Here is a 72,089-nt window from a genome sequence, read left to right on the forward strand (position 1 = left end):
TGCACTGTGGCATCAGAGGGGGTGATTGGAAGAAGCAATTGGCACAGGTTGAGTGCCGGTGGATTGTCACTTTGGGCACAATGATGCCAAATGGGCTAATTGAAAAACTTAGCTTTGCCCCATTTCTATAGAAAATCAGTGATATACTTCCTTATGGTGTTTTTTATGGTGTTTTTTGATTCTTTTTTAATTGTGTTTGTTTGTTCTCCTTGTTTTAATAGTGATTTATTCATCTTATGAATCTGTACCCATGTGTTTCTTCGTGATCGGTGGTTTTCTGCGGCTCGTCGTCAACCTTGGCCTCAAGCATACCATCTGACCATTGATAAAAAGTCTACCATCTGGAAAATTGTTTCAGGATTTGGAAGAGTCTGGAGACTGGCTCTCATGGAATTACTGCTATAGCTGTTTATTGACGGTTAATAAGAGAATAATTGCCCGGGGGGGGTTTTATATATATATATATATATATATATATATATATATATATATATATATATATATATATATATATACAGGGAATGCAGAGTTGTTCTTTAATCTTCTTGTATTTCTAAACCCTGGTGAAAGACTAAAATAAAATTTATGGTCATTAATTGAGATTTTTTGAAACCTCCTGGCAATTATGATAGTGAAATATTGTACATATTATGCTGGGCTGTTTTTCTATGATAGTTATATCTGGGACTATTGAAGGATTGAACTGTATTGTAGGGACTTAATTATGACCTAGTGATATTATTTCTATCTGGTTGATGCGGTTCCGTCACAGTGGGAATGTGGTATGACTTTAGTATATTGCGCATTCTTTATGCTATGTTTATGTTTCAAAATTTGCTGATCAGTACATATTGGGCGATCTGGGACATAGGTACGATGTGATCTTGGTTGCATTAGCCCCTGGTTACCTCCTGGTGATGTGTGCGTCTCTGGGCGCGCGCTCTCTGACAGTCCTCTGGAGATAAGACACTTCACGGCCTCCGTTGATCCAATGCGCATGCTCAGTGACGTCAGTGGGAGAATTCTCCCTGAGTCTGCGCGTTGGAGTTGGAATGCTGTGGCTTATTTCACATGAACACTTGAGGCTGTTCACTGCGCGTGCGCCACGCTGGCACGCACATATCACCTGGTGTTTAATTAAACGACACATGGGTATTTAGTACGGACATCTGGGGAATGAGCGCACTTCCGCCCCTGCCTCCATCCTGCTGAAGAAGCGATAAGCGACACGCGTCCGGGACTGGGAGCTGCATTCCTTCCCCCCACTGCTGTGTGTTTGAAGCTCCTACTATTGTCCAATTTATGGGTAAGCCTTGAATTTAGCCTTATACCAACTGTATGATCTTTTTAGATGGTATTTTCCCTGGATTAGCTGGGAGCTGCATTATGTCTGGTGACAGCGAACATTTTTGGTAGCTGTAACTAGGATATGGGACTCATTATGTTATTTGTCCTTTATTTCTACGCTAGCTAGACACACAGATCTACTTTTGTGGGGGGTGGATGTTTGGTAGAGGTCCTCCTTATACCTTTTGATAAATGAATCATGTGATTTTATATTTGTGTACATTCATATGTTTAATAAAAATTGATGTTTTTTGGAAATTTATACTCCTATGTGTATGTGGTTCTGTTTGGGACTCATATATCATTTGAAGTCCATGTGTTTGTTGCTTCTTGAATTGGTAATTGTTCCTGTTTTCTGTTCATTGGTTTGACAAGAGCGCCTGATATAGGACGGAGTGCAGATCGTGCGATCTGAGGACCATTTTGTACTATCAGGTATTTGGGTTTTTGTAGGGTTTTCCTCTGGCCACCATCAGCCCCTTTCCTATCCTTTCCTATTTAGTTAGTGGGGCCTCACCTTTGCTGATTCTATCATCCATCTGTGTATTGTATTTTCCTATATCACCGTAGTCTTTGAATGTGGGGGGCTTGCTATACCGTTTGCAGTCTATTTCTGAGGCAGAGAGTTATTCATCCTTCCTTCCTTTAAGATAGCTAGTTCTCCGGCTGGGTTCACGGTGCATAGGATGTTAGTTCACCCCTCAGCTACTTCTGGTGTTGATGGTTAGTAAGGGGATGGCGGCCAGATTAGTTGCCAATGCGCTTGTCACCTTTTGCCAACGATCTATTGTGATCTTCCATGGTTCTGGATCATAACAGTGAACCATGTGGGGGTTGGAGTCTCTGGTTCTGTCCCCGGTTCTCCCTTTGCTACTAAGTCTTTGGATTTTTAGGGTCAGCGAGGTCCTTGATGGTCCCCTCGCTGTGCAGGTGTTAACAGGTCGGCTTAAAGCTCTTTCCTGCCCTAGGGTCCGGTACCCCGTTGGTGTGTAGTTCCGGGAGTACTCCACCGGCAACTACTCTCCTGGGTACCAGGTTACCGTTAACCTGAGTCAGGACGTCACTTTGCTTCCACCTTCCTCTCCTGCTACTGTCAACTCTCAACTGACTACTCTCCACAGTCTGCCCCTCCCACCTGGTCAACTAGTGGACTGGTCTGGCTCCACCTCTAGGTGGCCATCCATTGGTCCATCCCTAGCTAATTATCATTGTATGGGGAAAAACTGGGATTACCTGAGTTTTTGGTGTTACCGTCACTGGTGTCCCGGGGCCCTAGGGGGTAGGCCCTGCATCCTTGTGGGGATGCAGAACCTTGTAGCACCCTGATGGCTTCAGGGTCGCTACACAGTTGTATTCAGCTTCCTGAGCCAACACTTTGTAGGATCACCTTTCGCTTCAATTACTGCTGCAAGTCTTTTAGGCTATGTCTCTGCTAGCATTCCACATCTAATGGCTGAAATATTTGGCCATTATTCTTTGCAAAATAGCTGTAGCTCAGTGAGACGTCTGTGAACAGTAATTTTCAAGTCTTGCCACAGATTCTCAATGAGATTTCGATTTGAACTGTGACTGGGCCATTGCAAGATGGCAGGAGGAGAGTAAAGAGAAAGAGGTAACTGGGGACCACAAGTAGCAGCCATGGAGATGACAATATGAAAACATGACTACAGCAGGAGGGCAGGAGGAGAGTAAAGAGAAGGAGATAAAAAACTAACTGGGGACCAACAGTAGCAGCCATGGCTATGGCAATAAGACAACATGACCAGAGCAGGAGGGTAGGAGGAGAGTAAAGAGGAGGGGATAGCTGATGGGCTTGAGACCCCCAGTAGCAACAATGGCTATGGTAATAAGACAGCATTACCAGAGCTGGAGGGCAGGAGGAGACTAAATAGGAGGGGGTAGCCGATGGGCTTGAGACCACTAGTAGCAGCCATGGCTGTGCCAGTAAGACAATGTGCACTCTGTAGTGCTAAGATATGTGTAACAATGAATATGGGAATATAGACATGCACACAAAAATGGCTAGCTTTATGTGAGCCCAACAGCCAACGGCAAGGCGAACTCTTTTTTTTAGGGTCCCTGCCTACTCTAATGCCTGTCTTTGGGTTAAAAAAAAACAACCTCCAATTTATGGGTGGACAGGACCCTGCAAATGAAGATTTAAAATCGCCTGAGGCTGAAGAGCAGGAGTGCTCAATCAGAAGATATGACCCTGTAATCTAAGAAAAAGACTGATGGCACATCCTAATTTTCTAATGTGAACAAGTGCAAACTGAACATGAAACATAGTAACAAAAAGGAGAAATTTGCCTGCTTTAGTGCTAAGATATATGGAACAATAAATATGGGAATATAGAGATGCAAAACTGCTATGAAAAAACATGTAAAAATTGAGATATTTAGCACACAAAAAGGGCCAGTTTTATGTGAGCCCAACAGCCAGCGGCAAGGCAACCTCAGTTTTATGTGAGTCCAACAGCCAACGACAAGGCGACCTCTTTTTGTTGGGTCTACTCTAATGCCTCTCCTTGCCTCTCCTTTTGGCTGTTGGGCTCACATACAAATGTCCATTTTTGTGTGCTAAGTAGCTCAATTTTTACGTTTTTCATAGCAGTAATACAGTCACTGATAGTAAGACAACATAACACATACATTTAGACCAGATGTATTGGGTTCAATTCTAACCAAACCAACATTTTTACAGATTGCATTTTTAGGTTATTTTGGGAGCTTGTCAAGTTTCCATCTTTATAATATGGCCAAATGGGAATTGCCTGTATTGGGCATAAGTCACCTTGAGTATTGCAGATTCCAGAACCTCATGCAAGTTATTTACAGTCAGCTTGATACCAAGGAGACGTACAAGTAAATGCATTGCTCCTTGATGTGAGGGATTAAACATAGTCAGTAAAGCAGTGTCATAACAACAGTGCTAGCTGGACCGCTGCCACCATAGGACCCCTGTGGTCTTGAAGAATTGGATGCAAGGGGTTCATCTATAGAAATAGTTGGAGTTCTGCTTTAAGTAGTTCTCATAGAAATCAATTAAAGCTGTAGATTGATTCAGGGCCAAGCTCAGTAAATTAAAGGAGTGAATAACTCATGGTGGGGCATTTATCTCACAGCCTTAGACTAGCGGTTTACTAATGTCAGCTGTACTATTATTGCTTTTATGTTGTTTGCTTTTCGAAGGTCGTCCAGTGCCCTGGAATTCTGGTCAAGTTCAATGGTAAGACTTGTGCAATTAATTGCGAGCACAGCCGAGCTGTGATCCTAGAAGAATGCTTACAAGTACCGACATAGCCTGTCTGAAATATTAAACATGTCCCTATTGAGATCCCACCTAACTAGCTGGGAAATGGGCTTAGTATAGACAGAGGCACATTGTTGTTGCATATTCATGGCTCTCGGATTACTATTAAAATGTTAAAGAACCAAAATACTTGAGTCCTACTAGATTTTGGCCAATGTACAAAAATGTCGTAGTGAATCGCGGTAGAATTAAACTCGTATTCTGGCTTATTTCAATGGGGATCATACTTTTGTAAGGCTCAAATTAAGGATTTTGTTTACATGCCTTCTAATTAATTATCCTTATTCAGGCATGTGGGACGTTTCCTGCCTATTTGGTAAAGAGATTAGATATTGGCTTGGTCGGAGCGGGAGATTTTTACCGAAGTAGCATCGGGTGGATTTAGACTTTATCCTAAAATAAAATGTAAAAAATCCTCAAAAATATTAATGCTGTCCATATTACATCCTCGTTGCACTATTTTTAAAGGTGAACGTAGTGATGCTGCCTTAGGCCCCCTTCACACACACGTTAAAAAAACAAACCGTTTTTTCACGGACGTATTAAAGGGGTGGTTTGTTTCCCGTGTGCCGTGTTTGTGACCCATGCGTGTTCTCCGTGTGTTATACGTAATAACACACGGAGAACGGATAGTCCCGCCATACCTGATTCTTCCGGAGCTGTCTGTGGTGCTGAATGACAGTGTCCGGCCCAGGCCACGCCCCGCTGACGCTGCTTTCAGCCCCCAGTGAAGAAGATGCGTCGTTCAAATTCACTGGTGGTCGGATGCAGGTGACAGCCGCAGCAGAGACTGCAGGGCTGGTGGAGATGAGTATGTGTTTTTTTTTATTTTTACAATGACACGTGTGTTTCTCCGGCGACCGTATCCACACTACATCCATTTGGTACGTGTGCGGGCCGTGTGACACCCGTGCTTCCGGAGAAAAATGGACATGCCTCTGTATGGAGCACACGGGCTGACGTCTGCTCCACACGGAGGCACGGGCCAATGGCTGAACACGTGCGTGCACATAAACCCATTGATTTTAATGGGTATACGTGTGCCCGTGTCTCCGGTACATGCGGGAACGGACCTAGCACGTACCGGAGGCACGTGCATGTGAAGGGGGCCTTAGACCTGTTTCACACGTCAGTGATTCTGGTACGTATGTGATAGCTTTTATACGTACCAGAATCAGGGACATACGCAGACCCAATAAAATCAATGGGTCTGTGCACACATCAGTGATTTTTCACTGACCATGTCTCTGTGCGGCGTACATCGTATCAGTTATTGCCGCACAGAGATATGTTTGTTTTTTTCTGACATCACTGTTGTCCCATGGACCACACTATGGTGTGATCCGTGAAACATGTACCAGAAAAAACATATTTTGGGAAAAAAAAAACTTTTTATACTCAACCTTCTCCAGCAATGCTGTGTTCGGCCGCTGCTGCCTGCTGCTTCCAAGCTGGCTAATTACTCTTATGAATATGCACTACACCGTGACCCGGAGGTAGCAGCAGTAGTGACACAGCAGAGGCCGGACACAGCAGATCTGTAGATTCAGCACCACGGACAGCAGGAGTGGGGACAGGTGAGTTTGGAATTCCTGATCTCCATGTGCTATCATGGATCATGGATAGCACATGGAGAACACACATGTGTCGTGAATCACGACACATGGAGGAACATATACGTTTTTATCACGTCAGTGAAAAGCATCTGTTTTTCACTAATGTGTGAAACAAGCCTTAAAAGGTTGGTTTGTCTCTAAATTTCAGCATAAAAAATGCAAGATGGATCCACTATCTGCCAGAGAGCAATTACAAGAGCATCTTTTGCCATGGAGGACCTTTCCTGTCCTACACCTCACATTCAACCCAATGAATTTCTCCTGTGTTTGACCTGCTGAGAACCTGACCACATTTTGCCAGCCACAGGTTTACCCATAGGTATATAAGAAGATTAAAGAGGGCACAACCCAATAAACCAGGATCAATGTAAAGCAAGTTCAAAATAGCCGCCAGTTTGTAGGACTGTTTCCGAAAATTCAAGACAGTCCCTGGAAATTTGGTATGCTGATGCCAAGGTGGTACAAAGAAACCATTGGTGAATGATTGTTAGAGATTTTGCATTGGCCCCAAGAAATTTAAAGGCGATGTCCTGCCACTGCTCCAACATTTCCCAAATTCCCCATCAATCTTTGTATCTTCTGCTGAGTACATTTGGACACGTTCCCACTGTGGACAATCACTGGCTGCAACAGTGAATTTTTGGTCCAAGAGGCTACCTATCACTAGCACAGGTCTGTCAGATACCAAGAAAGAAGTACTGAGATTAGCTGGAGTTATGGAATTATAGGAATGGGAGTAGTGGGAGATCCACTGTCACAGGTGTGTCACGGGTGAGAGACAGTCATGTGGTTTATGGCAATAGAAGGTCACAGCTTTTAGCTGTGCAAAATTCTCCCTGACTTTTTGTTGTTCGCGCTATTAGGTTATTTTATTGTAATTGATCAAAAAATAGAAAAGTGTACATAAACAGAGAAATTCCGCTGAGAGACAGATTAGATGCTGCTAAATTGAGTTCAATTTAGCAGCATCTAATCTGTCTCTCAATGGAATTTCTCTGTTTATGTACACTTTTCTATTTTTTGATCAATTACAATAAAATAATCAAATTTTGCATGAATCTCCTGTATCCATTGTCTTATTAGTATAATGCAATTGTTGTCAGATTTAGTGTTTGGGTGTCATACCTTTAAGCTGTTTTTTGACTAGAATGGTGATGTTGCCGCTATTAGTATTAAGTGTACTAGGTAGCTTTCTTGCTGGATTTTCATCTATTAGGCTAGGGCCCCACTTTGCGTTTTTACCTGCTTTTTAGGTGCTTTTTGGGTCCGTTTTGAGAAGCACCTTTTTCGTGCCAAAAGGCATGCATTTTGATTTCCCTGCAAAGTCTAAGGAAAATGTGGATTTCCTGTCCGCACTTTGCGTTTTAAAACGCTGCGTTTAATTTGCATATTTTGTGGCAAAAAACATGCGTTCAAAGAAGCAACATGTCAATTGTTTTTGCCATTTTGGGTGCGTTTTGCTAACATTGAAGTCAATGAGAAATGGCAAAAAACAAGATTCCTTCAAATTCCTGCGTTTTACCTGCTTTTCCAGTGCAGAAAACATGCGTTTTGGAGTTCAAAAACGCATGCTTTTTGGACTTTATAATAATGATTTCATATGTCCCTTTACACACACACATAGTCCGACAATTAAAAATAAGAAATTTAATAAATTATTGCTATTTTTCCATTAAATATCATATTACCGCTAAAATTTCATTAAATCAATATATTTTCATTATTTTTCACAAAAATATAGATTTGTTTCTTTTTTTCAAATTTTTTCATTGACTTTGACTATTTAAACTTTATTTAGCAGTGTCTTGATGTTCAAAACGCATCTATCAAAACGCAGGTGGAAAAGTAGGTAAAAAGCGCTGAAAACGCATCTAAAACACGGTAAATACGCATGCGTTTTCAGCGCTAAATTTCTGAAAAAGGCAATTTTGGTCAAATCAATTAAGCCCAAAACGTGCGTTTAGAACTGCAAGTAGGACAACGCAAAGTGGGGTCCTAGCCTTACCCTTTAGGACACAGGAAAGCTAAACTTCTGTGCAGCTGCTCATCATTAGTATTCCCCTGTGCTTAAATACTCCCATCTTCCCTTGACTGGTGCTGGTGATATTTTTCCGTTCATTCTAGCTGTGGTTGCAAGCAGGTGGCTTGTACTCCTCTGTGGTATCATTGCTGAAGCTTTGCTGAACTCCTGCCTGAATCAAGTAGTTCATGTTTTTTTCCTCGTGTGTCCCTTTTGTGTCTTCATTTAGCATTTAGTGGGGTTGACAAAAAGCTCATCCCACTGGTCCCTATTTAGGGTCCAGCACTAGGGATACCTAGGGTCAGGTATATGGCTCAGCGCATAGATGAGTAAAACTATATAGAGTGGTGAGGGACCCCAGAGACCAGTTGGAGGTGTGTTCAGGGGTCACCATTTCCCCTTCCCAGATGGATTGGTGCTGGTGATATTATTCAGTACATACAAGTTCTGGTTGCAAGCAGGTGGCTAGTACTCAGCTGTGGTGTTGTTGCTGAGACCTTGCTGTGGATAAGTAGTTCATGCATTTTCCCCCCTTTTGTCCTCCTTGTGTCTTCCTTTAGCATTTAATGGGGTTGGTGAAGAGCTCGTCCCACACGTTCCCTATTTAGGGTCCAGCACTAGTGATACCTAGTGTCAGGTATCTAGCTCGGCACATAGGGTGGTGAGGGGCCCCAGGGACCAGCTGTAGGTTTGGTCAGGGGTCACCATCTCCCCCTTCTCTAGATGCAGGGGTCCCCTTGAATTGCCTTTCGCTGCTCGATTGGTAATTCCCGTACCCAGTGGGATATCTACAGAATGAATATTATTTATTAAATTATTTTACAGCATTTGTAAGACTTTTTTTTATTTACACATTTAAGTAGTCTGACAACCCCTTAAATTTTCTGAGCTTAATGCATAATCTGTAACTTGGCCAATAAACCATTAGTGTCTTTGCACCATCTTAAAGTGCTGGAGGAGAAAAAAGTGCAATAGGGTCTATACCCAAAAACAGAGTGAAAATAAATAAGGCAATATGCTCACACAACTAGATATAAAGCCTGTAACCAGCTGCTGCAGAGTCCACTTGCTAGGAAACCCCAAAAGCCGCTCAGGATCAATGTAAAATGTGGATCTACCACTGCGCTCCTGGAGATACGACACACGTCCAGGAGAAGTATAATGCAAGGGGGTTTAATTCAATGTGTTTCGAAGAGTATCCCATTTCTTCATCAGGAAATCCACCAGAATGACCACAACTCCTAATTAGGTAATTCTGGTGGACTCCTGATGAAGAAGCGGGGTACACTTCGAAACGCGTTGAAGTAAACCACCTTGCATTATACTTCTCCTGGACGTGTGTCGTATCTCCAGCAGCGCAGTGGTAGATCCACATTTTACAGTGTTCCTGAGTGTTTATTGCACCATCTTGGCATCAAAACCTGGATGACTGCTTCTTATGGGCCACGTAGAGGTCAGAAAACCTCCTGAGACTTAATTTGCATATATTACTGTAAACAGCATGGCCTACATGAGTGAACATTTTTGTTGGAGAATTTTATTAAAATTGTTAACAAATTGAAATGGCTTTTATATGGGGATGATTTTTAATGATTGTTTCATTGCTTCATTTACAGTTTACTTCTGCCTCCTTCTTTGGCAATTTTTTTGCAATTTAAAGCCACTGTCTAACCGACTCACAGTATAGTATATAAACATATTGTAGAGATAAATGGATGTGAAGATTACCTAACTAACAACCCCATGATAGTGAATTGTCTGCATAGTCACATGCTGCAACTTGTGACCCAGAAAGAGATCATTGGACACGCTAAAACAGAGCGTCTACTGTCTGCGCTCCACAGAGGAGCCATTGAGCCAACTCACATGGACCACAAAGCGCTCGTTTCCATGAATAGTTTATAGTGGAGGCAATCGCCCTTTTTTAATATTTTTTTACTTCTTTTTTTTTTATTTTTCAGACTTGCACATGATAAGACACCAATGGAAGCTGCAATCACAAAAAATCATTTGACTAACCTTGTGTTGAAGAAATGATTTTATGTCGTTATTAGGTTTTTAGATAAATGAGCCAAAACAAACAGGATGGAAAAATAAATTGTAAATGGCAACAAAGGGGAACGGTACAGAAAACTCAAATAATGTCATAAAATTAAAGGAACCCTGTATGCATCCTAGAAAAACTATTACCCCCTAAGGATGCACACACGTTTAATTTTTCACTTTTTTATTTTTCTGTCCCCGCACCTGAGCGCTTGTTTGTTTTTTATTTTGCAGGATGAGTTGTAGTTAGGAATCACACTATTCATTTTACCATGTAATGTACGGAAAACAGGAAAAAAAATCCAAGTGATGCGAATTGGTGAAACTATTCCATAACATAATTATACATTATGGAGTAGGGAATGATTTTCGAAAAATTGTTTTGATGGTTTTCTATGATAAAGGCATGGTAAGAAAGTGTTTCAGGTGGCAAATGCAGAACTGGTGGTTGATTACAGGAGTATAGTCTTCCATTGCAGCTTGTAAAAAACATAATGAATTTCTAGCGTTTTTCCATTTTAATTTTCCAATAATTATTGGAGGTGTTTTCTCAATTGATTACATTTGTAACCCAGTGCTAATTGTAGCTTTTCTTTTGCAATTTAAGCCTGCACAAAAATAAAAAATACAATTCCATCATTGTTTTTTGTCTTTTGCTTTTACAGTGTTCAATTACCAGAACCACCATCAGTACAGAAATACAGCACCAGAACCACCATCGATACAAGAAAGCATCACCAAAACAACAATTAGTACAGGAAAATATCACGGAAAAAAACATCAGTACAGAAATGTATTACCAGAGTCATCATCAGCACAAGAAAACATCACTAGAACCACTATCAACATATGGTTGTGTCACCATAACCACCATCAGTACGGGAATGCATCACCAGAACCATCATCAGTACAGAAATACTGCCCCAAAACTACCATTAGTACAGAAATACAGCACCAGAACCACCATCACTACAGGAAACATCACCAAAACAACCATTAGTATGGGAAAACATCACAGAAAAAAAAATCAGTACAGAAATGTGTTACCAGAGCCATCATCATATAGAAGAAGCAGGTGTGTTTTTTGGATTAATCCCAGTGTTTACCATTTAATTTCAGGTGTGTTTTTTGGATTGATCCCAGTGTTTACCATTTGTGGTGCCCTCATTACTTTCTTTCTCACCAGAGCCATCAGCAACACAAGAAAGTATCACTAAAACCGCTATCAGTATATGGTTGTGTCACCAAAATCATCATCAGTACAGGAATGCATCACCAGAACCATCATCACTACAGAAATACTGCACCAGAACCACTATCAGTACATGCATGCAGCACCAGAACCATAATCAGTACAGGAATACATCACAATTGCCACCATCAGTACATGAATGCATCACCTGCACCAGCATCAGTATAGAAAGACAACAATAAAACCACCAATAGTACAGGAATACATAATCAAAACCACCATTAGTACATAAATGTAGCACCAATATTAGAACAGTGATCAATTGCAATGTCAGGTCAGCCCTATATACATTTGTATCACCTGAAACAACAACTCCTGATAAGTCCTTAACCATTGTAAGGAGATACTGTGACATATTGTTACCAGCCATCATCAGACTGTGGACCATACCACAATACTGATTAGACACAGGCAGTATTAAAAATAAACATTTATATCCCGGTACCTCACAGGTGACATCTTCTCTGATTGGAGTCACTCTAATCCCTGTCATCTCCATCTAGTCAATATGTCATGATCACTTTAGATGTCCACAGCTTGTCTCTACAGACTTTCATCTTCTCTGGTTTTCAGCTCTCATTGTGCTCCCTACACAATTATACTATACACAATATAATTCCCCACAGCCCAATACACATTTAATGGCAACCATAGCACCCCTATACACATTATGATGCCCCATTTCCATTCATATACAGAATAATGTCCCCATAGCGACCTATAAAATGAATGATATGCCCACAGTTCTCAATATACAGTATTATGGCCCATAGCCCCCTTTACAGTATGATGTCTTCAACGACATAAAAACCTCAAATCATCTGTGAATTACAATTTCGACTTGTTTGGATGCCTTTCGGCCAGAAAGGCATGCCACCATTGCTGTGCCAAGGAATTCTGAATTACACCAGCAAATTCTAAAGTCAACTGTCAGGACGGTAGTTTGATAATGACAATAAGCCACAAATTATTCTACCAAAGAATGGTTAAGGAAGAATAGAGTTAAGGTTTTCGAATCACCAAGTTAAAGTCCTGGTCACAATCCTATAGAAATGTTGTAGAAGGACCTTAAGCAAGCAATTCATGGGAGAAAACCCACCAACATAACAGGATTGAAGCTTTTTTTGTAGAGAGGAACGAGCTAAAATTCCTCCAAGACCCTGTGGCCTTACACCTGGATGTTACGTGGTGCTGGATGTTACTAGCGCAGAAGAAAGGATGCAGAGAGGCAAATTTATTTATGCCAAATTTTTAAACATATTGTCCAATGCAAACCCAAAATCTGTGATCTTATTTTGACCATTAGTGAACAGTAAGATATTTTCTGTTTTCAAGTCTTTGAGTATGATGGCTTTAAGGCTGCTTTACACGGTACGACCGATTGTGCGATTTCACAATCGATCGTACCCGCCCCCGGCCTTTTTGCGTCACGGGCAAATCGCTGCCCGTGTCGCACAAAGTTAGTTACCCCCGTCACACATACTTACCTCTCGTGCGACCTCGCTGTGGGCGGCGAACGTCCACTTCCTGGAGTGGGAGGGACGTTCGGCGTCACAGCGACGTCACACGGCCGCCGGCCAATAGAAGCGGAGGGGCGGAGATGAGCGGGACGTAAACATCCCGCCCACCTCCTTCCTTCCACATAGAGCCGGCGGCGGCCGCGGGAGGCAGGTGAGCTGCTCATCGTTCCCGTGGTGTCACACGGAGCGGCGTGTGCTACCACGGAAACGATGGTCAACTAAATCAAACGATATTATGGAACCTAGCGAGCAGTACCCGACTCACGATTTGTGAGCGATACTGCGTCGCTAGGAGGTGTCACACAGGCCGGCATCGCCAGCGATGCCGGATGTGCGTCACAAAAACCGTGACCCCGACGATCTATCGCACGATAGATTGTCTGGTGTAAAGCACCCTTTAGAATGGACAAACTGCAGTTTTTCTAAAGGAAACCAAGTTTGCACCAATTAATTTTACACTTCCCAAAGTTGCAATTGGATTTTTACATAGCTATTCATAGAGTCCCACCATAGATCTGCAAATATAAGGTTCTCTACCCATGCACTAGGAAGATATTCTCCTTAAGGCGGCATCACACGGTACGATATCTCGTGTGATCTGTCGTCGGGGTCACGGATTTCGTGACGCACATCCGGCATCGCTAGAGATGTCGTACCGTGTGACACCTCCGAATGACTGTTAACGAGCAAAAATACTCACCTTATCATTGCTCGTTGACACGTCGTTCATTTTCATAATGTCGTTCCTCCTTCTGTGCGCAGGTTGTTCGTCGTTCCAGAGGCAGCACACATCGCTAAGTGTCACACCCCGGGAACGACGAACACAGCTTACCTGCGTCCCACCGGCAATGAGCAAGGAAGGAGGTGGGCGGGATGTTACGTTCCGCTAATCTACGCCCCTCCGCTTCTATTGGGCGGCCACTGTGTGACGTCGCTGTGACGCCGAACGTCCCATCCCCTTGAGGAAGAGGATGTTCGCCGCCCACAGGGACGTCGTTAGGGAGGTAAGTCTGTGTGACGGGGGTTAACGACTTTGTGCGCCATGGGCAATGAATTGCCCATGATGCACAAATGACGGGGGCAGGTTTAATTGCTCATGCGATCGCCCGATCTATCGTCTCGTGTGACGCCGCCTTTAATCTACAACTTTCCTTCCCACCAATCCCTTGCCTGACATAGTAGGACCTTCTCCTCACCTCCATGGATTTGATGGCAATGTCTCTGTGGCGCCCTGGGCAAGCCAGGACGTCACAAGCACTACACCAACACACCCCAAACTACCGGTCAGGCACACCGAAGTCAGACAAAAACCCTTGTTGCCTTCCTCCAGGGGCTGATGTCCACACCAGGGGGTGGGCCAGGCGGTTGGTCTCGCCCACCGAGGAGTTCACAGTCCTGGAGACGGGAGAAGTAGAGAGATGAGTTTGGAAGTGAAAGTGGGAGGAAGGAAAGTGGTAGAGGAGCAGACAGAAGTTGGTCCGGGTGTGTGGCCCGGACGGAACAGCAATGTTGGCAGACGGTGGTGACCGTCTGCAGGAGAGGCCTATTGGAGCTAGCCGTAAGGACCGTGGACGGGCGGTGGCCCGGCAGTACCGGACCGGTACGCAAAGAGAAGCCAGCACCATCCGGCAGGGGCTTACGGACCCCGACAAGGCTAGGAGTCGCCGTGAATTTGTCAAATCAGTTAGCGAAGGGAACCTCTTGGGTTTTCCAGCAGCCAAGTCCCGACAGAAGGCAACTGTCCAACCGAGAGAGGGAAACACAGTCACCGCCAAGGCTAAAGTTCCCAGGGCCAGAGCCTGCGGGCAAAAGGGGCTCCTTCGGCACCCATCCAAGCTGGGGAGCGGGTTACCGGTGGGAACCCATTGGAACCGTACACACTACACAGGTGCAGGGAAAGGCAGTCACCATCAACCTGCCGGGAGGAGAAACACCGCAGCCGTCTGTGGGAAACATCCATCCAGCCGTTTGTTTTACCGGAGACTCTGTGTACATCATTGGCTGAGTGAGTACCACCGTGCCGTGCGGCACAGCTTTCAGCCCCCGCGACCCTGCACCTCGCCAGGCCCCGTAACCCGCCTGCAATCCATCCCTACCCCATCACCGGGCCCCGGGACAACCAACCCCCTACCCACGGAGGGGAGAACTAACATCCAGGCTGCTCCCTGTCATCGCTCCCGGGATCCCCGTCCAGAGCAGCGGTGGTGTCACCAATCTCACCACAACCGTGGGTGGCGTCACGGACAATATCAAATCCCCACAATCAATCCCCACCCTTTTCACTCACGGGCGAGGAACGCCGCTCGAGTCCCCGGGATCCGGCCCACCGCTCGAGCCACTACCGAGCAGCAGCAGCAGCAGCGGCCGGACCCGAGCAGTGGGAGAGTGCATCGTCCCCTCCTCCGCCCGCGACAGCTTGGCGTCACGAACAAGATCTTACCGCTCTGCCGTTTGGTAGAGGTGCGCCCTGTGACCGCCGGAGGTGTCCGGCCGAAAAACTTGAGAAGCCGCCATTTTGGGCGCGAAAAGTCCCCGCTCGAGCGTCTTCCCGAGAAGTGAAGGCGCGAAAGCCAAAACCCCGCCCCTGTAGAGGAGGTCTGCAGAGAGGCAGACGCAGACTGGGGCCTAGGTTGGAGTCTAGGGCCCTCCTGTAGCAGTCAGGCAGACGGTAGTGGCCGTCTGCGAGAGCCGGAAAGAGACTAAGGGGGACTGATGGCGTCTGGCCGCATGTAGCACGCGGCCGTGGAAGCAGGGACGCCAGGACCCTGCGGCCATTTACTGGTTCCTGGAAGAGGCCGCTGCTAAAGATGCTGAGTCCAACCGACAACGCCGTGGTCCCTGCGCCTGGCACCGCAGCGTGGGTGGAAGTCCGGACCGTTCAGCTAAGCAGCCGTCTGCAGGTCCGCATGCAGTTCCTCCTGGAGGAGTGGGAGGCCGACATGGCGGAAGAGGTGGCGGCCATATGGAGACGCGAGATGGAGGGAGTCTTGGAAGGGAGGGTAGGTGACCCACGCCCCCGTACCCCTAGTGGGTCGGTCATCGCAGTCGAGGGACCCGGTCCATACCCGCTCGCCCTGCTACCTCCCCCGCTACCCGAGTTGGCTGCTGCTGCCCTGCCACTAGGCCCGCTACCACTACCACCGGTAGCGGTACCCTGCCAATCCGCCCCGGCAGACCCACCTGCAGCAGAAGCTCGTGACCGCCCTGATCCGCTTCCATTGAAGAAGCCGAAGGCTGAGCCCGTCAGCAAAGATGCACCGGAGGCACGGCGGGGATGCAGCTGCCAGGAGGCAGAGCAGCCCATGTCACAGCGGAGTCCCTCATTACCGAAGGTACCGGTCGTAGAAGGCACGGAGGGACTCTGGCTGGGCCCATCCCCCACACCGCCTGAACCGGAGCAAGCAGAAAGTGCTCTGCACCGGGAGCGGCAGCAAAGGCAGCTGCGCCGCGGGATTGCTGATTAAGGAAGAAAAGTTAGAGCATGGTAGCGGTTCCCGGTTACCTTGCTGTCGGTCCTCATTGGGACTCTGCTGACGTTCCAGACGGCCCTCAAGGCTAAGGAGCCTGGTTGGAGGAGCAGTCGTACCCGCATCATCGGCAGCTGAAAATGGAGTCCTGTGGGACAGTGTCACCCCTGTGTGAGGGTGGCGTTGGGGGCTCGTGCTGTTCGATGGTGGACTGTGGGAAAGCTGCAGGAGGAAGCTGTACCGGAGCCAGGTGTTGTGGATGGCCCTTGGGACCCAGCTGACAGTCCCCGTTGGGACCCTACGGCAAGTCTCCGTTGGGACCCTACAGTTTTGTTTGTGGTAGCCCGTTGGCTACGAAGCACTGTTGTCCCCGTGGGGACTATTTAAAAGTTATGCGTAGAAACTGCTACGGACAAGCCCAAGAACTGGCAGGGCAACCATGAACTTGTGGTGTGTAAATAAATATGTTTTTATGGCTACACCATTACCGCCTCCGGAGAGGCTGATTTGGAGGATGGGCCTGGTGGGAAGTGATGGCCCAGGCCTGCCACTACCGCAACCGGTGGCGATCCTCCGGGGGGTTTCAGGGGTTCCCCATGGACGTGGGTCCCCTGAAAAGGACAGAACCCGCTCAGGCAGCTTGTGCTGGACTGGGGTCAAGGGGTGCTGCCCATTTGCTTAGGGGCAGCATCAGGGCCAGGTTGCTTGGGTGGAAGAGAGCGGAAGTCGTTACCGTTAGCAACGTTTAAGTACATATGCCTCCCGATGTGGGAAGAAGTTAATATACTTGTAATATGTTTACCGTTTATCTTTTTCAGTTGTGAAAATAAAACCGGTGATGGACGGGCAGCCTGCGGACGGTCTGCATTTTACTAAGGGGGAATGTGGCGCCCTGGGCAAGCCAGGACGTCACAAGCACTACACCAACACACCCCACACTCCCGGTCAGGCACACCGAAGTCAGACAAAAACCCTTGTTGCCTTCCTCCAGGGGCTGATGTCCACACCAGGGGGAGGGCCAGGTGGTTGGTCCCGCCCACCAAGGAGTTCACAGTCCTGGAGGCGGGAGAAGTGGTAGAGGAGCAGACAGAAGTTGGTCCGGGTGTGTGGCCCGGACGGAACAGCAAGGTTGGCAGACGGGGGTAACCGTCTGCAGGAGAGGCCTATTGGAGCTAGCCGTAAGGACCGTGGACGGGCGGTGGCCCGGCGGTAACGGACCGGTACGCAAAGAGAAGCCAGCACCATCCGGCAGGGGCTTACGGACCCCGACAAGGCTAGGAGTCGCCGTAAATTTGTCAAATCCATTAGCGAAGGGAACCTCCTGGGTTTCCCAGCAGCCAAGTCCCGACAGAAGGCAACCGTCCAACCGAGAGAGGGAAACACAGTCACCGCCAAGGCTAAAGTTCCCAGGGCCAGAGCCTGCGGGCAAAAGGGGCTCCTTCGGCACCCATCCAAGCTGGGGAGCGGGCTACCGGTGGGAACCCATTGGAACCGTACACACTACACAGGTGCAGGGAAAGGCATTCACCATCAACCTGCCGGGAGGAGAAACACCGCAGCCGTCTGTGGGACCCGTCCATCCAGCCGTTTGTTTTACCGGAGACTCTGTGTACATCATTGGCTGAGTGAGTACCACCGTGCCGTGCGGCACAGCACTGCCCCCGCGACCCTGCACCTCGCCAGGCCCTGTAACCCACCTGCAATCCATCCCTACCCCATCACCGGGCCCCAGGACAACCAACCCCCTACCCACGGAGGGGAGAACTAACATCCAGGCTGCTCCCTGTCATCGCTCCCGGGATCCCCGTCCAGAGCAGCGGTGGTGTCACCAATCTCACCACAACCGTGGGTGGCGTCACGGACAATATCAAATCCCCACAATCAATCCCCACCCTTTTCACTCAAGGCGAGGAACGCCGCTCGAGTCCCCGGGATCCGGCCCACCGCTCGAGCCACCACCGAGCAGCAGCCGCAGCAGCAGCGGCCGGACCCGAGCAGTGGGAGAGCGCAGCGTCCCCTCCTCCGCCCGCGACATCTCCTCTCCATACACAGTCTGTTGCAAGTATCCCTTTGCTAAAGTATCCTTGTCCAAGGCAATGATATTAAGGAAATTTGAACACAGTTAACAGGAGCAGAGATTTGAGAGAGCTTTTCTACCATTTGAATTTTTGGAATATTTCTTTTCACAAGTTCTCCTTTTCTAGGATTATCTAATATGACTTTCTTCATAACACTAGCATTATCATCATCCTTCTATAGTCTAGAGACTATGACCATATCTATCATGGGGTTTTTTGGCATGTAAAGGGTGCTTTACACGAGACGATCTATTATGCGATGCATCGTCGGGGTCACGGTTTTCGTGACGCACATCCGGCATCGTACACGATGTCGTCTCGTGTGACACCTCCGAGCGACGCAGTATCGCTCACAAATCGTGAGTCGGGTACTCGTCGCTAGGTTTCATAAAATTGTTTAATTAAAATGGCACCGGTTGTTCATCGTTTCCGTGGCATCACACGTTGCTCCATGTGACACTCCAGGAACAATGAACACTGCTTACTTGCGGCCCGCAGCACCCACTGGCTATGAGGAAGTAAGGAGGTGGGCGGGATGTTACGTCCCTCTCATCTCCGCCCCTCCGCTTCTATTGGCCGGCTGCCGTGTGATGTCGCTGTGACGCCGAACGTCCCTCCCAATTCAGGAAGTGGATGTTCGTCGCCCACAGCGAGGTCGTCCAGAAGGTAAGTGCGTGTGACGGCGGATAAACGAGTTTGTGTGCCACGGGCAGCGATTTGCCCGTGACACAAAAACGACAGGGGTGGGTACGATCGCTCGTGCTATCGCACGATAGATCGACACTTGTAAAGCCTGCTTTAGTTTCTACTCTGGCCATGTTACTTGGTCCCTAGCAGGTTTATATGTTGCTTTCCCTCCAGGATATACAGTAATGACCCTGAACTTTTGGCTTCATCTACGGCTGTATCCTGTTTTTACGGAGGACATTTGCCATCCTCACCTGATCTGTCACTTGATCTGAGATAATAATTTGATTTTATCTTCTACTTGGACCTGGCATGTTATTCCTCACTTTGTTCTTCACATACTTCTGGTTCTTCACATGCTCTCCTGGCTTTCTTCTCTCCTGGGCCCTGTAGATGCTACACAGGGTTCCCGGGACTGCAACTAAGACATGCGCACATAGCGGTTCTCCTCTTAAAGGGCCAGCGTGCCATTTCCTGGAAATGCTTCTCAGCCTAATGCTGAGAGGCACTATGTATTTAAGGCACCCACCCATTAGGGGAGGTGCCTGCACAATACTCCTAGCTAGTCAGTGTCTCAGTCTGCTAGCCACTTGAGTCCGGTCCTGTTATCTCTGTGTCTGTCACCATGTACCTGCCTTCTCATACCCATCTGTCCCTGCCATACCCACCATTTCTGTCCATACATGCCTGTCCAGCCTGCCTCAGTCATCCCGCCTATATCTGAGTCCATCACTTGTTCTGAGGGTCAGTTGCCACAGTCTCGGTCACTGCCCTGAAAGTGGTACCTGGTGTCCGCCTCATGGTCGGGGCTTAGTTAAGCGCCTCCCACTAGCCCGGGAACCCTCTGTGGTCCAGTGGGTCCACTAATCCTGCTCGCTGTCCCAACACCGGCCGCGAGTGTTGCCCATACTTTTCCTCTTGATGAATTTTATTGTGATCTGCTGTTCCATTCATGGTCCTTGCCTTGGTCATGATATCAATTGTGTTCTGTTTCAGATGTGTAATAATAACCCATATTATGTAAAACTAAGATTGGGCTGAAAGCTAAAGGGTAGAAATGTTGCTTTTGTGTATGTTCTTTGATTGAAATGCATCTATATAAGCACTTTCTATACTTGGCCCATTGTGTGTGCTGAAAACATGAATGCAATCATGAAGAACATTGTGGCAGTATTTTATCCCTTCTGCACCTCACCGAATCTTCGACCCCCTAGTCAAATTATTTTCAACCAAGCCCTCCCAAACATGGGGCCAGAGACCAACTGCAGAGCCTACGGGACGGGTAATTGACGCCAATGGAAGATTGTTCTCGTTCTTGTGCTTAGTTTATTAAAGCCTTTAAGATTATACGGTGACATAAATCCAAAGTAGGGAGACTACGTGGCTGCTACGTGGCTCATTAGCCAGAACACAGATTTACAGCCCTGACCGGGACCATAAAGTGATACAAAAGCAGTAACTCACAGACATTTTCTTACATTTTAGCTCTTGACCCTGGAGAACAGAAACAACGCTGGAAGGCTGATGGGTCAAGTATTCATTTATTTGGAGGCTGCAAGCACAATAAATGGGAATATAACAGGAAAAAAGAGATATAGCAGGCATTACACAAAGGTGCTCAGTGTCCTAAATTAACAATTCCCCAAACTGTACCCCTGCATAAAACACGCCCTGCATTCTGCCACCTTAATAAAAAAAATATGCCCTTACTTTATGCCCTGATATATTTATTCATCACACAGAATTTGTCTGACAATTTGCCTCCATACAAAGAAATATTCCACTGCATGCCTCCTAAAAAAAAAAAAAAGCCTTATTTTGTTACATTGCACCAGTTGGACGTCATCCCACACCCACCCTGTATGTGTCGTGGGCGGAGGGGTCGGGAACGCCGCTTGCCTTGGGGAATCGCTGGTGCTCGGGTCCGGTGCTTCTGCTCCTCGGTGGCTCGAGCACAGGGCCGGAACCGGGGGCTCGAGCAGCGCCTCCTCGCCCACGAGTGAAAAGGGGAGGTTTGGTGGTGGGATGTCGGTTGTGACGCCACCCACAGGTTGTGGTGATGGTGGGCACCACCGCTGCTGGTGACGGGGGATCCCGGGAGCGATGGCGGAGAGCAGCTTAAGGTGTTTACCCCTCCGTGGGTAGGGGCTGTTAGTCCCAGCGCCCCGGTTGGGGAGTAGGGAGGAGGGGATAGGTGCAGGTGCCGATGCGGGGAGGCAGCGTGGATGCGGGGCAGCATTACGGTACAGCGCTGTGCCGGATGGCACTGGTGTACTCACTCAGGTAGTCAATAACAGAGTCTCTGGTAAACCAAATGGCTGGATGGACAGGGCCCGCAGTCGGCTGCGGTATCTTCACTCTCCCCGGACGGGTTGATGGTGGCTGTCGTTCCCTGCACCTATGTGTAAGTGTTTGACCCCTATGGATTCCCACGGGTGGTCCGCTACCTGGCTTGTACGTGTCGGGAGAGCCCGTTTTACCCGCAGGCGCTGGTCCTTGGATCTCTGGCCATTGGCAGTGGCCAGGGCCAGATTAAGGTTGGTGGGGGCCCCTGGGCAGAAAATCTGGTGGGGGCCCCATAACGTTAACATTTTTAGCCATAACAGTAGAGCACGAACCGTAGCATTTAGATATAAATCCAATGAACATTTATCTTATCCTGTTCTGCCACATTCAGATTTACAGCACTACAATACAGACACAGTCCAGGATAAATCACAGCTGTCCACTTACACACAGAAAGTAGAGTTAGGGCTGCTTTACACATTTCGATCTCGTATGCGATCGCACACGCCCCCATCGTATGTGCGGAACAGGCAATTTGTTGCCCGTGTCGCACAAACGATTAACCCCCGTCACACGTACTTACCTTCCAAATGACCTCGCTGTGGGCGGCGAACATCCACTTCCTGAAGTGAAAGGGACGTCACACAGCGGCCGGCCAATAGAAGCGGAGGGGCGGAGATGAGCGGGACGTAAACATCCCGCCCACCTCCTTCCTTCCGCATTGCCGGCGGGACGCAGGTAAGCTGCAGTTCATCGTTCCCGGGGTGTCACATGGAGCGATGTGTGCTGCCTCAAGAACGATGAACAAAGAGACGTTCAATTTTTAGAAAATGAACGACGTGTATGCAATCAACGTTTTAACGCACAATCAGGGTCGCACGTAGCTGTCACACACTACAATATCACTAACGATGCCGGATGTGCGTCACTTACGACGTGACCCCGCCGAGACATCGTTAGATATATTGTAGCGTGTAAAGCCCGCTTTTGTCACATATTTTTTATTGATCCCAATGTTAAGGCAGCCAGGGCCGGCTCCAGGGTTTTGTGGCCTCTGGGTGAAAGAGTCTCAGTGGACCCCATCCACATACAGACACGCACATCCACACACAGACACGCACATACACATACAGGCATACATATACATATTTGAAGACAAATTCAGAAAAATACATATAAACAGACAAATATATGCACAGTCATATACACTGACATACATGCAGACACAGACGCATTAGGGCTCGTGCGCACGTTGCGTAATTACATGCATTTACGCTGCGTATAGCACTGCAGTGTAAATGCATGCATCCTGCGTCCCCTATACAATCTATGTAGATTGTGCATGATACGTGCACCCATTGCTTTTATGAACGCAGCGATTTGGGTGCTAAAATGTTGACCCAAATCTGTGCGTTCATAAAATGAGCATGTCAATTATTCCGTGCGCTATGGATGCAGCTCCCGCTCTGTCTATGGTGGGGGCAGCAGCCAGAGCGCATGAAATCGGATTTTCTGTACAGAATAACTACATCCATTATGCAGTGTTTCTGCAGCGATTTGACGCGCACATGTGCTGTCAAATCGCTGCAGAATATTCAGCAGTTACGTGTGCATGAGCCTTTACAGGTATTAATATGGGGAAATCGCCAGCAGCCTCACTCACCTCTCCCGCTTGTTTCCGTCCAGCTCCTTCAGGACATGTGGCTGTGTTTCACGATGGCTGTCACTAACACACATGACTGCACACTGACAGCACTGCTGTATATACATCACAGGAGGGGCTGGGGGCTACGATATATACATTACAGGAGGGGCAGGGGGCATAGACGTTACTGGAGTGGCAAACAGCTCTGGTGGTGTACTCATCACTGCGATGGGTGACATAGCGCTCTGGGGAACCCATATAGTTCGGGGGGGGGGCGCACAGACTGCTCTAATTCATATATACACACACAGTACTGCTTCTTACACACACAGCTCTGACACACACACACACACTACAATGCACCCCCCATCACCCCCCCACACACACACACACACACACACACACAATACAATGCACCCCCCATTACCCCTACACACACACGCACACACAATACAATGCACCCCCCATTACCCCTACACACAATACAACCCCCATTACCCCTACACACACACACACAATACACCCCCCATTACCACTACACGCACACACACACACAATACAATGCACCCCCCATTACCCCTACACAGACACACATAATACAATGCACCCCCCATTACCCCCCCCCACACACACAATACAATGCACCCCCCATTACCCCTACACACACAATACAATGCACCCCCCATTACCCCTACACACACACACACACACACACACACAATACAATGCACCCCCATTACCCCTACACACACACAATACAATGCACCCCCCATTACCCCTACACACACAATACAATGCACCCCCCATTACCCCTCCCCACACACAATACAATGCACCCCCCATTACCCCTCCCCACACACACACACACAATGCACCCCCCATTACCCCTCCCCACACACACACACACACACACACACACACAATACACCCCCCATTACCCCTCCCCACACACACACACACACATAATACAATGCACCCCCCATTACCCCTCCCCCCACACACAATACAATGCACCCCCATTACCCCTCCCCCCACACACAATACAATGCACCCCCCATTACCCCTCTCCTCACACACAATACAATGCACCCCCCATTACCCCTCTCCCCACACACAATACAATGCACCCCCCATTACCCCTACACGCACACACAATACAATGCACCCCCCATTACCTCTCCCCACACACAATACAATGCACCCCCCATTACCCCTCCCCACACACAATACAATGCACCCCCCATTACCCCTCCCCACACACACAATACAATGCACCCCCCATTACCCCTCCCCACACACAATACAATGCACCCCCCATTACCCCTCCACACACACACACACACACAATACACCCCCCATTACCCCTCCCCCTACACACACACACACACAATACAATGCACCCTCCATTACCCCTCCCCCACACACAATACAGCCCTCATCACCCCCTACACACACAAATTACACTGCTCCATCCCTACACACTCCTGCCTCCCTCCCTCGGAATACAGTGCTCCTCCTCTGCCTGTCACAGAGCTGTGTTCCTTCACAAATGTTCCCCGTTGTGTCCTCTGCCCCTCCTCACTCATCCCCATTAATTACACCTGTCTCTTCAGCTCCTTCATGGAGCGCTCGCTTCCTCATGTCCCCAGTGTGGCGCCGGCAGCACTGTGATGATGTCAGCAAGGTGCTGATCTCATCACGTTGCTGCACGTCGGGGGCGGGGCCCAGTCCCGGCGCACTGTTCAAATGTATTTACGTCTGAAAGATGCAAATACATTTGAATAGGAACGGAAACAGGAAGCTGCGGTCATCGGCTCTGCTGCGCTCCTCTGCAGTGTACGAGCCGGCACACAGCAGAGCCGGCACACAGCAGAGCCGGCACACAGCAGAGCCGGCACACAGCAGAGCCGGCACAGCTCGCTGCCTCCTGCTCCTGCTAGTGTGCCTGGCATGTAAGGAGCGCAGCGGGGACAGCAGACAGCGGCCCACCACACCGTGCCCCTGCTTCTAGGTACGGCCGCAGCACATAGCAGGGAGCATTAGCACACCTCTGACCCCGGAAGTTCAAGCGGCCGCTGGTACTTCCGAGATCAATCAGCGTCCTGTGCCCGCAGTTTGTTTTTGCGTCTTAAAGACGCAGATGCAAATAAATAGCGGTGCCACCCCCCCCCCCCCGAAAACACAGCTGATTTATTAGACTGTCTTTACGGAGGGGGAGAGGGTGTGAAAAAAAAAAATGCTGACAGGTGCCTAGTGCTAAGTATGGTGGGGGCCCCCTTAGAAGCTCTTTTGGTGGGGGCCCCTGGGCTCCAGCCCCGCCTGCCCCGCCTATAATCCGGCCCTGGCAGTGGCTCTTATCCGGACGGGTTGGGCTGTTGCCTTCTGACGGGACATGGTTGGGAATGAACCCCTGAGGTCCAGACCGCAATCAGAGAATTTGACCGTTACGGTGGCTTCCGAGCCTAGTCAGGGTCTGAGTACCCTGCCTTGGTGCTTGGCTTCAATCCGCTCCCCGGTTCGGTACCGGTGGGCCAACGCCCGACCTACGGTTCCGCAGACCTCCACCTACTCCTGCAGACGGCCACCACCATCTGCCGACCTTGCTGATGGTGCCTGGGCTCCGACCCAGACACACACAGTTTCTCCTATCTCTCTACCTCCTCTCCACTTCACCTCCAAAACTCCACTCCAAACTACAACTGACTACTTTTCCCGCCTCCAGGCCTGTGAACTCCTCGGTGGGTGGGGCCAACCACCTGGCTCCGCCCCACCTGGTGTGGACATCAGACCCTGGAGGGGGCAACAAGGGTTTTGTTTGACGGGTGTTCCTGACCAGGGGAGGGGGTGTGTGTGTGTATGTGGTGTTATTCTGTGGCCCCTGGGGTCCAGGGCGTCACATGTGCACATCCCTTTACAGCTCTCACGATGTTACTGTAGGATAGCGAGGGACAGGGGGCTCCTATACTGTCCCTCCCACTAGGGGTCCATAGGCTATCCCTAACCTCGGATTACCCCTGTTGGTGGAGATACCGAAGTCCCATGCCTGGTGGTGTCACACATAGCAACGATGACAACGACGTCGCTGCTAAGTCACCATTTTCTGTGACATAGCAGTGACGTCCCATCGCTGTCACTGTGTGTGACATCCAGCAACGACCTGGCCCCTGCTGTGAGGTCGCCGGTCGTTGCCGAATGTCCTGCTTCATTTTTTGGACATTACTCTCCCGCTGTGAAGCACACATCGCTGTGTGTGACAGCGAGAGAGCGACGAACTGAAGCGAGCAGGGAGCCGGCATCTGGCAGCCTGCGGTAAGCTGTAACCACGGTAAACATCGGGTAACCAAGAAGCCCTTTCCTTGGTTACCCAATATTTACCTTAGTTACTAGCATTCGCCGCTCTCACGCTGCCAGTGCCGACTCCCTGCTCCCTGCATACGTAGCTGGAGTACACATCGGGTAATTAACCCGATGTGTACTCTGGCTAGGAGTGCAGGGAACAGGGAGCCGGCACTGGCAGCGTGAGAGCGTCGGACGCTAGTAACTAAGGTAAATATCGGATAACCAAGAGAAGTGCTTTCCTTGGTTACCCGATATTTACCTTAGTTACGTTTCCACGCGTCGCTGCTAGCTGGGGGCTGGTCACTGGTCGCTGGTGAGATCTGCCTGTTTGACAGCTCACCAGCGACCATGTAACGAAGCAGCAGCGATCCTGATAAGGTCAGATCGCTGGTCGTGATCGCTGCTGCGTCGCTATGTGTGACACCACTACTATTCTCCTTATCACTACTAAACTGTCTCTTTTCCTCCCAGGGAAGGAAGGTGCAGGAGTTTGATGGCAACAAAGATAAAGATAGACAAGGGAAAAAACAAAACTCAGACACATTGCAAACTTAAAGTAACCAACACTAAGAGACTAAGGAGAAAAGTAAGAGAAGTAAGGCAGCAACAAAAGGAAAATAAGGGTTAACACCACAATCACTCACAGCAATAAAGTACTACAACCACCAGTAAGTCTTGATCATGTATGATATTGTGACGCCCTGGACTAGCCAGGTAGTCACAGGTAGACCCCCTGCACAACCACCAGCCCCTAATAAGGTGACAGCAGCCAACCTACAAAACCCTTGTCACCTCTCTGTGTTCAATGTCACACCAGGGGGCGGAGCCAGGTGGTTGGCCACGCCCACTGAGGAGTCCTTAGTGCCTGAGACAGGAAACAAACAGTAGTCAGTTCCCCGTGGGGAGCACAGTGTTGAGTAGTCAGTACAGTGAAGTGGAGTGGAGTTCAAGTGCAGCAGGCCTGTGGCGTCAGGTCTGTAGCAACAACACTGACCGGTGCCGGGGTCGTAGCCCTGGTACCATGGCAAGGAGGCAGACGGTGGTTGCTGCCTGCAGGAGCCGGGAAGATGGCTGGTGGAACCGTAAGGGACCGGGACAGGGTAGTGGCCTGCCGGAACCGAACCAGGGAGCCAACTGGAAACCGGAGCACCAGGAGGGGTACTCAGACCCAGAAGAAGCCACTGGACCATGTTGAATTCACTGATTGAGGTCTGGACCTTAGGTCCTTTCCCATCCCAAGACCCGAAAGACGGCAACAGCCCACCAAGGGGGATAGAAAGCCACCGCACAGGCAGAGAGATCCCACGGGCCAGCGCCTGCAGGCAAACTGGTTCCCCGACACACATTAAGCCGGGGAGTGGACTACCGTTGCTGAAGTATAGGCAATCAATTTCTACAGAGAGGTGCAGGAGAAAGGTGGAAACCACCAACCTGAGAAAGGGGCAAAGCACAGCCGGCTGCGGGCACCGACCACCATCCTTTTTGGTTTACCAGACACTCCGGCGTATCTGTCATAGTCATTACAACAGTGCCTCAGGCCGCGCACTGCACCACACCATCTTGCCCGCACCTCACAACCACCGGGCCCCGGGACCATCACCCCCTGCCCACGGAGGGGTCAACACCGGGCTGCATAACACCGTCCCCGGGAGCCTAGTTAATGGCAGCGGTGGTGCCCACATTCACCACAACCCGTGGGTGGCGTCACGAACTTACACCTTTAAACTCCACGGCCTCGGCCGTGAACCTTCCCCACCGAAATCCCTACACGTATCGCCAACTCCCTTTCAGAACGATGTAACCCCCGGGTCTGGGAGGAGCTCGAGCCACCCACCAACGAGCACGGACCCGAGTGGCTCGGCAGCCAGCAGAGCCCCGGGGCGGTATAATATCACCTCACCAGACCAGTATAGTGAGAATATAGCTGGCATTGAAGGAAGTGTCCAGGCAGCTCATATAGGAGGGGAGCGAATGTGACTGGCTCCCCCACAGCATGTGATCAAAGGAGACTAACAAGCAGCTCAGCAGAGATTAACTTTTTCTAGGCTACCTAAGAACTACAAGTCTGTGGGTCGATGCCTGAGTCTGCCTACGCTGATCACAGACATCGAAGAAGTTAGCAGGCAGAGTGCCAGTATCTGTAGTTTCCATAGATCCTGATGCCGCCATGACAGTTGGCGATGTTTGTAAAAACTCCTTGTGACAACAGCAGGCACTATAAATGGGGTACAGCAAGTGCATGGAAAATCAGCTGGAATGATACAGAGGAACTGTAATTTGGGGATGTATTGGACCCATCCATCTGACTGTATGCCCTCTTGCCTGCCATTGGCCCTGATACAGCCATTATTGATTTGGGTATACTAATGTTCCCTCTGGATTATATATGAATACGGTTTTGTATACTTTTATATGTTGTAAACAGAGGGACATTTCTTATGGATGTATTGGACCTACTGTATTCGGTACATGTAAAATCTAATTTTTGATCCGGCTTTTAGTGTTCATCTTAACTCTTTCAAGCCCTTGTCACCATATTCACTAAATAAATTATGTATTGTTTGCACTACAAAAACTCGTGTTTCTCCTTTCCTGGATTTAATTAGGAGTTTGTGCCACCTGTGTGATCCCTGGATAGACAGGGACGCCGGGTATATGACTAGTATGGTTTTCTGGAAATCTGTTATGATATTGATTATTTCTGTGTTCTTCACAGTTGCTACCAGATACAACATGAATTTTCGAGCCAGGGACACCACTTGGCTCTCCTTATTGGATGACGTTATGAAGATTGATGGTGACTTTGCAGGTGGGGCGACTGGTGCTCACTCGGATGATAGCCTTATTAACAAATACAAAGATCTTTCCAAAAGAGAATGAAATTATGGTGGAACCGTGCCTTCTTAACTAAATATCTCGAAAGGGACATGGTCCCACGAGGCCTTAGAATTAAGGTATTCCCGTCTTTTGCAATTGAGGACGAGGAATTCCGTAGTAAATGGGAAACACTGGCACAAACCTGCTCAAAGGGGTTTCTGACCCTCTTGTGTGACCACAACTCCAGTTCCCTGACTTTGATTGAAAGTGAGCTGGAAACCCTGGACAAAACTATCACAGAGAAATGTGACGTCACAGTTATAACCCGATTCAATTCAGAGATGGAGAAGGAATTGGAGAAATGGGAAAAAGAAATTAAAATGTATAAAATCAAGAAATTCAATAGGGATCTATTGGACTATTCTACTCAAAAGGCATACAGGTGGAAGATTGATAATGGTAGGGGACGCCCTTTTAACCGTTCTGGTAGAGGTCAGCGCACTAGATCCGCATCCTCTGTGTCCCAGACCTCTGGTGAGGGATCCTCCTCCGGGACGTTGGAGAGTTCTTATATACCTGCGGAGACTGTGGGAGATCGTGTAAAACAGCGGAACCGACAACCTGTGCCCCTTGGAAAAAATAAAAAATCCGGAAACAAGTTACAGGTAATCAATTTATCTGAACGAGTTCTTTCCGGTGCTCAGGTGGAGGTCCTCTCCCGTGGTTTAACATTTGTTCCATCTAACTCTTTCCATCTTGTTACAGCCCTGAAAGATGTTAACTTATTTGCACGTAAATTAATCCTTAAAAAACTTTTTCACAAGAAGGACACCGTGACAGACAGCCAAGCCGAAAGGGAAGCCATCCAAAACCTGGAAGAGTTACTCCAGGAGCAGGAGGCTCCCCCAACAGGTGCGTTCCCTCAGTCTCTTATCTCAAAATCCACTAAGTTTCCCCCCTTTCTACTATGCCCTGCGGTAGATATCTTTGTGAGGTTAGTCAGTGAGGACTTCAGAAAAATTGACACTCGGCGTAAATGGGATAATTTAACCCACTTGCAGAGAAAGGCCCTCACTGAACTACAGAGTTACCCTGATATTGTCATAAAACCCGCGGATAAGGGGGGAAACATTGTGGTTATGTCATCTGATAAATATGAGCATGAGGTAGTTCGGCAATTACGTGATAAGGGAACATATGTGAAGCTTCCTTCAAATCCCTTAGGTAAATATACCAGTGAACTTGCTGTAATCCTTGAGAGGGCCCTTGAGATCGGGTTGATTGACAAAAAAATGCACGATGGCCTATGCAGAAAATACCCTAAAATACCGACCTTCTACGTCTTACCAAAGATACACAAAGATGCTGTCAATCCGCCTGGACGTCCGATCGTGTCAGGCATTGAGGGGATGTGTGACCCTATATGTAAATTCATCGATTACTATCTTCAGCCAATGGTTGAGACACTACCCTCATATGTCCGTGACACGACGGACGTCCTAAGGCGAATTGACGGTATCTTTTTAGATGACGATATGACTATCGTCACTGCTGACGTAGAGGGTCTATACACCTGCATAGCACATGAGGATGGGCTAAGAGCAGTTCGCTTCTTCTTGGAGATGTCCGGTCGGGATGATGAAATGGGTGAACTGATTTTGGAGCTGCTCCGCTTCGTTCTGACACACAACTTTTTTGTTTTTAAAGATTAGTTTTATTTACAGCGACGCGGCACTGCCATGGGTGCGGCCTGCGCGCCTTCGTACGCCTGCCTCTTCCTTGGATTTTGGGAGAGGCTGGTCTTTGGTGACGGAGGCGTGGGGGCATCGGCCCATGTGCAGTGCTGGTGTCGTTTTATTGATGATATTCTTTTTGTGTGGCAGGGCCCGGCGGAGCAGCTTGATCGGTTCATGGGGCAGTTGAATAAAAATAAGTTTAACATTAAACTTACATACAAGTGCAGCACTCGCGTGATTGACTTCCTGGACGTCGAAATATCGGTTGACGACAGGGGGTCAATCCAGACGGACGTTTTTCGCAAGAAGACGTCCGTTAACGCGTTGCTGCACGCTTCGTCTGCCCATAATCCATCCACTATCCGTGCCATCCCTACCGGACAATTTCTGAGAATGAGGCGGATATGCTCCTCTGATAGCAAGTTTGAAATTCAGTCATCCGATCTCTGGGCCCGTTTCTCTGATAGGGGTTACAGCAATAGGAACATCAAATTCGGGTACAATAGGTCCAAGAAAACCCCTAGAGCACAATTACTTGCCCACGTTCCCAAGAAACAGGACTCCTTTGACCCTTCAGTAAGATTCATAGGGACATATAATGAGAAATGGGATACTATGCGGGACATCAGGAGGAAACACTGGTCGGTTTTACTAACCGATCCGGTGTTGGCCCAGAACCTCACAGACCGGCCACTAATGACATCTAGACGAGCTAAAAATCTTAAAGACTTTTTGGTACGAAGTCATTATGTCCCCCCCATATCCAATACCTTCGGTTCACGGGGTCCATTGCAGGGATGTTTTCCCTGTGGACATTGCCTGGCTTGCGGCAATGTCCTCCGTAGTACACAGTTCTGTTCCTCAGATGGCAGGAAAAATTATAATATTCGGCAATACATCACATGTGGTTCCACACATGTGGTGTATTTCGCAACCTGCACCTGTCCCCTGATATATGTGGGGCTCACTTCACGTGAGCTCCGCATCAGGGTTAGAGAACATGTGAGGGACATTTCCGCAGCCAGGACGGCAACTGATGATACACTTCTGAAAACCTTGCCAAGGCATTTTAGGACTCACCACTCCTGTGACCCTTCCCAATTGAAAATCAGAGGTATCGATATGATAAATGGGGGGATCAGGGGTGGTGATCTTAAAAAGCTCTTGGCACAATGTGAAGTGAAATGGATTCTCACTCTTAACACTATGGCCCCCCAGGGACTTAATGAGTCCATTAGCTACGCTTCCTTTCTATAACATCGTTATCATTAAAAAACTAGGTATAAAATTCTCTTATTTTAGTTGGTTTTGATATTCTCCGAGTGACCACCCTTTGCCTTACTGCAATTCTTGTCATTGTTAATATGACTTTTAAACCCCTTTTTTAACTGTTCTTATGGTCCCATCTTTTAATGCTGGCTGTATCTGGTTTTTCCCATATAGGCACCCTGTCCACCTAATGACGCTATTATGGACCCTTTTGGAAAACATTGTCACCGGTGGCCTTTAATATAATGTTTTGATGTATGTACTTTCTTTCCTTTCCCGGCTCTCATGCGCGCATGTCCGGGTCCCCCTGCTTTTGTCTCCGTGACTGTCGCCGCCGTCTGGTATCGGGCGCATGCGCGGGAGCTATGGTGACGCGTCCCCGCTCCCGCGCATGCGCGGGATGATATGACGGCGGTGCATCACGCGAGACTTCGCGGGTGGATCTGCGCATGCGCCACTACGTGATTTCCGGGATTGGAAAGATACCACCACCATTTAAATACCAGCATTTTCGCTACGTACCCCATGGCATCCCATCCCCTGAAGAAGATTGAATACCTTCATCGAAACGTACGTTGGGCTATTTGGGGCCTCCTTTCCGGATCAAAAGTCTTACTACAGCACCTGTTATCGGACGTGGGCCTGGCAGATAAGGGGTATGAGTTGTGGTCGGATGTGTTTCCTGCATTGTGCTTACCAAAACCCTGGACTCACTAGGAACGCTAATGATTGAATGTCATGATCTGACTGCATGCTCCTGCATCTGTCATGGGCTCTGGTACATCCACTCTCTATTAGGGTATAATAATGTTCCCTCTGTACTATATGTGAATATGTTTTTGTACACTCTCATCTATATGTTGTAAACAGAGGGACATTCCTTGGGGATGTATTGGACCCATCCATCTGACTGTATGCCCTCTTGCCTGCCATTGGCCCTGATACAGCCATTATTGATTTGGGTATACTAATGTTCCCTCTGGATTATATATGAATACGGTTTTGTATACTTTTATATGTTGTAAACAGAGGGACATTTCTTATGGATGTATTGGACCTACTGTATTCGGTACATGTAAAATCTAATTTTTGATCCGGCTTTTAGTGTTCATCTTAACTCTTTCAAGCCCTTGTCACCATATTCACTAAATAAATTATGTATTGTTTGCACTACAAAAACTCGTGTTTCTCCTTTCCTGGACTATAAATGGGGTACAGCAAGTGCATGGAAAATCAGCTGGAATGATACAGAGGAACTGTAATTTGAGGATACTGCAGCTAGACACTGTGACCAGTGTCAGGTTTGGGACATTTAGTTGCCTATCAGTTGAGTTAAAATTGTGGTATTTTCATGACTTCAGGACTTATGACTAAGGACTTATGACTAAGGACTCTTTTGTTTTTACCGAAGTCCGAAACGCGTAAAGTTTCTCTACTCTCCAATGCACCTTTTGGTCTTCACAATCCATTTTTTAAACACTTGAAATAAAGGTTATGATGTTTTTATTATAAGAGGAATTTGTGCTGGATCCTTCCTTCTATTTCCTACCTTTGCACAACCGGTTGGGACCTACCGGTGGATTCCGTGCACCCGCTGGATTCAACAGCCCAGGCAACAGGTGAGCTGAAGTTTTTTCTTTCTCTCCTCATTGCTAGAGGGGCACTGTCAGTGGAGTCTGGAGTGGCATCATCATTACAAGTCCACAGAAAGCAAAAGTTACACAATATGCGTTTGTCCGTACAATGTACCTCAAACCACCCACGGTGATGGTGTATGTTTTCTGCTCTGTGTGGCCATTGTGCCCAGGGGCATAAAGAGCATTGCCAGGTTACATAGTACATAAATAATGGGACATAATGACTCAACCCTGCAGGCCATAGAGACAGACAGCAGTAACTGGAATACCACCAATGTAAGGCTGAAAAGTTAAAGAAGCAGTAAATAACACATCTCTGAAGCTTTTCATCTACATCACCTTTAAAAAAAATAGTATAAAAAAGTAGTGCTGCCAATACAAACAATAAGCTGTTAAAAATGATAAAAGAGTAGAGATTTTATTTCTACATAATTATAAATAGAAATGACTCGCCCACCCCAGGGCTATGGGACACCCGGTGCCGGAACGGACTAGTCCGGGGGTAGTCAGTGGTGGCGGGGCCCAACTCCGTGGCCCTGGTGGGTGTCAGTTTAAATATGGCTGATGACTTGGGGATGAATAAAGTTTGTGTTCGTGACGCCACCTGTGGTATGTGGCTATAAAGCCGCCGCTGCTGCGTGAGGCCTCCGGGGTGATGATATGGCAGCAATGGTGGTACTGCTCCCCACTGGTGGAGCAATGCCCGGGGCACTGTTGGTGCTCGTGAGAGTCTATGGTGTAGTGGAAGTCTAAGCAGCTAAAATAACAGAGACCACTCCAAGGGTGCAGTTCAAGTTCTTTACTCACAATTCTTGTCAAGGCCGGCAGGAACCCTTGGACTGCTAGGACCACTGTCAGGGACCTCCGCCGTTTCTGGGTGATTCTTGGAGCAAAACCCGGTACCCTTCTCTTAAGTGACTCTGTCTTCTGCTGTCTTCCTAAGCCTTGCCTTTTGTAGGGTAAACCTGGCTTGGCCTCCACAACAGCCTCCAGGCTGGGGGGTCACCTGTCGGCTGATTACCGCTTTTCTAGAAGTTCTGCTATGGGCTGTGGCCCGGGGAGTTTACAACATTCCCTGGGCCTCGGTTTTTACTGTTTGGAGATGATTTTGCACTCCTCCGGTTTCTAGGGACCGTCCCCTGTTGCAGCTTGATCCCTCCACCGATGTTCCTGTGGAACAGGCCACCGCAGCTCTACAGCTACCCGTGGCCCTGGGACCCCTTCTGTTCTCTGCTTGGTGTCACCTGGACCTTCTGAGTCCCAGGATCTTCACCAGGAAGTGTCTCTTTCTTCGTTTCAGCTCCTGACTGACTTCCAGCTCTCTTCCTTTCTCTCCTCCTTGCCTGCCTCCTGCAGACCTCCTTCTCCTTCCCCACCCTCTCTCTATCTCCTCACACTAGACTTTCCTTTCTGTGTCTGCTCTCATGTGGCTCCTTCCACCTCCCCAGTTGCTCTGATCTACCCTATAGGAGCAGGGATGGGTCTTACGGCCCCTCCCAGCATGCAGCATGGGAGGGTTTCTGCCACTATCCCTGGTCCCAGTGTGTTCCTAGCAATGGGTGAAGTGTAGATTTACCAGGGGACCGGTGTTCACTCCCTTCCTCACCCAGAATGGGCATCACACCGCTGACTGGGGTGCAATGACCTGTGGCGACAGAAGCCTCAGGGGCGCCACAGAAACAAACCAATAACTGAACTAAAAACAAACCAATAACTGAACTAAAAACAAACCAATAACTGAAGTGAATCACAACATAGTCACCTAGTAGCACCGGCGACTCTGCAGAGATGCCGACCTACTCACCGCCCCGGCCGGATCACGTCCTCAGCTGCACTCCCCCGGACATCCACGTGTTCTGCTGCCTCCTTCCCCTCCTAGGCCCTGTACATGCCACACAGGATTCCCGGGAGCACACCTAAGACACGCGCACGCACACCGGCCTTCCTCTTAGAGGGTCGGAGTGCTATTTCCAGGAAATGTCTTTCCACCTAAGGCTGAGAGGCACAGTACATTTAAGGCATCCTCCCATTAGCAGAGGTGCCTGCAGGATGCTTCTAGTTAGTCAGTCTCCAGTCTCCAGTCTCCAGTAATCCTGTCCAACACTCAATCTCCCAATTTTTCAAGTAAAAAAAGAGCTTCATTTATCCATTAAAAAGAAACCAAAAAACACAAATATTTCAAACATGATATCATGAGAAAAATCCTACGCATTTCAAACCTAGAAATAAGTACGGTTCTTACTCATGGAGCAATGTATTACACTAGTGTACTTCGTTTTTGGACAAGAACTGATGTAAGTGAGGAAACTCTTTTACAGTGCTATGAAGTCGGTTGGAGAATAAGTAATGGGAAAGCAAAAAACTATTTTAGGAAATAATTCTAATGAATTTTAGTTTTCAGTATTTTAGAGCAATAAAAGGTTGTCCAGTGAAAGAGAGTCAATAACTTGTACATAAAAGATAGGTAATAACTTGTTAATTGGTCAGGGTCTGACAGCAAAGGGGCACTTTGCACACTACGACATCGCAAGTCGATGCTTGGGATGCCGAGCACAATAGTCCCTCGCAGCTGCGATATCATGGTGATAGCTGCCGTAGCGAACATTATCGCTACAGCAGCTTCACACGCACTCACCTGCCCTGCGACGTCGCTCTGGCCGGCGACCCGCCTCCTTATTAAGGGGGTGGGTCGTGCGGCGTCATAGCGACGTCACACGGCAGGCGGCCAATAGAAGCGGAGGGGCGGAGCTGAGTGGGACGTAAACATCCCGCCCACCTGCGTCCTTCCGTATAGCCGGCGTGAGCCGCAGGACGCAGGTAAGGTGATGTTCCTCTCTCCTGTGGCTTCACACACAGCGATGTGTACTGCCGCAGGAACGAGGAACAACATCGTAACATCGGAAATTATGGAAATGACCGACGCTACACCGATGATACGATTTGGACGTTTTTGCGCTCCTTAATTGTATCAAAAAGGCTTTACACACTACGATATCGACTGCGACGCCGGATGTGCGTCACTTTCGATTTGACCCCACCGACATCGCAGCTGCGATGTCGTAGTGTGCAAAGTGCCCTTACGACTGGCATCGATCAAAACTTTTACAATGGAAAAGAAGTGTGCATGGTTGATGGCTGCTCCATTCATTTCCTGAAATTTAGTTAAAGGGTTTTTACCTTTTAAAGGGGTTGTGCGGTTGGGACAGGTCCCAGCTATTCGACATCCACTGATCTAAAAGTTACCCTGCGCATAGGTGATGACTTTTTCCAACCTGACAATCATTGATTTCTGACTGCCGGGAGCTCCCATGATACTTAGATCACATTGTGATCATATCTCTCTCAATACTTTATATAGGGGGAAAATATTAATTAACAGCAATTTTAAGATTTCTGCACAGGTGTTCAATGGGATTTAGATCCAGACTCATTTGTGCCCCTTCACAACTTTCCAGCAGCAAAGAGTTCGGCTCTAAACATTGAACACTTGTGTTTACATTCATTTCTAGGGATTCATGAAGTATATTTGGGGTCATTGTCCTGCTGGAAGACCCATGAGCTAGGACGTAAACCCAGCTTTTTGACTCAGGACTCTATATTGTGACCCAAAATCATTTGGTGATCTTCAGATTTCATCATAGTTATCATAGTTTTTTAAGGTTGAAGGGAGACTCTAAGGCGGGCTTTGCACGTTGCGACATCGCAAGTCGATGCTGCGATGTCACACGTGATAGTCCCCGCCCCTGTCGCAGGTACAATATCTTGTGATAGCTGGTGTAGCGAAAATTATCGTTACGGCAGCTTCACATGCACTCACCTGCCCTGCGACCGTCGCTCTGGCCGGCGACCCGCCTCCTTCCTAAGGGGGCGGGTCGTGCAGCGTCATAGCGACGTCACACGGCAGGCAGCCAATAGCGGCGGAGGGGCGGAGATGAGCAGGATGTAAACATCCCGCCCACCTCCTTCCTTCCGTATAGCCGCCGGTGGCAGGTAAGGTGATGTTCCTCGCTCCTGCGGCTTCATACACAGCGATGTGTGCTGCCGCAGGAACGAGGAACTGCATCGTACCTGTCGCGGCACCGGCATTATGGAAATGTCGGAGAATGCACCGATGATACGATAACGATGCTTTTGCGCTCATTCATCGTATCATCTAGCATTTACACACTACGATGTCGAAAGTGACGCCGGATGTGCGTCACTTTCGATTTGACCCCACCGACATCGCACGTGCGATGTTGCAACGTTCAAAGCCGCCCTAAGTCCATCTAGTTCAACCCGATTTCATGATGCATTGCACACAGTCAGGGCACCCAGTGCCAGAGGCAACAAAACATCCCCAAAACATCTTTGAGCCTCCACCATATATGACTGTAGGTATTGTGTTCTTTTCTTTGTAGGACTTATTCCATTTTTGGTAAAACAGTAGAATGATGTGCTTTACCAAACAGCTCTATATTGGTCTCATCTGTCCACAAAACGTCTTCCTAAAAGGTTTTTGGCTTACTCATGTACATTTTGGCAAATAGCAGTCTAGTTTTTTTTATGTCTCTGTGTCAGCAGTGGGCTTCTCCTGGGTTTCCTGCCATAGATTTTCATTTCATTCTTATATGGACGAATAGAACCGATGGAGATAGATCGAGCATGCATTATACAAAACATTTGTTTACCCTGATTGGAAAACTGCTGTCTTCAAGGGCAAAAAATATGAATATTATATTTAACTTATTTTTTTAATTATTTTAGGTTGAAACACTAGTTTATATTACACATACACCAATTAAAAAAAGTTAGTGGCTTCTAGCGAAGTAATTGCCTCAATTCCTGTAAAGCATTAAGGCCACATTCCAGTAACCTCCTTTGTAGAAGACAACTAAGGTCTAAATTGGATTGGGATGACCTTAGCTATTTCCTTTAATAACTAATGTTTTGTTGTTTTTTTTATTAACGTGGGATGTACGGAGTGTATGTCATCTGCCCCGTCGTTCACGAAAAAGACTTTAAAGGATGGAGATCATTCAAACAGCAAGCAGAGGTTTGACAATCTCATAACATAAACATAAGGACACACAACTTGGCAATTAATAAAGCTTTTATGTCAGGAAGTGGAAGCAGATAAGACTCTACTATGATGTCATCTGCTAAAAAATGTCATTCCCTCATTACTCCGCATGTAGAATAAAAAAAACTTGAAAGAAGACCCCCGGTAACCCAGAAGATACTGGAGACTGAGTGTTGTTTACACTCCCCATGATGTTGACGGTTGCGGCCAACACTCTCTGTGTTATTCCCGGCTATCTCGCTGTTTTGTTGTTACAATGTGTCAGTGACAGAACATTACTTTCTAGGTTCATGATCTATTTATCTCCGCTCTCAGGGAGAAGTTTCACAATTTTTTCACTTACGAAAAGGAAAACGGAATCCGATGGAGCTATAGTGAAATGCGTCAGGATTGTAGCTGACAGCCGTAGTCGTGTGTTGTATGAATGTCTTACCTATCAAGGTATATTTTGAATAAAATAGTGGTTTATGTAAATATGTGACGCCCTGGCCTATCAGGTCGTCACAAGGGTGCCGTGCAATCTGCCCTTCTGCATGGTACCCGCTCCTCCTTGTTTACAGGTCCTGTCCCTTTGGTGTTGCTAAGAACAGGTGTACACAAATCCTGGGGAACACTCTGCACCACACCCACCAAACACCCATTGGGCAGCCTGAGGGGAATAGGGTCGCCCAGATGGAGGGATGGTAGAAGGCGGGCCAGAAGTGTCAGTTGTAGAGAGAGTGCCAGTGAGCAGTGACAGTGAAAGGTCACACTGCGGAGCTGGGCTCCTGTACCCGTCCCAGGTGCCGGACGTTGGCCTGGCCTGAAGGAGCTGGAACCCCGGTCGCAGGGGGTAGTGGCAAGGGGCACGGTACTGCCACGGAGGGCAGATCGGCCGCCTTGTGCTACAACCGGGCAGGGGCCAGGGCACGACGGGGTACGCGGACTCTAGGCTGGGAAGTAGCTTTATGCAGCTCAGTAATTCACCCGGCGAGGCCGGAATCTTCATGAACCGCCCTCTACCCGCTCCAAAATCAGGGGTACTAGTGCAACGAGGGGGATAGGACTTTCCAAAACCATCCAGAAAATCCCAAGTGTGAACCCTGAGAGCAAGTTCACCCTGCTAGCCACGCAGGTGAGCGGAGCCCGAGTAGTTTTAGGCAAAAGGGATCTGTCGCGGGCGGGGAGGACGCCGTTGCTGCTGCGCTCTCGCTAACGCTCGGGTCCGGCGCTGCTGCGGCTGCTGCTGCTGCTCGGTGGCTCAAGCGGTGGGCCGGATCCGGGGACTCGAGCGGCGCTCCTCGCCCGTGAGTGAAAGGGGTGGTTGGTTTGGGGAATTTAGTCCGTGATGCCACCCACAGGTCGTGGTGAAGATAGGCACCACCGCTGCTGATGACGGGGATCCCGGGAGCGATGATAGGGAGCAGCTGGGATGTTGTTTTCCCACTCCGTGGGTAGGGGTCGGTGGTCCCGGGGCCCGGTGATGTTGTGACGGGGAGGCAGGGTCGGTGAGGTGCAGGGTTGCAGGGACAGCGCGGCGCGGTGCCGGATGGCACAGGTGTACTCACTCAGCAAGAAAGGTACAAAGTCCTCGGTAAACCAAACTGCTGGATGGACGGGTCCCGCAGCCGGCTTCAGTGCTTCTCCCCGGACAGGTGATGGAGGCTGTCTTTCCCTGCACCTTAATGTTCTCTTTCTGACTACTATGGATTCCCAATGGTAGTCCGCTCCCCGGTGTATGGGTACCGGAGGAGCCCGTTTGCCCGCAGATGCTGGCACTTGGGTCTCTAGCCTTAGGCAGTAGCTGTATACCTCACGGTGTGGGCTGTTGCCTTCAATCGGGACTTTTGGTGTTGTGAAACCCCTGGGGTTCCAGTCACATTCGGATCTGACTATTGTCGGCGGCTCCAAGCCTGGTCGGGGTCCGATGGCCCTGCCTGTGTGTGCTGGCTTCACTTCGCTCCCCGGTCGCCCGTCCCCGGTCCTACGGTTCCGCGTTGCTCCACCACTCCTGCAGACGGCCACCACCGTCTGCCAACCTTGCTGTTAGTGCCTGGGTCACAAACCCAGACACCCAAGTGCTTGCTCCTCTCACTTCAAACTCTCCAACTAAACTGTCACTTTTCCCGCCTCCAGGCCTGTGAACTCCTCGGTGGGTGGAGCCAACCGCTTAGCTCCGCCCCACTTGGTGTGGACATCAAACACTGGAGGGAGGCAACAAGGGTTTTTGTTTGGCTGGTGTCCCTGTCTAGTGGGGTGTGGGGGTGTTTGTATGTTATCTGTGATGACCTGGCTACGCCAGGGTGCCACAGATCCAACAAGACTAAACACAGTGCCAAGGGACAAGGCTTTAGACCAACCAGCAATGTCAAAAGGGCACGGACCCAGTGTGCTCGAACTAAGGCTGCAGGGCATTCAAGACTTTGGTTTACCCGGTGTCAGTGTCAGTATCTCTGGACTGTGTGAGTACGGTGTGCCCCCTTACTTCCAACAGGTCCCTAGCCTTCCCATCACCGAGCCCCGGGACACCTTCCCCTGCCCACAGAGGGGTTAACATCAACAGCTGCCATCCCATCGCTCCTGGGCGCTCTCCCTCTCGCCTAAACGCAGCAGTGGTGGTATCCCATTTTACCACGACCTGTGGGTGGCGTCACAAACACTATCCAATACACCCTTTCATTCCCCTTTTCATTTCGAGTGGCTGAGCGACCCCGCCTCGGGTCCGGAGACCCCTCGAGCCACTACGAATCCGGATCCGAGCAGCCCGTCTGCTGTCATGGGGGCGGTACAAATACATGAAATTTGCAGTTTGCAGTTCTCTTTTACATTCAGATGTCTAGGAACTTTTCTAGTCACAAAACATCTGTATAGCCATGGGACAGTGGAAGGTGAAGGGAGGAGGGGTATGCAGCTGCAGATTTTCATTACATATATTGTCACAATTTAGCAAGTTATCACCTACCCACAACCATTCAAGCTCACCACTGCCCTGATCATTGTCTGTGGGACCCATACTCCAGAAATTGCAGGAACCGTTCAATCATGTCAACAACATCATTGGCAAGAAAGCTTAGGGCCTCTTTCAAAATCAGTATTTTTGCATCAGTGTTTCATCAGTATTTGGATGCCAAAACCAGGAGTGTCTCTAAGGCCTCCGACACACATCCGTGCAGCCGGTACGTGTTTGGTATGTTTTCGCACGTACCGGTGGAAAGGAGACACGTACACCAATGCTACCCTATGGTAGCAGGCACACACATGTAAAACCACACGGAACGTGTGTCCATTTGTACGTGTGTGCGTTTTCCAACACGCTGACATGTCCACGTTTTCTCCGGCATCACGGGTGTCACACGGCCCGCACCCGTACCACACGGATGTGTGACGCCCTGGGCAAGCCAGGGGTCACAGGTCACAACACCACACACACCCCACATTCCCTGCAGGAACACCTAGGTCAGACCAGAAACCCTTGTTGCCTTCCTCCAGGGGCTGATGTCCACATCAGGGGGTGGGCCAGGCGGTTGGCTCCGCCCACCGAGGAGTTCACAGCCCTGGAGGCGGGAAAACCAAGCAGTTAGCGCAGGCAGAGCTTGAGTGTGGAGCTGAGATAGAGTTTGGAGTTTGAAGTAGAAGGAAGTGGTAGAGGAGCAAGTGACAGCAGTGAAAGTAGAGATAGAGAAGTGACAGCAAGAAGCCTGAAGTTGGTCCGGGTGTGTGCCCCGGACTGAGACAGCAAGGTTGACAGACGGCGGTGACCGTCTGCAGGAGAAATTGCTCGGAGGTTGCCGAAAGGACCGTGGACGGGTGGTGACCCGGCGGTACCGGAGCGGTATACAAAGAACAGTCAGCACCAGGGCAGGGGCCTTTCGGATCCCGGCAAGGCTAGGAGTCGCCATAATTTGCCAAATCCGTCAGTGAAGGGGACCACTGGGTCTCCCAACAACCCGACCGTTAAGGGGAGACACCGCCACCGCCAAGGCACCAGTTTCTCAGGGCCAGCGCCTGCGGGCAAGAGTGGGGCTCCTCCGGCCCATATCCAAGTCGGGGAGCGGGTTACCGGTGGGAATCCATCGCTACCAAAGGACTATACATAGGTGCAGGGAAGAGACCGTCACCGCTAACTGCAGGGAACATCAGCACCGTAACCGTCCGAGGGACCCGTCCAACCAGCCGTTTGTTTACCGTGAACTGTCTCATCATTCTTGGGCTGAGTGAGTACCTCCGTGCCGTGCGGCACAGCGCTGCCCCTGCGTCCCTGCACCTCCACAGGCCCCATAACCCGCCTGTCCACCATCCCAACCCCATCACTGGGCCCCGGGACCAACCAACCCCCTACCCACGGAGGGGAGAACTAACAACTTTGCTGCTCCCTGTCACCACTCCCGGGATCCCCATACAGAGCAGCGGTGGTGTCCCTACAATCACCACAACCGAGGGTGGCGTCACGGACAATAAACTATCCCCACAACCAAACCCCTTTCACTCATGGGCGAGGAGCGCCGCTCGAGTCCCCGGGATCCGGCCCATCGCTCGAGCCACCGAGCAGCAGCAGGCCGCGGCAGCAGCGGCAGCCGGACCCGAGGAGTGGGAGAGCGCAGCGTCCCCTCCTCCGCCCACGACAACTGTAGTGTGGATGCGGTCCCGTGTGACACGCGCCGGAGAAAACTCACGTGTCAGAGAAAAAAATAACAAATGTTTACTCACCTTCTCCAGCCCTCCTGTCACTGCCGCTGCTGTCACTTGCTGCCGACTGCCGCTCATTATGCTCATTTAATATTCACTTCACTGCGGCCGGCAGCAGCGGGGGGTCAGCAGGGCTGGAGACCGAGGATCAGCACCACGGACAGCAGCAAGGACCATGTGAGTATGCAAATTACCAGTTCTCTATCGCGGATAGCACACGGAGAACACACGTCGCCCTCACGTACCGGAGACACGTACTTACCTAACGCAACACGCAGGGAAAATACGTGTCTCGCAGCAACGTGGGTGATTTTCACATGAGTGTGGCAGAGGCCTAAAACAGCATCTTTCAAATAAAGTTTTTTAAGTTCCACTCTTGGTTTTCATATCCAAATACTGATGAAACACTGATGCAAAAATACCGACCTGTGAGAGTGGCCTTAAACTGCTAATCACCATACTTTGTAACGCTTCAATACCATATATTAATATTTCTTTCAATATGTTATACTGCAAACAATCACAAAAGATTCATTACAAGGTAAAGCAATTAAAATTGTGTCTCATTTCAGAGCGCAGCACAATCTGTACACCAAGATAAATACAAATATTGAATTTATATAATATAAACTGCATTACATTAGTGCCATGCAGACTATACATACAAAACTGAGATATGTCATGTATGTGTGTGTATAGACTGACAAGCAAAAGGGTAACAATGTTTTAAACTTTTGCCTTTCAGGCTCCATATCTCACCATCCACTACAGCTTTCAGTGTGAGACGACCTTCATTTTATAGACAATCATCTTGGCTATCTCATACATAAATCTGACTGGCAACTATTTAGCATAATGATTACTTATACAGATTCTTGTCATGTCACTGCATTATTACTGTTTTGCTCCTGATGGTAGAAAAAGATTTTTCCCCCTGTATACTACAAATTACAACCTGTTCTCACATTCCCTAATATCTCATTTTATTAGATTGATTCCCTTGAGAAAGGTCACTGTTTTGAATCGAGGAACAGCCATGAAAATGATTTCCCAAGAAAAGAGAAACAGCATCATCCAGCTCATCAATTACGGTCTCTTTGCCAAGAAAATTGCCAAACTGCATCATCTGAGGCCATGACAATTGGAAAAATATCAAATGAAGTTCGTCTATCCATTCTAAAGCCAAGAGGTGGACGTCCAGGCAAGATATCAGAGTCAACAAGTCGGCTCTTCACAAGGTCTATCAGTTCTGAAGCAACAGACCCGGCAGTGGAGGTGGTTCATATGAGATCACAGAGATCCATGCAAGCACTGGGCGACACACGTTACAGAAGTCTGCAATAGATATGCAATAAAATGTTAAAATGCAGAGTGAGTCAGATCTACACTATCCTCTTCCAACAAGCCTACAACCAACAATAACCCTCAGTCCGGTACACCACTGCACAACCAGCTCTGCCTCACCTATTGTACCATCACCTACTCCCTGTAGACTGTGAGCCCTCGCGGGCAGGGTCCTCTCTCCTCCTGTAGACTGTGAGCCCTCGCGGGCAGGGTCCTCTCTCCTCCTGTATCCTCACCCATCCCCTGTAGACTGTGAGCCCTCGCAGGCAGGATCCTCTCTCCTCCTGTATCCTCACCCATCCCCTGTAGACTGTGAGCCCTCGCGGGCAGGGTCCTCTCTCCTCCTGTAGACTGTGAGCCCTCGCGAGCAGGGTCCTCTCTCCTCCTGTAGACTGTGAGCCCTCGCGGGCAGGGTCCTCTCTCCTCCTGTATCCTCACCCATCCCCTGTAGACTGTGAGCCCTCGCAGGCAGGATCCTCTCTCCTCCTGTATCCTCACCCATCCCCTGTAGACTGTGAGCCCTCGCAGGCAGGATCCTCTCTCCTCCTGTATCCTCACCCATCCCCTGTAGACTGTGAGCCCTCGCGGGCAGGGTCCTCTCTCCTCCTGTAGACTGTGAGCCCTCGCGAGCAGGGTCCTCTCTCCTCCTGTAGACTGTGAGCCCTCGCGGGCAGGGTCCTCTCTCCTCCTGTATCCTCACCCATCCCCTGTAGACTGTGAGCCCTCGCAGGCAGGATCCTCTCTCCTCCTGTATCCTCACCCATCCCCTGTAGACTGTGAGCCCTCGCAGGCAGGATCCTCTCTCCTCCTGTATCCTCACCCATCCCCTGTAGACTGTGAGCCCTCGCAGGCAGGATCCTCTCTCCTGTACCTTCACCCATCCCCTGTAGACTGTGAGCCCTCGCAGGCAGGATCCTCTCTCCTCCTATACCAGTCTGTTTTGTACTGTAAATTATTGTTGTACTAGTTTTTATGTATATCCTTTTCACATGTAAAGCGCCATGGAATAAATTGCGCTGCTATAATAATAATAATAATAATAATAATAAAAAAAAAAAAAAAAAAAAAATAATCCTACAAGAAATACAGCATATTCTCCCTTTGTGATAGATTTGTCTGGTATAAAGTTCAATTGGGGAATTTTCTTCTAAACATCTTACATTTTCCACGCATCTTCATTTCTTTTTGTGTTCTCCAATGTTTATGTACCAATTATAACCACATTGATTTCAATTTTCTTGCAAAAATGCTGCATTTAATTTTTTTTCTACAGTCTAATTTCTCGCTTCATCTCTGATCCCAAAAAAGCAACATGGCCAAAGAAATCCAAGGGTTGTATTAAGTAGAGGGTATAACAAAACACCCTTTTCTCTTCGGTTCCCTGGTAATTAGGTCTCCTTGAAAAGGAGCGAAGAAAGACAGACTGAGCCTAATAAAGGGGCTTTACAGTCCTGGCTGAATGGAGCCTCTGTGCCCAATTCTTCTATTGATTCTCAAATATATAGAAACCTTCTTGAAAACACATATTGTCAAGGAAAAAAATATAATTCTGTCTGCTTTAGTATCCCGAGGCTGCTGGAACACTGCAGTGACATATATGGTGCAATCACTGTATTGTGTACACACAGTCGAAGCCAATATAGGCTCTTCTAGTGTTGACCAAGAGTCTATAGTCATCAAGTCTGGAATATCCACGTATTCAAGCTGTCCTGAGTTTGACCTAAACTTGTAAATTATTATCAATTTCATTAGTCTTTCATCTTATGCTAAGGTCTTAATTAAAAAAAAGTTTAAAGACAAATTTAAGAAGGGGATCATCCGCCCCTGCAACACTTTACTGGCAAATAACGTAAACTACCATGCACCACCAGCCCTTGTCTTCTAATTGAGTGAGAATAACCTGACCCTTAAAGGGGGTATTCATCTAAAAAAAAATTGTCGCTAAAACATCTTAAATTAGTAAATCATGCAAGTTAATATATTCATATAAGAAAGGTGCCCTAATTTTCAACTACAAGCTCTGGTCCCAAGTCTAACGCAAGACAGGATTTGATCTGCTGACATGAGACCAAAGCATATAAAAAGGGACGCCAACTGCTCAGTTCAGTAGCTAACCAGCCCTCTTTTCTTAGCTATTGACATTACCAGTCATCCAGCGCACTCCTCTTGTCGATCTCCTTCAGATCTGTCCCCGGTAGGGATGAGTGAATCGGCACAGTAAAGTTTGGGATTCATACCGGATACAGAAAAAAAAATTCATATTTGGAGTTTGGGTGCGGTTTGTTTGTTGAACCAATCAACAAGCTTTTCGGCAAGCGGAAGATGCCTGTACACTGCTGTGAACAATAAATAAAAAATATTACATGGAATCCTGCCTATTTTTGATAACCAATGCAGGTAAAGTAGACAGCTGCAGCCCTCAGCTGTATGCTTTACCTTGGCTGCTTAACAAAAATTGAGGGGGGTTCCACTCCATTTTTTACAATTACTTATTTAAATAATTTGAAAAAACAGCATGGGGTAGCACCTATTTTTTATAAAAAAGCCAAGGTAAAGCAGACAGCTGGAAGCTGATATTATCAGGCTGGGAAGACCCATAGTTAGTTGGCCCTTGCCAAACTAAAAATAGCAGCCCACAGCCACCCCAAAAGTGGCACATCGATTAGATGCGCCAATTCCGGCAGTTTGCCAAGCTCTTCTTAATTACCCTTTTGTGGTGGCAATTGGGGTAATACTGTTGGCGTTGATGTCAGCTGTGAATTGACAGCTGGCATCAAGCCCAGGGGTTAGTAATGGAGAGGCATCTATCAGACACCCCCATTACTAACCAAATAATTGTACAATTAAAAAAAACACACAGCAAAAAAAAAAGTGTGTTTAAATAAAGACACTTCCACACTACACATTCCCAATTTATTAATTAAAAATAGATCCTTGAATTTCCGACATAATCCAATGGTGTAATGTCCCACAACACCCATCGAATCCTATGGAGCTTCGATTTGAGTACATTCTCAGAACGAGGCTTTATAGGTCACTGCCGGACAGCAGTATACCCAGAATTTCCAATATGCATGAGAAATTCTGTACCTGCCGCTCACCATGAGTGACCTATGCAGCCTCAGATTTTTATTGCCTAACCAGATGTTTGCAATGCAATTGTCCTGTTCCTACCCCCATTTATTTTCCTTTTGCAGCCCCCTAGCCCTTAATATGACCTGATTTGGTATCCAGGGTCAAGTTCACATCAAGCCCATGTTCCAAACTAAACTTTTAACCTGAACCTCCATGGATCTGTTCATCCTTATCCACTGGTAATTACAGTAAGGTCCAGAAATATTTGGACAGTGACGCAAGTTCTGTCATTTTAGCAAAACATATTCAAGTGTCACAAGGATGGGATGACTGGACAGGGACACCTAGTCTGACCCTCAGACTGGGAACCCTGCACTGTCCCTTAGCTCAAAGGTACTCTTGATGGTACCGAGGTCTGAGTCACCAGCGTGATCCTAACTCCTGTCCAAGCCCTTGTATAACTCCTCTCCCCCTCCTCCACAAAAGGGGTGAGGCAGGACCATAGTCACAAACCCCACAACTAAACATGGGGGAAAAAAACAAAACTCATACACACAGCAATCAAACACAAAGGAGCAACTATACTTGCAGAAGGGAAAATAACATAAAAGGGAGGAAGTATATAGACAACTGGGAAACTTCCACACCGCACAATAAGCACAGCACAGATCACCAACATTGGATCACCACAAAAGACCAGAATCGCTGCAGAAGCTGGAGCTATTATCAGCACTGAGTAGCAAAATCCAAAGTCTTATATAAAAAGGAGACTGCTGTGATTATTTATTAACAATCTGAGATCCTAGCAGAGTTCCCCAGGTCAGCAGGAATTAACTCCTGCAGGATTGAGGAACAGTACACAAGAAACAGCCGACGCCCAGCTCTGGCTGAACAACTAGGAGATATCAAGTTACCTGTCAAACTCTGCAGTAAGGACAGAGCCCGCCGCTGCCATGACACCTAATGAGTCTGGAACCTAAAATTGCATAACATCATGATACAGTTATATAATCAATATGGACTTCTAGTGCAGATTCTCAGTTTTAATTTTAGCATATTCACATGGTAATTGGAGTAAGAGTTTAATAATTACAGCTCTTTAATATGTAGCTACATTTTTTTTCAAGGGACCAAAAGCAATTGGACGATTATTTCAAAATATCTTTAATGGTCTGCATAAGCTATTCCCTTGTTAAATCATCTTGAATTAAGCAGGTAAAAGGTCTGAAGCTGATTCCAGGTGTGGTATTTGCATTTGGAAGTTATTGCTGAGAACCCAAAACATGCAGTCAAGGGAGCTCTCAATGGAAGAGAAATAAACCATCATTAGATTGAAAAAAAGAAATCCATCACAGAGATAGCAAAAATGTTAGGAGTGTCCAAATCACAGTTTTGTATATTCTACATAAAAACAAGAGCGTATTGGTGAGCGTCGGAACTCTAAAAGGCCTTGACGTCCACAGAAGACAATAGTGGTCGATGATTACAGAATCCTTTCTATGGGTAAGAAACACTCCTTCACAACATCCACCCAAGTGAAGAACACTCTCCAAGAAGTAGGTGTTTCACTATCTAAGTTCCTTTTAACTAAATTCTCAAATGAATGAATAAACATATGCACAAAAAAATGCTAGACAAGACACACAAAAATAAAAAAAAAATGCCAGTATTTTCTGAAATGTCTTCCTCTTAAAAAAAAACCTCTGAGTTTGCCTGCCTGAAAAGGATACCATGCGCACATACCCTAAGGTATAAGGGTGAAGGAGGGAGGGGAGAATGTTAGACTCTCAGTGCTAAATTGATTGTGGCTTATTGATCCACTTTTCAGCCGAGAATCATAAAGTTAGACTTGTTTTGCTTTCCTCTTTTTAACACTGCATTGAAATTAATACATTTTCCAAATGTACTATATTTGGTAGTACTTTTTTGACCCTATCCACACACAACCTCTGAAAGAGATATTCTCATCTTGGACATTTTTGGCACGACGCAAATCCAAACATGTCTGTTAGATGAAGGACATGGACCTATCTAGTACACAGGGGTCTCCTGATCCTCCCTTTTTCAGCTTAGTACTGTTAATGCTTTAATTGGAGAGGTAAGTGCATAAGTGTGGCTCCTTTTTTTTTAGACTTCTTTGAAAGTTCCTGATACATCTGTGACGCCCTGGAGAATCCAGGTAGTCACAATTAGGCCCCTGCATAACACCCTTCCCACATTTAGGAACACCAGCCAACCATTAAAGCCTAGTCACCCAATTAGGGACAGATAGACACACCAGTGGGTGTGGCCAGGCGGTTAGTGCACACCCACCCAGGGGTTTAGACAGCCCAGGGCGGGAAAGTAGACAGTTGAGTTCAGGCAGTCCAGTCTGACAGTCGAGTGTTGAAGTTCAAGTTAAGAGGAGCTGGGGCTAGGTGTAGTCCCAGCAGGAGGAGAAAGAGTTCAATTTGAAGGTGCCAGGGTTGGAGTCCTGGTACCGCTGGCTAGGAGGCAGACGGTGGTCTTCGTCAGCAGGAGACGGGAATACGGCTCGGTGGAACCGAGACATGCCGGGCCAGGGTTGTAGCCCACCGGTACCGACACGGGGAACCGACCCAGAAACCATAGCACAAATGGGGTACTCGGACCCTGAAGCCAGAAACCAGAATCGACTGGAGCTGGTTAATTCACCGATTGAGGCCAGGACTAGAGGTTCTGTCCCACCCATAGAAGACAACAGCCCACCGATAGGGGATAAGCGGTCACCGCCAAGGCCCATAGATCCCATGGGCCAGCGTCTGCAGGCACGGCTCCTTAGGCCACATCCAGCCGGGAGTGGACTCCTACATTACGCACGGGTAAGACATACACTCAATAAACAGTGCAGGAGAGGGATAGAGACCACCAGCCGGGTGTGGGACCCGAGTACATCCGGCCGTGGCACCGGCCACCACCAACTTGGTTTACCAGAGACTCGTGTGTTATCTGCCAACAGTGAGTACACCAACACCCCCCTGTGGCCGTGATTCCCCCTGCATCTGAGCCATCGGGTCCTGGGACCACCATCCCTGCCCACGGAGGGGTTAACAGCTTGCTTCACAACATCTCCCCTGGGTGTCCCGCAACAGCAGCGGGTGGTGTTCCACTTCACCAAACACCGTGGGTGGCGTCACGAACTTACCACGTACATATACGTCCCCAGTCCACAACCCCCTTTCAGTTGAAGTGACCGAAAGACCCCCAGGTCCGGAGACCCTCGAGCCATCCACAGAAGGCCCAGATCTGAGCAGCGCTGGCTGCTGGTATGGGGGCGGCACACATCGGCAAGGACAAATCTATATTACCTGTTCTCCTAACATTCTGTTTGTATGGGGAGCCCTAGAAAATGTAAATCTTGACTGTGATGAGAGATGAGTTCAATGTATGCTCCTTGATCCCCATAATTAGTACTAGAGCTTCTTTCTTCTCTAGTACCAAAACCATTGGACCCTCCTCATACTAAGCCAAAATGTACAGGTTTAAATGGGTTTTCTCAAGTTGAAGCTTCATTAGTGCAATGCTCCCCGCTTTCGGCTTCCAGCTTTGCCATTAGCTGTGTGCTCCGGTGGCATGGTCATCTAAACCGTGTACTCTCCCAGACTACTAGTAGTGGCCGCTTTGCCTTTGCAGCCTCGGAGAAGCACAACGACACTAAAGCCAGTCGGATCTAATGGTCCAACTTACTTCATCTCAGTAAGAACAGGCTATAAAGCTTAGAGCCTGCTCATGTGTCTTTCCTAGGTATTTGGCCACTCTTGATATTCGGTAACCTAGTCAATGAGCTGTATGCTATTAAAGAGGTTGTCCACCACTAGGACAACCCCTTCTCATTCCCCATATTTGCCCCCATTAATATTAACAGTGCTGGCACTCACGTTCCCGGGGCTCAGTTGAGGTTGTAAAGCCCCGCAAACCCTGAGCCCAATCACTGCCAGCTGTTCTTTCCCTGCCTTCAGACATATAACTAACAGGAAGTGAGAAACAACCACAGTTCTCACTTCCTCTTGATTTCTTATACATCTGAAAGTTGGGAGAGAGAAACCGGCGGTGATTGGGTGTGAGGCATTATAACCTCAAGTGAGCCCCGGGAAGGCAAGTGCTGGCACCACCGGAACCATGCTGACACAGGAAGTGAGTATAACAGTTTTTTATTTTAATGAGAGTAAACACTGGGTGTAGGGCCAGTGAGTGGGATTAGTGAACCATGGACCACAGGGGGAACCCAGGCTTACCTCTTAGTGGGAGGGGCTTAGCTAAGCACCCACCACGAGGCAGATGCCAGGTACCAATCCCAGTGCACCTGACCCCCAGGACAGGTGATGGACTCAGGTACAGGCGGGATGACTGAGGCAGGCTAGACAGGTGAGTATTGACAGATATGGTATTTATGGCAGGGACAGATAGGTATGGGAAGGCAGACTCAGGTACAGGTGACAGACAGAGAGATAACAGGAGCTGACAACTAGCTAGACAGACAGGACACTGACTAACTCAAGGTGTTGCATAGGCACATCCCCTAATGGGAGGGTGCCTTAAATACACAGTGCCTCTCAGCAATAGACTGAGAGGCATTTCTGGAAAATGGCATGCCAGCCCTTTAAGAAAAGGGGCGGTGTGCGCGCACACGTCTTAGGTGCACTCCTGGTAATCCTGTGCGGTATGTACAGGGCATGGGAGGGGAGGAAGGTAGGATACCACGTGGAAGGCCGCACGGAGGCAAGGGAGAACGCGACCCGGTCGGGGCAGTGAGTCCTAATAGTGGAAAACCCTATTAAATTAAAAATCCCTCCGTTTATGAGAATGGAGAAGATCTACATTTATAATTGCCAGTTTCTGTAATCCTATTCCAGCATGCACCGCGGCACTGTCAGTTGTGCAGGCGCAGTTCGAACTGCGCCTGTGCAAGTGAGATAGACGTCACCGAAGCTTCCGGGCACGAACTGCGCATGCGCAAGTAGTGGTGACACAGCTGGTACTGCGCCTGCGTGGGAAGAGCGGTGACGTCATCGCTACTTGCGCAAGCGCAGTTCGTGCACCGCACTCCTGATGTGATAGCATCGGGCCTATTTCTAGTTTTTAATAAGAGGTAATTTGCAAAGTTGCCCTTTTTTTGCAACCATTTTAGCAATTTTACCCATTTATGAACTTGAAACAACCCCTTTAAGAGTAACATATACTGTAAGCCCAAAGTGTGTAATACTGTTCTGGTAATATGCTGTGAAAAGAAACACTGATAAATGTATAGTCTCACCCACATCTGTTATTTGTTTTCATGCCCTAAAATGAATTACATGCAAAGACTGGATGAAAAGCCGCCGGTTATCAACCATTCAATTGTAAAATGCTATCAGAACATCAATTAGCGCACGCAGCAGAAGAGCGGAGACTGACAGACGGCTGCAGATTAAGACTCCAGTTTCATGTGACAGATATTTGTTAGATACCAGAGCAAACCTGACAAATTATTTGCTTTTATTTTCCAGAAACTAGAACAGATGAAAAACCAGTTAGAACCGAGCGCGTCCAGTGCCAGTAATAAAAGCTGCATAAAAGGAGAGACCATGAGTTTATATCATGCGGTTATCGTCAAGCGTTCCAGTCTATCCATAGGATTCATTTCTGCACATATAATCAATGTTCATTACATGTGATTGTTCGTTTTTACATAATTTTATGATACCTAGTAATTTACATGTGACTTACTTTAATTCTGTAATGCACTGTACAATGTATAGGGTTGGCCATGAAATCCAGTCCCTTGTTTCCATTGTGTGGTTTGTGATGTCCATGATGTTGCGTTATGAAAGTGGAGGCCTATATACAGCCAGGCTCCTTCATGTTAACAAAGGACTATTTTTATTGGCCAACTTCCAGACATATAGTATATAAGTGTCACGGGTGTTTCATGAGTGACAGACAGTTATGTGGTTTCTGGCCATAGAAGGTCACAGTGTTTGGCTGAGCAGAATGCTTCCTGACTTTCCATTGTTTCTGCTGTCAGTATTCATTGGTATAGGTAGCTTTCCTGCTGGATTCATCTTTCCCCCTTTTAGACCCAGCAGGAGCTCGCCTTCCACCCAGCTGCTGATCATCAGCATTCTTTTGGTGCTTAAATACCCCTTCCTACCTTGGACTGATGAAAATATCACGCTAAGTACAAGGAAGTACAAAGCGAACAAAAAAAACAAGGTTCTGTTTTGTGGCCCATCTGGTTTATTGTCGTAGAGCTTTGAGCCAACTGCCTTTTGGCAATTCCAATAATTATCTTCTCTGTTTAGGAGCCTCACTCATGAAAACATAGTGGCTAATTGCCCAGCAAAATATTCCAAATGTAAGCCAAATGTAACCACCAACTTTACTATCCTATTGACACCCCCAAACAACCAGGGTTATCTTCATACATTTTTCAGAAGGCATTTGCTGGCTTGTACTCACCTCTTCCTGTGACTGATCCTTTCTATGAGTACAGCTGTGTGGTTTTATAGAATACAACATGGTCTCTATGGGACAATCTAGAGGAATTCTAGACACATTTATGATGGAGATGGGTTGTCAATGGAAAAAACTCTGGTCATCAAGGAGATAACTAATTACCAGTAAATTGGAAAAGTTCGATAAATAGGTGTGCCGCCCCCGTTCCAGTAGCCGGGCTGCTCGGATCCGGATCCGCGGTTGCTCGAGGGGTCTCCGGACCCGGGGGTCGTGCGGCCACTCAATAAAAGGGGGCTATGTACAGGGGATGGTGTGGAAAGTTAGTGACGCCACCCGTGGTGCGTGGTAAGATGGAGTACCACCGCTGCAGTTGCGAGTAACCGGTGGCAATGGAGTGGGAAGCTAGGTGTTTAACCCCTCCACGGGTAGGCGGGATGCCCCGGGACTCAAATGGTAGGGGGAGCTGTGGAATGTAGGTTTGGGAGACAGGAAGCAGGGGACTCACAGTTGGTAGTCGTGGTGCTGGATGAGGCTGTGCTGTTTTGGAAGGTCAGTAAACACACAGACTGTAATTAAACCAAAAGTCCTGGAGTACCGCTGCCACTCACGAGGGGAGCCCGTCCAGGTGACCATTCCCAATAATGTTGCTTGGTGTGTTTCAGTCTAGTCCGACTCTCCGGGAGCTTCTACTAGTCAGCCCCTCACACTCTGAGGGCTGCTCTCTCGCAATGTTCTGGGAGCTCCAACTCCCCAGCCTGCTCTCCCCCTAAGAGCTACTTAACCCCTTCACGACCTTGGACGGATCTATCCGTCAAGGATCGTGTCCCGTTAAGTCCCGCCCCCTGCCACGTTGTTTTCAACAGCTGACATGTGTGCCTGCTCGCCGCGGGTGGAATCGCTTCCACCCGCGGCCATTAACCCCTTAAATCTTGCTGCCAAAGTCTGGCAGCAAGATCGAAATGCGCGCGGCCATGTTTTTTACTTACCGCCGCCCCCACCGGAAGTCACGTGCGTTATTGTGGCGCCCCTGAGGTTTCCGTCGCCACAGGACATTGCACCCCATCCAGCGGTGTGATGCCCCATTCTGGGTGAGGAAAGGAGTGAACGCCGGTCCCCTGGTAAATCTACACAACACCCATTGTTAGGTACACACTGGGACCAGGGATAGTGGCAGCAACCCTCCCATGCTGCATGCTGGGAGGGGCCGTAAGACCCAAGCAGAGAAAGGAAGGGATCCTAGGGCCACGGATAGCTGTTGAGCTGTGGTGGCCTGTTCCACAGGAACATCGGTGGAGGGATCAAGCTGCAACAGGGGACGGTCCCTAGAAACCGGAGGAGTGCAAAATTATCTCCAAACAGTAAAAACCGAGGCCCAGGGAAAGTTGTAAACTCCCCGGGCCACATCCCACGGCAGAACCTTTGGAAAGGGGACAATCAACCGACAGGTGACCCCCCAGCCTGGAGGCTGTAGTGGAGGCCGAGCAGGTTCATCCTAAAAGAGCTAGGCTTAGGAGGACAGCTGAAGACAGAGACACCTTAGAGAGAAGGGTACCGGTTTTCACTCCAGGAATCACCCAGAAACGGCGGAGGTCCCTGACAGTGGGTTCCAGTCGTCTGAGGGCACCAGTGTGCGCATACATGATGATAATTGTAGATATTGATCGCAAAGAATCTGACCCACTGCTAACCATTGGTACAAATGTGATAGAAAATTGTATTGCCGAAGTGATAATTTTGTTGCAACAGGCGTCTGAAACTGCCAGCTCCGGGCAGCAGCGTGCCCTACAGAGGGAGATCAGAGCCCTGATGAGGAAGCAGCAGGTAGAGCTGGCCGGAGGAGAAATTGGCAGTGTGAGGGTAAGTGACCCCCTCCCCATTGCAATACCCCCAAGAAGTGAAATGTTGATATGGTGTCGGGCAGCAATAGGCCTCAAGGGTCAGGATTACCATGCCTTGGTAGAACCGGTGTATTCAGACAGTAGGCCTGGAGTCCTGATAGCCAGAGGGGTAGCAGACGTCCGCAAGGGGAGAGTGCCTGTCCGTGTCCTGAATTGTGGGGAGGAGGAAGCCAAATTGCCCCAGTACGCCACTGTAGCAAAACTGTACACTGTCAGTAACAATACCATCAAAGCAGTGGAACCCTTGATCCCGTCCGACCAGGCGGAAGACAATGGCTCCAAGGGGCAGCTGGAAGACTGGTGCCAAAAATTCAATGTGCCTCCCATAAAGGGAAGAAAGTTGTATTGTTTTGCGTTATGCATAACAAAAATGTTTTTGCAGTTTCTTTCCACATTTTCTGTTGTTTTTCAGCCCGAGGACGTGCTGGGATTCGCTGTGGGGGAGTGTGGCGCCCCTGAGGCTTCCGTCGCCACAGGACATTGCACCCCATCCAGCGGTGTTATGCCCCATTCTGGGTGAAGAAAGGAGTGAACGCCGGTCCCCTGGTAAATCTACACAACACCCATTGTTAGGTACACACTGGGACCAGGGATAGTGGCAGCAACCCTCCCATGCTGCATGCTGGGAGGGGCCGTAAGACCCATCCCTGCTCCTATAGGGTACAGCTTAGCAACTGGGGAGGTGGGAGGAGCCATCAGAGAGCAGACAGGTAAAGGAAGGTCAAGTTTGAGTAGTCTGAGAGAGAGTGGGGAAGGAGGAGGAGGTCTGCAGGAGGCAGACGAGAAGGAGAGAAGGAAAGACAGCTCTAGTCAGTCAGGAGCTAAGAAGGAGAAAGAGACGCTTCCTGGTGAAGATCCTGGGACTCAGAGGGTCCAGGTGACACCAAGCAGAGAAAGGAAGGGATCCTAGGGCCACGGATAGCTGTTGAGCTGTGGTGGCCTGTTCCACAGGAACATCGGTGGAGGGATCAAGCTGCAACAGGGGACGGTCCCTAGAAACCGGAGGAGTGCAAAATTATCTCCAAACAGTAAAAACCGAGGCCCAGGGAAAGTTGTAAACTCCCCGGGCCACATCCCACGGCAGAACCTTTGGAAAGGGGACAATCAACCGACAGGTGACCCCCCCAGCCTGGAGGCTGTAGTGGAGGCCGAGCAGGTTCATCCTAAAAGAGCTAGGCTTAGGAGGACAGCTGAAGACAGAGACACCTTAGAGAGAAGGGTACCGGTTTTCACTCCAGGAATCACCCAGAAACGGCGGAGGTCCCTGACAGTGGGTTCCAGTCGTCTGAGGGCACCAGTGTGCGCATACCAGGACGTGTGAGTAAACAACTTGAAACTGCACCCTTGGAGTTGCCTTTGTTATTCCGTCTGCTTAGACTTCCACTACACCATAGACTCTCACGAGCACCAACTGTGCCCCGGGGCACCGCTCCACCTGTGGGGAGCAGTACCACCATTGCTGCCATATCATCACCCCGGAGGCCTCATACAGCAGCGGCGGCTTTATAGCCGCATACCACAGGTGGCGTCACGAACACAAACTTTATTCAAACCCCAATTCATCAGCCATATTCAACTGACACCCACCAGGGCCACGGAGTCGGGCCCCGCCACCACTGACTACCCCCGGACTAGTCCGGCCCGGCACCGGGTGTCCCATAGCCCTGGGGCAAGCGAGTCATTATCACGTGACTATCAGTGGTTGCCATCGTAGCACAGGGTCATGTGATGACGCCTGCAGCTATGATGTTTCACTTTCGTTTTCCCTCGGCCGAGAGCAGAGGGAAAAACAAAGTGACTGAATCTGCTGTTTACAGCTGTATAGCTGTGATCAGCAGATAGATAATAGTGATCGGATTGCTGATCGCTATAGCCCCCTAGGGGGACTAGTAAAATAAAAAAAAAAAAGTAAAAAAAAGTTTTAAAAAATAAAAAAAAAAAAACCCTAAAAGTTCAAATCACCCCCCTTTACCCCCATTGAAAATTAAAGTGTTAAAAAATAAATAAATATACACATATTTGGTATCGCCGCGTTCAGAAATGCCGGATCTATCAAAATATAAAATCAATTAATCTGATTGGTAAACGGCGTAGTGGCAAAAAATTTCCAAACGCCAAAATTACGTTTTTTGGTCGCCGCAAGTTTTACGCAAAATGCAATAACAGGTGATCAAAACGTAGCATCTGCGCAAAAATAGTACCATTATAAACGTCAGCTCGAGACACAAAAAATAAGCCATAACTGAGCCATAGATCCTAAAAAATAAGAATGCTACGTGTTTCGGAAAATGGCGCAAAACGTGCACCACTTTTATTGAACAAACTTGTGAATTTTTTTTAACCCTTTAGATACAAGTAAACCTATACATGTTTGGTGTCTACAAACTTGCACCGACCTGAGGCATCACATATATACATCAGTTTTATCATATAGTGAACACGGGGAATAAAACATCCCAAAAACTATTGTGCGATCACACTTTTTTTGCAGTTTTTCCACACTTGGAATTTTTTTGCTGTTTTCCAGTACAATATATGGTAAAACCTATGGTTTCTTTTACAAGTACAACTCGTCCTGCAAAAAACAAGCCCTCATATGGCAAGATTGATGGAATAATAAAAAAGTTACGGCTCTTGGAAGAAAAGGAGCAAAAAACAAAAACGCAAAAACGGAAAGTGCCCGGGGGCTGAAGGGGTTAAGAGCCCACTGATCTCCTTGCTCCTCTGCCGATGACTGCCCAGTCACCTCCCCCCAGTCTGCCTGACTCTAAGGTGGGCGGACCCGTCTCTACTGGACCTACCCACTGGTGTGTGTGTGACTGGGATTTGCATGCTGGTCTTAGCAACATCATTGGGTAGCACCTGGAACCAAGGAAGAGATGGATACTCCACGGAAAGGAAAATTGTGCAATACCCTGTGACGACCTGATAGGCCAGGGCGTCACATTCCTCCTTGGTTAAACGTAGCTCGTCCCCGATCTACAGGACATATCAGGTTTTATTTAAAACTGCTCCTGTAAGGAGGAAAAAAGGGATAACATGGTATAAACAGTTTCCATCCCTCACAGGGGAGGCACACTTCCCAATACTGCAAAAAGACTCAAAGTCCACATCTCCCAATGTCCTGGATCCCATCAACCCACCACCCAAACAACCTGACCTGCTGCTTACCTATTCATGGGTCCGTGACCAGGTTAAGATCCCGGGTGTTGTAACAGACGACTCTGGTAACAGTCCTGAGCAACCTGGTAGCTGTTGCCCCTTGTGCTGACCCCCACCGGGGCCTCCTGGTGCCGTCTACCAGCACAGCACCGTCCAAGACCCTGGCAGTCTTTCTCCTGTAACAATGGGTGGAAAAACAAGGAGGGCACAGCCTAATTATAGCAGAACTTCCTGTCACCCCTCACCTGGGGTCCAGATGGTCTTCTCCAAGGAACACAGGAAGGTTCAACAAGGGTGACAGTCCATAATAAACAATAAATAACAATAAAACTTTTAAAACTTTTTATGAACTTGCGAGTAGATGTACCGACTGCTCTGCAGACGGGGTTGCAGGGTCCGGGTGCTCTGCCTCTGAGGACGGGCCCGGTGATGTGGCCGGGTCTGGTCTGGCCGGTGTTGGGGTGACCGCTGTCGTGACTGGAACGAGGGACACAACCAGGATTTCTGCAGCTGCGACGTCATGTAAAAACATTGTAGGTTCCTCTGCCGGGGTAGTAGTGGGCAGCTCGGCGTCCGCCGAGGACGGGTTAGGTGATGGTGGAGTGCTCACCGCGAGCGGGGGCTGTCCGGATCCCTCAGCCGCTGTGGCCAGATTTGGGCAATCAGTAGGGACTGGGTAACCGCTTACCCTCTCTTCACGTGGGATCTCTGTCTCACGGGCTCGCACCGCCATCGCCAGGCTCCTCATCTCTACCCTCCAGTGATTCAAGATGAACAGGAACTGCGTCCACATTCTCTTACACAGCTGCTCTGTCTCCTCCTCGATCCATGTCGCGGTCCCAGTAAGAGCACGTTCCGGTGACTAGCTCCGCTCCGCCATCTTTCCTCTGCATTGTCCAGGAATGTTACCGCAGAGTCCTGGTGTCCCTGCTTCCCTTCTGCTGAAGCTACATTTCAGCACGCCTTCTCAGTTTTTACTCAGCACTCCTTTGCGCGCTGTGGCACTCCGGGAACTTCCGATTCCGGCCTCACACTCAGGAAGAAGGGCAGGATTTCTGCTTCGCACGGTTTCACGGGGCAGATGGCATTTTGGCACAAAAAGATGGCGGAATTGGCGGGGAAAGGAATTTTGACTCGTGGTTTTCGGTTTTAAGGTGCACGTCACCCAGGTAAGTGGGTCCTGCTCGGATCCTGTTCGTGACGCCAGAAATTGAGGTGTGCCACCCCCGTGCTAGCAGCCGGGCTGCTCAGATCCGGATCCAGGGTGGCTCGAGGGGTCTCCGGACCCGGGGGTCGTGCGGCCACTCAATAAGGGGGGCTATGAACAGGGGATAGTGTGGAAAGTTCGTGACGCCACCCGTGGTGCGTGGTAAGATGGAGTACCACCGCTGTAGTTGTGAGTGACCGGTGGCAATGGAGTGGGAAGCTAGGTGTTTAACCCCTTCACGGGTAGGGGGGATGCCCCGGGACTCGGTGATGGTAGGGGGAGCTGTGGGATGTAGGTTTGGGAGACATGGAGCAGGGAACTCACAGTTGGTAGTCGTGGTGCTGGATGAGGCTGTGCTGTTTTGGAAGGTCAGTAAACACACAGACTGCAATTAAACCAAACATCCTGGAATACCGCTGCCGCTCAGGAGGGGAGCCCATCCAGGTGACTGTCCCAATAATGTTGCTTGGTTTGTTCCAGTCTAGTCCGACCCTCCAGGAGCTTCTACTAGTCAGCCCCTCACACTCTGAGGGCTGCTCTCTTGCGCTGTTCTGGGAGCTCCAAATCCCCACCCTGCTCTCCCCCTGAGAGCTACTTGAGAGCCCACTGTTCTCCTTGCTCCCCTGCCGACGACTGCCCAGTCACCGTCCATCCAGTCTAGCTGATTCTAAGGTGGGTGGCCCCTTCTTTACTGGACCTACCCACTGGTGTGTGTGTGTGACTGGGATTTGCATGCTGGTCTTAGCAACATCATTGGGTGGCACCTGGAACAAAGAAAGAGATGGATAGTGCACGGAAAGGAAAATTGTGCAATACCCTGTGACGACCTGATAGGCCAGGGTATCACATAGGCATCAATCATTGGAACCTGAGAGACTGGATGATCAAATATTGCTGGATTATTGGACAGTGATAGAAAAGTATAGAAAGGTGTTCTTGTAACACCTGCCTGGATCCACAGGCTCAGACTGGCAGTAATGGACAGGCTAGAGGAAAGCTGCTCAAAAAGCAGGACCCCGAGAACCTAAAACCCTTTAACCCCTTTACAGAGATTTGGAATTACACAGGGCCCTGGAGATCCCCACCTGTGGTAGGCTGTAGTCTGTGGTATTCAGGCAGGGTCAAACCAGAAAATGTAAAACAGGGACAGAATCAAGCAGGCAAGGACGTGATCAGAAAACAAAGCAGAGGTCAAATCCGGCAGGCAGGAGAGTAGTCAGAGAGCAGGCCGGAGTCAAAGCAGTAATAAAAAAGGTGTGGTGTCTTCCCATTGGCTGAAGCTGAATTGTGGCAACCTCAGCTGGAAGATACATGCCAAATACACTCAGCCAGTGGTACTGCAAATCCCAGGAAAACCCAGCCTAGTGGATGAGCGGAGCCTGCGCCCACCAGAGCCACCGGCACCGACTCCTGCCCCATCACCAGCACAGTCCACAGCGGGTATACGGCGGTGCCTGGTGACTGAAGCAGAAATCGCAGGAGCGCACTCTGGTGAGGATGTGACAGTTCTCAAGTTTGAAAATTACCCCATTTCTAGGGTACAGGGGATTACTTCCTGGTTGATGGAGTTCCAAAAGCTGGGATCTACGCTGATCTTGAGAACAGGGGTTTGGAAAAACCCCATGTGAATGGAGTGGTGGTCTATCCTGCACACGGCCGCTCCACTTATTCTTAAAGGGACTGTACGAAATGATTATGTATGCAGACATCTTGCCAAAAATAAAAAGGAGGTGGAAATTTTTGGAATAATAGTTTTTCTCTTTGGGGTTTTCACTAATGGTTTTTGTCTAAACAAATAGTGTTGCAAAATAATGACCAAGGAATAAGGCCTCATGGACCAGGTTCGGGAACTACTGATTAATTGGCGTTTATAGGAGAGTGTTGTGGGCATGCTCTTTATTCTTCACAAAGGTCATTGAGCCACAGATGGAAAAGGAAAGCTGCAGGTTTCAAATATTGTGGATAGCGGATAATATGCAATTTGTATATTGGTGATGAATATTAATCCCTTGTCTCCTATGATCTTCAATGATCTTCTATGATTTCTATGTTTCCTGTGATGCTAAAGAGACTGCTGAAAAGACTTCTACACAGTAAGAAGTAGAAGTCTAGATTTTCGCTTAATAGAAAGTGTAAAAATTACCGAATTTTAAGATATTTTTAAATATGGATACCAATATGAACAAAATGCTAAAAAAAATTCTTAATATAAAAACTTTTATATTTAAAAAATATATTATTTTGTGATGCCACATTTTCTTTAATATTAAGCAGGAAAAAGTCGTCCTGTAAAGGCTTTTTGTCACCTTACATTAATGTGTATGTGAGCAATTATAAAAATGACTCATTGCCAATGAATAGACAATGGAAGGCATTATTTATCCCTTGTGCATTCTATAGGGGGGCTATAAAAGCTAAAAAATGTCTATACCGATGAAGCTCTGTGGTCCATAACTGCAATGTGTGCCCTGTGCCGTGAATGTGAACCTTGGGATGATCCATCATGTGATGACAATCTGAATGCACAATGGCGATATTGCTCATCTTGTATTTAGGTGCAAATATGTGGCATGATGGGAATAAAATAATGGCGTCCTTCAGGGAATGAATAAACACAGGAGCATGCAGCGCTCGGAGGAAACTAAACCTAGTAATAAAGGTCAGTGACGTACATGGAAGCGATGTGATGAACGTTATATAATCCCGCTCATAGTGTAAAATGTGGAACCATGTCTAAGAATAGATAGTTTACACTCGAACATTAGGGTAACATTTTAGCAACTCTTTTTTTGGCACAAGGAATGTAGCTTGAATTTGCCGGCTTTGCCGAATTTTCCAACTCAATTTGATTTGCAGCAAATAAATTTTACATTCATGTGAATCTCAGTACTGGAAAAATTGTAATTGCTGGGAAAATACACATGGGTGAGAGATGACCCTGCTGGCCATAAGAGCTTACACTCTACAGGAGAGCGAGACAGAAGAACCCACTAACTATCAGAGAGTACACTTTATAGGAGGGAGAGATGGAGTACCCTGCTGACCATTTGTGACGCCCTGGGCAAGCCAGGGGTCACAGGTCACAACACCACCACACCCTACACCCCAGTTAGGAGCACCAAGGCTAGCCTAGGATCCTTGTTGCCTTCCTCCAGGGGCTGGTGTTCGCGCCGGGGGGTGGGCCAGGCGGTTGGCTCCGCCCACCGGGGAGTTCACAGCCCTGGAGGTGGGAAAACCAGGCAGTTAAGCTAGGGAAGTGAAGGAGTAAACACGGAGAGTAGAGGCAGAGAAAAGGAACAGTTAAGTGAGCCTGAAGTTGGTCCGGGTGTGTGCCCCGGACAGAGACAGCAAGGTCAGCAGACGGCGGTGATAGTCTGGAGGGGGACTGCTCGGAGGTTGCTGGAAGGACCGCGGACGGGTGGTGACCCGGCGGTCTGGAGCAGTATACGAAGAACAGTCAGCACCAGGGCAGGGGCCTTTCGGATCCTGGCAAGGCTAGGAGTCGCCATAATTTGCCAAATCCGTCAGTGAAGGGGATGTCTGTCTCCCAACAACCAAGTCCTGATTGAAGGCAACAGTCCAACCGCAACGGAGAGACACCGCCACCACCAGGGCACCAGTTTCTCAGGGCCAGCGCCTGCGGGCAAAGTAGAGCTCCTCCGGCCCATATCCAAGCCGGGGAGCGGGTTACCGGTGGGAACCCATCGCAACCATTATCATCATAGGTGCAGGACAGAGGGACCGTCACCGTCACCTACTGGGGAAAGCAAGTGCAGCCGTCCGTGGGAACCGTCTTTCCAGCCGTGTGTTTTACCGAGAACTGTGTCATCGTCTCAGGCTGAGTGAGTACCACAGTGCCGCAAGGCACAGCGCTGCCCCCGCGTCCCTGCGCCCACCAAGCCCTGCATCTCCCACTTCATCACTGGGCCCCGGGATCACCAACCCCTACCCACGGAGGGGCAACATAACAACTGGCTGCTCCATACCATCCCTCCCGGGATCCCCATACAGAGCAGCGGTGGTGTCAACAAATCACCACAACCGTGGGTGGCGTCACGTACAATAAACAATCCCCACACCCAAAAAAACCCCCTTTCACTCACGGGCGAGGAGCGCCGCTCGAGTCCCCGGGATCCGGCCCATCGCTCGAGCCACCGAGCAGCGGCAGGCCGCAGCAGCCGCGGCAGCCGGACCCGAGCAGTGGGAGAGCGCGGCGTCCCCTCCTCCGCCCGCGACAACTTGGCGTCACGAACAGGATCTTACTGCTCTGCCGTTGGGTAGAGGTGCGCCTTGTGACCGCCGGAGGTATCCGGCTGAAAAATTTCGGAAGTCGCCATCTTTGGCGCGAAAAGTTCCCGCTCGAGCGTCTTCTTGAGTAGCAGAGGCGCGAAGGCCAAAACCCCGCCCCAATAGAGGAGGGGCCGGAAAGAAGCTAAGGGGGACGCGGATGGAGAAATGGCGGCGTCCTCGAATTGGAGTGCGGGAATACCCGCCACCGGAGTACCGAAGCTCTGGGGGAAACGAGGCGGAGTAGCTTTTGAGGACTGCGGCCCGGGTGAACTCCCCGCCGGGACCGCTGCGTGGCTGGAGCGGGAGTTGGGCCGGTTCTGCGTGAAGGTGAGGGCGCAGAGCCTGCAGCAGTTGATGGACTGGAAGGCAGAGATGCGCAGGATGATTGCCGTAGTGGGTGCCCGTGAGCAAGGGGCCGCTGCGGCCGTGCCGCGTCGCGACCAGTCCACCCAAACCCCCGAACCAGCCCTGATTGAGTGGGAGACGGACATCAGCGCCGCGGCCAGGGGGCCGGAGAGAATGCCGTTGATGGAAGAGGAGGTCCCAAGTGCGCTGCCTCTGCCGCCATTCCTAGCGGCTGTCGGTGGTTTGGGGTTGAACTGCCAATGGAAGGAGAACCCCAAGTACCGTTCGGTCCCGAAGTGGGCCGACCCCCTGCGGAGGTAGCCGCCTCAAGGGCAGCGGATGCCCGCTGCAGCAGTCCCCGTTGGGACCACCACTGAGTTGTGTTTGAAAGTTTAAAAATGAGAATGATTACCGAAGCTTCACCTGATTCTACCGTGATTGTGAGAAAACCGGCCGTTGCCGGCACCGTTGTCCCCGTGGGGACCGTTTAAAAAGTTTTGCATGGAGAACTTTCCATGGACAAGCCCGTGAACTTGCAGGGCAACCACAGACGTTAGTGGCTTGTAAATAAGTTGTTTTACCGTTACCGTTTCCGCATTTACCGCCTCCGGAGAGGCAGGTTGGAGGGAGGGCCCACAGCAGAGCAGGCTGGGGACCAGCCACCACAGGGTCCGGTGGCTACCCTCTGGAGGGGAAGGACAGATCCCGCTCGGGTAACTTGTGCTGGACTTGGGTCAAGGGGTGCTGCCTGGGTTTTAGGGGCAGCATCAGGGCCAGGTTGCTTGGTGGGAGAGAGCGGAGACCGTAACCGTAAACCATTTGCAACGTTTAAGAAATGTGCCTCCCGATGTGGGATGATGTCATGAATTGTTATGTTACCGTTTTACCTTTTTATATATTTTTCAGAAAATAAAACCGGTGTTGGACGGGCAGCCCGCGGACGGTCTGCATTTTGCTAAGGGGGAATGTGACGCCCTGAGCAAGCCAGGGGTCACAGGTCACAGCACCACCACACCCTATACCCCAGTTAGGAGCACCAAAGCTAGCCTAGGATCCTTGTTGCCTTCCTCCAGGGGCTGGTGTTCGCGCCGGGGGGTGGGCCAGGCGGTTGGCTCCGCCCACCGGGGAGTTCACAGCCCTGGAGGCGGGAAAACCAGGCAGTTAAGCTAGGGAAGTGAAGGAGTAAACACGGAGAGTAGAGGCAGAGAAAAGGAACAGTTAAGCGAGCCTGAAGTTGGTCCGGGTGTGTGCCCCGGACAGAGACAGCAAGGTCAGCAGACGGCGGTGATAGTCTGGAGGGGGACTGCTCGGAGGTTGCTGGAAGGACCGCGGACGGGTGGTGACCCGGCGGTCTGGAGCAGTATACGAAGAACAGTCAGCACCAGGGCAGGGGCCTTTCGGATCCCGGCAAGGCTAGGAGTCGCCAAAATTTGCCAAATCCGTCAGTGAAAGGGACGTCTGTCTCCCAACAACCAAGTCCCGATTGAAGGCAACAGTCCAACCGCAACGGAGAGACACCGCCACCGCCAGGGCACCAGTTTCTCAGGGCCAGCGCCTGCGGGCAAAGTAGGGCTCCTCCGGCCCATATCCAAGCCGGGGAGCGGATTACCGGTGGGAACCCATCGCAACCATTATCATCATAGGTGCAGGACAGAGGGACCGTCACCGTCACCTACTGGGGAAAGCAAGTGCAGCCGTCCATGGGAACCGTCTTTCCAGCCGTGTGTTTTACCGAGAACTGTGTCATCGTCTCAGGCTGAGTGAGTACCACAGTGCCGCAAGGCACAGCGCTGCCCCCGCGTCCCTGCGCCCACCAAGCCCTGCATCTCCCACTTCATCACTGGGCCCCGGGATCACCAACCCCTACCCACGGAGGGGCAACACAACAACTGGCTGCTCCATACCATCCCTCCCGGGATCCCCATACAGAGCAGCGGTTGTGTCAACAAATCACCACAACCGTGGGTGGCGTCACGGACAATAAAAGATAATAAATAAAGATAATAAAAAATAAAGAGCTTATACTTTTTTGGGGGGAGAGACAGAGCACCTTGCTGACCATAAGAGCTCACGCTATAGGCAGTGCCGCCATCAGGGCATTACAAGTGTGACGCCCCTGGACTAGTCAGGTCGTCACAGGGTACTGCACAATCTTTCTCTCCCAGTGCAGGGCTCAACCCCCCATGGTTCTGGGTCCCCATCTTGCAGTACTGCCTCCACCAGCATCTACAAATCCTAGTTACACCTCGCACCACACCCTGTCAGGCACACAAGTGGGCTGCTAAGCTGGAATAAGGCCGCCCACCTAGGGGTCTGGCAGGGAGGTGGGAGGTGACAAGAAAGTGAGCTCCAGGAGCAAAAAGGAGCAGTCGGCTCCAGGGGAGCAAAGTGAGAGGAAGCTGAGAGTTGGAGCTCCAAGAAAAGAAGCAGACTAGGTCGCAGACGTTGGTCTGGACCCGAAGGAGTCGGAGACCCAGTCGCGGGAGATTGTGACTGGGTGCTTGGCTAGTCTTGGAGGATAGCCAGCAGCCGCAGTTCAATAGCCGGACTGGGACCGAAGGCACGTTGGGGTATATAGACCCTAGGTTGGGGAGAAGCTTCAAGCAACCCAGCAATTAACCTGCGGAGGACAGGGCCTATATGGACTTTTCCCACGAAGCTCAGAGATCGGGGGCACTAGCGCAATGAGGGGGATAGGGCTTTCCAAGTAAAGCAGCCCACTGAAATCCCAATCGTGAGCTCTTGAGAGCAAGCTCCTCTGCTACTCTTAGTAGGGAGTGGGGCCCAAAAAGCTCCAAGCTGACGGGCCACTTAGACACTCTAAAATTACTGTGCCAAGAGGCAGGCCACAGACCACCAGGCAGTGCTGCAGGGGACGGGACCCGGACGAGCTCCCCAAGAGGGCAGCGGCACCCAGAGACTTGGTTTACTACGTTGTCAGCATCTGCTTTCTTGCTGAGTACCTGATTAGCCCCTGCAACCAGCGAGCCTGCACTCCCCCTGCACTCCATTCCACCATCTGGGGTCCCAGGGCCTTTCCCTACCCATTGAGGGTAACGTCATCTAGCTGCCCCACTCCATCACCCCGGGTACTCCCAACGGCATTGGCGGCGGCTGATGCGGTTGCGTGCAAAAGTGTTTGCTCGGGAGTGGCGCAGGAGAGGGATAGCTGCTCGTCTCAACAGAGAAGAGGAGCTGGAACTTGCTAGTTCATAAAAAGTTCGAAAAATGGTTGTATGGACCTGTCATCTTTGTTGAACGTTCTCCGGTGTTCAGTTTAAATGGAGAAGTCTGTCGAGGATCGGCTGAGGGGTCCCCGGTGGAAAGTGACAGGAGAGTTTATGCTGCAAATAGACTGTGCCATTCTTGTTGAACCTTTTTCCACGCTTTGTTACAGGAAAAGGACCATCAGGGTCTGGGACGGTGCAGCGCTGGTAGACGGCACCAGGGACCCTTGGTGGAGGGTAACGGATACCAGGTTACTCTGGACTGTTAAAGAGTCATCTTTTATGCCTCCAGGACTTCAACCCTGTCACAGAACCAAGTAGGAAGCGGCGGGCTTCAGGTTGTTTGGGTGGCGGGTTGAAGGGAGAGGGACATTGAGAATGTACTGTCGAAGGAAGGTGCTGCAGTGGAGTAGGCTGAGCCACCGACTACCACCACAACCGGTAGCGTTCCCACGTTCTTTAATAAAAATTAACTGTATGCGTTTTAAATGTATCGTTTAAGTAATGTGCTTCCCCTGCGAGGGAAGAGAAATTGTTTATTAAAGCTGTTATCTTTCTCTTTTTCTAGTTAACAAAATAAACCTCTGGATGTCCTGCAGCTCGGGGACTCAAACTCAACAGCCTCACATATGTCTATAAAGCTGTTGAGTTCAGGTCAGGAAATCCATGCCTGGACCACACATCATAATGTGTGTAGTGTGGCGCAGGGCATTAGTTGCGGGCGAGGAATTGACTCCGGAAACCCCTGGCATGCTACATAAAAGTTGTGGTCTTGGCTGGGTGTGTGGACTTCTGTGATGCAGGTCAAAACTCTTAGGAAGCTTAATGTAGCTGTTGCCTTTGGCAGACCAGGACCAAACACCAGTGTAGACTGGCATGGAGACCAAAAGTTCTCTTTAACCAATAGTTCTTTACTTTAAGGTTTCGTCAGTTCTTCTCCTCGAGGAAGCCCTACGCGAAACGCAGCGTCGGGGCCCCCTGGACAGTCCTACCGCATCTCATACTATGGGTGAGCATTTATAATCTTATGTAAACCTTACATTCTATGTTGGCTGATGTGCAGCTCTGTTATACATCCGATGTAACTAATTCTATTATATGTGCTGAGCTCTGGGTGTTTGCCTTTCACTACACACCTGCGGTATATTTCCATGTGGCTACTGGGATCCCTGCCTCCACCACCATATTATAAATACTTACTATAATGTCACAGGTTCTGTCGTGTCACTGACAGCAGCCTATGTTATATGGTGGGAGGAGGATCCCCAGGTTTACTGGTGTTACTGCAGTATGTTGAAAGATTTGGCTAACCCGGATATCAGCACCATTACACCAATATTAACTGTACCGGATGTGGTTTGCAGTACATGCCATTTGGAATCCCCTTATACTCACCAACTACTCTTACTGTGGTAGTATAGCTGTTCCTTGCACCTTATCTCCCCATTTTTTACTGTGTGTTATTTGTATGAAATTTGTATTGAATAAACTTATACCTTTTTAATATAAACTTTGGATTATGACTCCGCTTTTTCTGAGTTCCTTCTTCCCACACATAGCAGTGACTCCAGAGGGTTGGAACATTATGGCAGGAATGGAGCAGCATGCTCTCAGAAACTTCCAGGTGGAGGTCTCTTCTCCTGGTAGTAGAGGGGGTAGGCGATGAGCCATGGTACCGGTGAAAAGCCTTAGGCTAGCATTCACCTGGAGGGGTCCTACCTGGACAAGTCAAACTCTGTCACACGCCAGTGGTGATAATCCCATACCTTGACAGCTAAGGGGCTATTTGTCCGTACTCTGACTCCTTCGGTATAGAGCTCCTTGTTCAGGAGTCGTTCCTAGCCCTCCAGTTGTTCTGTCTGATGCTACAGGGTCACACTATCTCACTCTGGTCTCAGCATTGTGGTTTCCACAAGTTACCCACTACATGCAGCCTTGATGACCTGTCTGACTTCCACATCCATACTAGTCACTGATGGAAACAGTCACTTAACCTATGAGTTAACTCCTCCCATTGTGGGCTAGTCCCAATATTAACTGTGCCTGTCCAAGCTGTCTGTGGCTGGCCAGACCTTGCTTATTAAACATACTATCTTATATTGTGACTTATATCCAACATAACATTGCTATGAAACAGTCATATACACCTTTGTCCAGGAAGCAGAAATCTACGGCAGACACCATCCAATTTTCCAAAGTGCTTTATTCCATCATCATGTGCAGTTAAAAGTAGCGGGGAGAAAGCTGAGTGCAGGCCCCCTAATGGACGACGGCCGTTTCGCGCGTCCTTGTGCTTCTACGGGTCTAGGGGGCCTGCACTTGGCTCTCTCTCCGCTACTTTTAACTGCACATGATGATATGATGATAGAATAAAGCACTTTGGAAAATTGGATGGTGTCTGCCGTAGATTTCTGCTTCCTGGACATTCGTTTGGATTTTCTTTTCCTCGTGCATCCATGACCATTGTTTCCATAAGGAGGACAAACCCGGCTATAAGGTATTGCACGGTTTGGTGCAGAAACCGCCTCTGCATAGTATACTTAGTCATATACACCTTATACAGCTTATCTTACAGTATGCATTGTACATGTAAACATTACATGACATTTTATACAATGCCGCATGATACACTCTACAATACACCAAGAAAAGCAATGACAGAAATATGAGTCCGGAGTCTTCCCATACATCTGGTGGGCTAATGTCATTAATGGTGCCTGAAGGAAACTGGTGCTTTGTCTGTTCACATGAACTGGAGCATTAACCAGGACCGGCCAAACAACTAAATAATCTTATTACTGTACATACATCACTTTGTCTTTGCAGAGTCTCAGAAAAGAAGATAAATGATCTGTATGCACGTGACGCCAGCTGAGGAAGATACACAACACTTAATCATTGCTTTCTATAGGCAGTAGCGGCAAAACACACTGCTAATATGAGCCTGTAAAATATTGAAATAAAAGAAGTGTTACTTTTTATCTTAAAATTATAAATCATGTCATCTAAGAAACCGCTATAATAAGCTTATAAGTAGTGATGAGCGGGCACTACCATGCTCGAGTGCTCGGTATTCGTAACTAGTGATGAGCGGGCACTACCATACTCGGGTGCTTGATACTAGTAACTAGTGATGAGCGGCCACTACCATGCTCGGGTGCTCAGTACTCATGATGAGCGAGCACTACCATGCTTGGGTGTTCGGTACTCGTAACTAGTGATGACTGGGCACTACCATGCTCGGGTGCTCGGTACTAGTAACTAGTGATGAGCGGGCACTACCATGCTC

The sequence above is a fragment of the Anomaloglossus baeobatrachus genome, chromosome 9, assembly GCF_048569485.1.
Source record: "Anomaloglossus baeobatrachus isolate aAnoBae1 chromosome 9, aAnoBae1.hap1, whole genome shotgun sequence".
NCBI classification, from domain to species: domain Eukaryota; kingdom Metazoa; phylum Chordata; class Amphibia; order Anura; family Aromobatidae; genus Anomaloglossus; species Anomaloglossus baeobatrachus.